This window comes from Neovison vison, chromosome 10 (assembly GCF_020171115.1).
Source record: "Neovison vison isolate M4711 chromosome 10, ASM_NN_V1, whole genome shotgun sequence".
In the NCBI taxonomy this organism is placed as follows: Eukaryota; Metazoa; Chordata; class Mammalia; order Carnivora; family Mustelidae; genus Neogale; species Neogale vison.
In genome coordinates, this window is record NC_058100.1 from 66426709 (window position 1) to 66487656 (window position 60948).

The 60948-nt window shown below is 39.4% G+C and overlaps 1 protein-coding gene across 2 annotated transcripts; it reads left to right on the forward strand.

The window, feature by feature from the left end:
- Positions 1–32192: 32192 nt before the first annotated feature.
- CFHR5 (complement factor H related 5) lies at positions 32193–60060 on the forward strand. Of its 2 annotated transcripts, XM_044266314.1 has the most exons (10): positions 32193–32310; positions 35217–35414; positions 36507–36683; positions 43309–43485; positions 45092–45274; positions 45719–45898; positions 47286–47462; positions 55264–55446; positions 58346–58528; positions 59780–60060. In XM_044266314.1, the coding sequence occupies exons 1-10, from the start codon at positions 32253–32255 to the stop codon at positions 59974–59976; spliced, it is 1713 nt and encodes a 570-aa protein (XP_044122249.1). In that variant the 5' UTR covers positions 32193–32252; the 3' UTR covers positions 59977–60060. The 2 variants fall into 2 exon arrangements, with proteins under 2 accessions (XP_044122249.1, XP_044122250.1); XM_044266315.1 differs by lacking the exon at positions 36507–36683.
- Positions 60061–60948: the final 888 nt, after the last annotated feature.

The window sequence follows — 60948 nt, forward strand, 5'->3', positions numbered from 1 at the left end:
TGTAACCTATACATTAAAATTTAATACATAGAACTTTCTAAGTAAATACAGATCCCCAAATTATGCTTGGGTTATCCATCTCATTTATACCCAATTTACAGCATATGCCAAAAACAGATTTGCTCAAGGGAAGGAAAATCTTAAAGTTCCTGTTGGACTGATAGGAGGTTTAACTGGAGGAACAATGGCAGTCACTTTTTCTCAATTCCAAATGAAGTTACATTGAATTTTAAAATTTTGAAATAAAAAAGCTCAATTTAATACACATAAAATGACACTTTTATCATCATTGGGTACACAGATGGAAACAATTAGCATTATATTACAAAAATTCCACATGATGGTAAAAAATCAAACAAAGCAGCTGAAGAAAATGCTGAAAAATAACAAAATATCAAAAAAACCCAAAAATATTTCTCTAGCTGTAGCTTATCAGTGTACAGTTGGTTGATATGTGGAGTACTCTTAAGATAGCTATAATCTTAGGTCAATGCTGGTCTGAGACAACAGACAGCCCAAGCAGAAGTAGGTACAACATATCCTAATGGCTGTAATTCCTTGGACATCTATGAAATTAGAACATTGGCACTTAAGGAAGGGAACACAATCTTGGGTTACCACCTTTTTTTAAAAGGAGAAACAACTGGAACTCCCGTGAGAGCTGACTCTTCCTATGGAAGGATTTACCATACCCTCTTAGTTTTCAAACTATGGTCAATGACCATTGATGAATTATGACTAATATTTGTTTAAATAGAAAACACACACATTATATCTATACAGATCAGTGGATAATATAGATCTTCAATTTTATTATGCATAAACTTTATTAGATTCATTTATTATCTATAAATAAAACAGGATAATTTCATAAAATGCAAAATAGGAAATACAGGTTAGTTGATTAAAATTTTACTTACATGGTTTTATATATGTAGGGTTCTTTTTTTAAGGTTTTATTTATAGGACACAGAAAGAGAGAGACCATAAGTAGGTAGAGTGGCAGGCAGAGCGGGAGGGAGAAGCACACTCTCCACTGAACAGAGAGCATGACACAAGGCTTGATCCCAGGACCCCAGGATCATGACCCAAGCTGAAGGCAGACACTTATCTGACTGAGTCACCTAGCCACCCCATTATATATACAGATATATGCTCAGCCCTGGGATACACATATTTCTTGCTGGGGAATGACCCATGTGTTTGAAAGACATTCGTAGATCACAATAACTGAGCAACAAAAGGGGCTGTGCAGCGAGCTGAAAAGACCAGTACAAGAATGACCATTTCTGTCTTGTATATATACAGTGATAACTCCTCAATGGCAAACTGGAGTTTTTGCATTTGTTTTTTTTTAGCAGGCTCACACTTTGTTGCTTGTCTTTTCAGACCTGCAGCCAGACAACAACAAATAGATATAACATTTGCTTGCTTGTTTTTACTTATTTTTAAGTTTTTATTTAAATTCCAGTTAGTTAATACTAACATTAGTGCTCATCACAAGTGCCTTCCTTAATCTCCATCACCTATTTAGGGAGTTGAGGGAAATTGGAAGGGGAGGTGAACTGTGAGAGACTATGGACTCTGAAAAACAATCTGAGGTGTTTGAAGGGGCAGGGGGTGGGAGGTTGGGGGAACCAGGTGGTGGGTATTGGAGAGGGCACGGATTGCATGGAGCACTGGGTGTGGTGCAAAAACAACGAATACTGTTACGCTGAAAATAAATTAAAAAAATTTTTAAAAGTATATATTATATATATATAAAATTCCCAAAGTATTCATCATTAAAAAATAAATAAATAAAAGTGTAGGAAGTTTCCAAACAAACAAACAAACACACACATATTTTAATGAAGAACAAAAGATGTTACTTGAAGGACAGTTTATACATAATGTAGTATCAATGAGTTAGCCACGGGGATATTCCCATATGCTTTTACATGTAAGTTTACCTTTTATTAAAAGAGGTTATTTAAAAGATGCTATAAACTGTATAATCAGTCTTTCAAGTAACAACTTCTTTCATTAAGATGTAGGTATTTGGGGGGTGCCTGGGTGAGTCAGTGGGTTAAGCCTCTGCCTTCAGTTTAGGTCATGATCCCAGGGTCCCGGGATTGAGCCACGCATTGGGCTCTTTGCTCAGCAGGGAGCCTGCTTCCCCCTCTCTCTCTCTGCCTGCCTCTCTGCCTGCTTGTGCTGTGTCAAATAAATAAAATCTTAAAAAAAGTAGGTATTTGCAAACATAAATGTAGAAAATGGGAATAATGCTGTGCTTATTAACTCACTGAAACAATATTTAAAAGAATTTTCCCCAATGTAATGCATAAGCAATCATGTTATCTTCTAAGGGTAAATCTATCATGATTCTGTAATGTATCCTGTATCATTTCTTTATCATGTATCATGTATACATGATCATTATACATGATCATGTATAAAGCATATCATTATAAGCTTTATACATTTTGAAATTGAAAAAAAAGACATTTGAATGGATGAAATTGTTAGCATTTTTAAAATAAAACTACTAGAAACAGTGAGAGAGAAAATGACTATATATAACAATAGGTTAAAAAATAGAATATTTTTTTATAAGGAAAGGTATGATGGACTTTATAAGGAAAATTAATTTTGTTCTAAAGCAAAATCATTGTTCCTGAATTTTTAAAATAAGACAAACCCTAAACAGATCTTGAAAGTTGTAGGTTTATGGAAAAAGACTATTAAGAAAGGAATTTTATAAGTAGTCAAGATTAGGTTTAAGTTTTTTAAAAAGGTAATTTTAAGATAAAAAACACACTGGTATATAATTAGAATTTGGTTTTCTGTTAAAACTAAACTTTATTTAGATTGGTCCACTCTCAGTAAGAAATTGTAAACAAAGATTTTTCTTTGCCTTTAATGTAATCTGCCTAGAAAACAAAATTTCTATGGCCGGTCTTCATCAGCTTCTTGATTACTCAAGTAAACGGAGGTCTTCTGTGTATTAAAAGAGGTAAGTTTTGCTTGTAAGTATGTGACCATTATATTTGCCTTTGAAATCTTTTATTGTCATTTTGATCAAATAGATAATTAAGTATCACTTTATAATGGTCTATGATTACATTCAATCAAGTGTTCAAGACATTTTCATCTATTTGAGATCTTATTTTTTTTTTTTTTTTGAGAGAACGTGAATATGAGCAGGGGGAGGAGCAGAGGGAGACAGGATCTCAAGCAGACTGTACTGAGTACAGAGCTTGGCATGGGGCTTGATATCATGACCCTGAGATCATGATCCAAGCCAAAATCAAGAGTCAGCCCAACTGACTGAGCCACCCAGGTACCATAAAAAAAAAAAAATTGACATTTTTGACAGACTTTTTCAAATCAAATTGTAAGTCAAGTTTTTTTGACCTAAAATTAACAGAACTTCCAGAGACCCTCTGGAAAGTCTCATGTTTGTTCCCTCTTCTTGTAAAAAGGGAGCCGTTATGCTAATTTAAGCTTATTTGGTATATAGGAAGCATTGTCAAGTAAATGATGCTAAAATTCCTTTGATTTGTATAGATATTTATATGGATACTATTAAAATAGGTGTTCTAGAAATGGTATGAAACTCCTAGAAATCTGATATGTCCTGGTATATTATTATCTTGAAGTGTTATCTACTATTAAATAACCCAATTTCCTTGTCAATTACATCATAATGAACTCTCCTCAGATCTCTAGTCATTCTTATTTTTATGTCTTTGTCATTTATGGGAAGTTATTGTTTAAGTACTTCATCTTCAAAGAGATTCGTGACAAAGACTTGACAAGCACCGTAGATCACAGGTTTTGATAAATTTAAGATCATAACACTGAACTTGGTAGAATTTCTAAAACTCAAATGGAAAACTGATTGCTTTAATATGTTTTTCCAGATTTAATAGACTCTTTTTTCTCTTTAAACAGTCTATCACTTAACAGCAATTTGGTCAAGTATAATCTTTACAACAAAGGTTAAAGCATTTATCCTTTTCTATCTGATCCCTCCAGAATTCTGAAACTCTTATTAAATATTCTTAGTTTTCATTACAATATATTTACACAAATTCAGTAAGAATCTGTTCTCTTTATAACAGGACACTCAATATCCCGACCCCTGCTTCTTTGACTCAGTTTATAGAAGGCGCTATACTTCAATATTGTAAAGAACTAATGGTCTCTCTTAAAAATAGCCACACTTTGTATAGCAGTCTTTTCACAGTGTACTCCCAAGGGATGAAGACCTTGAACATCATACCTTATGACATGGGGGATTCATCTATTGAAAAAGGCATCTCCAGAAAGACTGTCTTCAACCCCATGAGAAAAACCCAAATCAAGTAGTGTTAACCAATCCTTGTGCTGTCAGACTCCAAGGAATAGATTCTTAGGTTCACATGTTATATAACTAAAGAAACCACCAAACCCTGCCTGGACCTGCACCCCAACTTGACATAAAGATTTCCAGGACTTGAAGCTTTCCCAAGATGACTGGACTAGGCCTGTATGTGCTTTTGTCCCTGCTGCTTCTTACCTTGCTGTTTTTCCCTCTTTCTCTCTTATCTGCTGCATTCCTCTGTCTATGGCAAAAGGGGGAAACATCTCTGCTGGATCTGACACCAGAAACTCTAATCTGTTCACAATATTGGAGACTTTTGGTCTTACCTGGACCTAACTTCTCTTTAGTCCCAAGTACTGCTGTCACTTATACCTGCCAGCCCATGGATATTACCTTTTGAGCTGTTACGACCAGTGTTACTATACCTTGCTTCAGCCCTTCCCCAGTCATCACCTACTGGCTCAACTAAACATCTCCACCTTTGTCAATGCACAACCTTTGCTCCTGCACATTCTTTTCCTTACCACCCGTTTCTTTGCGCCAAATAGATTTATACCTCTTTGTAAGGATTTTAGACAAGACTCCTTTAAGAAGAGATAGCCTTTCATATAATGTCATTCCAACTCCTTGATTCATGGATTGAATGGGTCAATCAAAATACCGGCTACCAAATCTGTCAATAATTATACCTTAGCTGGAGACCTCTACACTCTACCTAGTTATTTTTCTTTGAAATGGACAGATTTCCCATGGACAAATGAATGTTTAGATGGTGGATGGATAAGAAGCCAATGCTTATTGGGACATTTAACTATTTCTGTTAAAATCCATAACAAATCAAGGGGACCTGGGTGGCTCAGGCAGTTAAGCATCCAACTCCTGATTTCAGCTCAGGTCTTGATCTCAGGGTCAGTGTTCAAGTCCAGCATTGGGCTCCACATGGGGTGTAGAGCCTCTTAAAAAAATCTGTAACAAGTCATAAGCCTCCCACCAATCCACCCCATTAAGCCTCCATGGCTGCCTTAAATAGGAACATCCAGGAGTTTGAATTTGGGTTTGCCTCCATAGGGAGAGATTTTGGGTTTGCCTCCATAGGGAGAGATTTCTCCCATGGATTGAAGTACATGTCAATAAGCTTATGATGAAAAATCTCTCTCTAATGTTTGGAGAATTGGCTGACTCCACAACTCATACGGTGATCACCTAATTCATGGGATAATTGCAGAGTTCTTGTTTATCTATGTTTATCTACTCACTGAACAAAAAGGCATTTGCATCTGTTGCACATGGATAAATTTCTCTGGGAAATGTGCACATTTGTGTAGGTTAGCACTTGGAATTAAGTAGATGCCATGGACCCTCAAGACCCTGTTCCCATGATCTGGCTTTGATGTTTGACCTGTGCCAGGTCTCTGCCTAACCTGGCCTATGTAGCCCATAATGTGCAGTGTATACCCCATTTGCTGGCCTTGGGGAGCTGGGGTCTTCCAAGCCTGTGGAATTCAAGCTTGTCCACAACCACCTGCACAGATGTCAGGCTCGAAGAGCATCTTCAAAGAGGGAAGGCAGGCAATGGCAATCAGACCGATTTTCCTGATTTGTAGTTTGAGTGTTTCTAGTTCTATTTTTGAGTGGCCCATAGAGACAGGTATGAAGACTATCTATATATGAGCTATTAGGATTATTTCCCTGAAGCTTACATAATGTCATTCCTGTTCAGTTTGTAGGACTTCAAGAAAAAGGATGTTTTACTTCTTAGTAATTCTAAGTCAATTAGGTGGGAGAAAATTAGAAACATTATTATGGAGAGTTGTAGCCAGACTTTGGAAGGAAGTAGAAGGATTCAGGATTTAGTCTAGTTTATAGGTAGGAAGCAAAACCTCAAAAACAATGAACAGAATTAGAATCTAATATCCACAGAGGTGTGTTACTGAAACAACCTTTTTTTTTTTCCTCTTAAGTTACTCTCATTTTTAAAGTTAGCCAAGTTAGGACCAAATTGTTTAAAAATAAGTTTAGCTTTTATAAACTTGGCCTGATGATTGACATAAGTGTAGTGAGAATAGTGATTAATCATATAAATTCTTTTAAATCAGCTTTGCTGGAACTTTTTATAAAGAATTCTTAGATTTGAGGGGCACCTGGGTGACTCAGTGAGTTAAAGCCTCTGCCTTTGGTTCAGGTCATGCTCTCAGGGTCTGGGATAGAGCCCTGCATCGGGCTCTCTGCTCAGCAGGGAGCCTGCTTCTGCCTCTCTCTCTCTCTGCCTGCCTCTCTGTTTACTTGTGATCTCTGTCTGTCAAATAAATAAATAAAATCTTTTAAAAAAGATAATTCTTAGATTTCAATTTTTAACAACCTCTCAAGGCTAAGAAGCCAACCCAAATACTCACCCTCAGACTCTGCCTACAATACCTATAGGTTTGGGTTACTTCTCTTTTCAAGTCCTCAAAATAGCCTGAGGGGTTCTGGCACTTTCCAGGAAGTGACTTTTTTTTTTTTTTTTTTTTTTTTAAACGTAACTGGTAAGGCTTTTGGGAACCCTGTAAGCAGAGTATGAGGCTGATTTTCCAGGAGTCTTTATTGGCTCTATAAAGTCGATCTTAGTTCCTTAAAGATGTTTGGTTATATCTAAGTCTATGCATTTTTCTCTCAAATATGACATTATAGTCAAAGCCTTGGTATTATTGCCTATATTTCCAATTGTGTTCTGTTACAAGGAGAACATTCTTATTGAAATTATGCAAATAAATCTATTGCCAAGAAGATAAAAGAATGCTTACTGAGTTTCTGAATTCTGGAGGGATCAGTTATGGAGAAAAAGATAAATATTTCAGTTCCTCCTTAAAAAGGTGTAATTCAACAATTGCCACAAATCAGTTAGCTTAAGAGAAAAGGTTTCCTTAAATATGGAACAAAACATTAAAAAATCAGCAATATTTCTAAAAAACAGTCATAATATAATAATCATCTTCCTCAATATTCAGTCCCATGTAATTAATTCTTGGTTTGCTTAAATCTGGTTTTTCCATTAGTCTTGGAAATTGCTTACCCAGTTCAGTTTTTGATCTTAAAGTTACAAGAAACTTGTGTTCTAGAGTCGTTTTCATGAATGTTCTTGAGGAAGAGTTTTTTCAGAAACACTTATAAAAACATTTGAGAGAAAGTATAATTATCTGTAAATGATAAAAGACTTAAAATGGCAATGGGTAAGGATTTGATTAGAGTTTATTACAACACAAGAAATTTGGTTATAACTGTGACACACATTTTAAGATAATAAATACAACTATAACTGGTTATAGTTGCATATCAGATTTTTAGGAATTTCATATAATTTCTAAAACACTTATTTTAACAACGTATTTACACAAGTATAATCAAAGAGGGTATCACTTATTTGACAATGATCCTCATGTTATTTAGCACACCTAATACACCTAATTAGTGTAATGTCTCTATTATGTTAGAAGAACAAATCCTTCCAGATGTTCCAGGGATCCTCTAGACAGACTGTGGTCAAAAGACTTCATGTTAGAGTTTGTAGTGGGACCTTTGTCAAAGAATGTAAAAAGGTTTGAACATTTGATTAAGATCACAAATCATTATGAAACAACAATTCTGTTTAAACAAAGTGACAATGAAAGATTTCAAAGGCAAATGCAGAAGGTGACATAGTTGTGAACAAAACTTAATATTAGAAGATTCAGTTTCATTAAGTAATCAAAAATCTGATGATAAAGATACCATAAAACACAGATTTTGATAAAACATAAAACCCTCTTTTCTAAGCAGAAAAGCCGAGGCCTTTTATATCTCTTACCAAGAACAAACCAACAGTTCAAGTTTGCCTAAGTGAAAGCCTAATTTTAATTTTCTACCAGTGTACTTTTGATGAAAGTTCATTTATGTAATTTACTTACTTTATTTGAATCTTAGGCAGTCCTGACTTCACATACAATTCCTTCTCAAAGATTCCTTTTCCATAAATCTTTACACTTTTTTTCCCCTTTACATTCAGATTTTGTCCTATGTTTTTCCTCCTTTCCAGCCTCTCTTTAGGACAAAATTACTTTCTTTTCCCTCAAAAAAATGCATTTCCGTTTCTCATACTTTCTTTTACTGAAGGCATATAATCTACTTTGCTTACATATGAAAATGTTTTTATTTGTAGTCACTTTAACCACATATATGAGTTAGAATTCTCAACCCATAGAAACCTAAATTTCGGGCGCCTGGGTGGCTCAGTGGGTTAAGCCGCTGCCTTCGGCTCAGGTCATGATCTCAGGGTCCTGGGATCGAGTCCCGCATCGGGCTCTCTGCTCTGCAGGGAGCCTGCTTCCTCCTCTCCCTCTCTCTGCCTGCCTCTCTGTCTGCTTGTGATCTCTCTCTGTCAAATAAATAAAATCTTTAAAAAAAAAAAAAGAAACCTAAATTTCTAGTGAAATATTAGTAAGCAATTGTGAACTGTTGTTACACCAGCATCTTTGTTTAGATTTGTAAAACATTTTATAATTTCTAGAAACACACTTCCTCATAGCACAATGTTTCAACAAAGCATGAAACATGTTTACTAACCAGCAGTTAGTAAACAAACACATTTACTAACCAAACTTTATCTTTAGTTTGTTTGAAATAGGGAAGTCAAAAGTAAATAAACCTATGTTCAGCAATGAATATTTCATTCTTTTGTCCTATTTGGAAATGATTTAAAGGTTTCGGGTTACCAAAAACATTTTGGGAGTTGTTTTTAAATATGCATGCTATAAAATATAATTGTTGCTAAAAAGTTTATGTACAAATTCTTATTCCTCTTACATATATGTAAATCATTTGCTCCCAACAGTTATGTTTAAATCACCAATGAATAATTCATGAGATATAAGTCAGTTATCATTCTAAGTTATTTTTGTTGACTAATTTTGTAACAGGGTTAACATGAAGTTATTTGACTAGTGAACTCATGTAAGATAAATGTATTATATTGAATGCCATTAACTCTAAATTCATGTCTATTTTAATTAACCAATCACCTTAAATTAGCTATAATACTGTGAAAATTAACAAAGGGAAACCTCACTAAAATGGAATTGGTAGGTTCAGCAGGAGATGCTCTCATGACCTACCACTTCTTTTTTTTTTTTTTTTTAAAGATTTTATTTATTTATTTGACAGACAGAGATCACAAGTAGGCAGAGAGGCAGGCAGAGATAGAGGAGGAAGCAGGCTCCCTGCTGAGCAGAGAGCCCGATGCGGGACTTGATCCCAGGACCCTGAGATCATGACCTGAGCCGAAGGCAGCGGCTTAACCCACTGAGCCACCCAGGCTCCCATGACCTACCACTTCTTATAAATTGCAAATCCAACAGGAAGAGAGGGACCTTGCAGATGGATACCACGTAACTACTTCACCAGGAGGAAGAAAGGCTTTCTTCTTCCCCTGCCCCACAGTCCAGCCAATGAGATACAGTCACAACGTAGCCAATGAGAAGCCACTATCCTTCAAACTCCCAGTTTACTCCAGTAGACTTCTTTCTGTTTTGTATGTCTTTTTTGTTTGTTTTTAAAAGATTTATTTATTTGACAGAGAGAGATCACAAATAGAGAGGCAGGCAGAAAGAGAGGGGGAAGCCGACTCCCTGCTGAGCAGAGAGAGCCTGATGCGGGGCTCGATCCCAGGACCCTGAGATCATGACCTGAGTCAAAGGCAGAGGCTTTAACCCACTGAGCCACCCAGGTGCCCCTCCAATAGACTTTCTGTTTAAAAAGGGATTCTGTATAGAAGGCACGGCTTGCATGGAGCACTGGGTGTGGTGAAAAAATAATGAATACTGTTTTTCTGAAAATAAATAAATTGGAAAAAAAAAATAAAAAGGGATTCTGCACTTCCCCTCTCCTCTATAAAAGAGCATACCCCACCTTTGTTTTTCAGACCTGCCTATGGTTTTGCCTGAGCTTGCTTGTCCTGGATTGCAATTCTTTGCTATCTGTCCCCCCGCCCCCACCTTTTAAAGATTTTAATTATTTATTTGACAGGGACAGACACAGTGAAAGAGGGAACACAAGCAGTTGGAGTGGGAAATGGTGAAGCAGACTTCCTGATGAGCAGGGAGCCCTATACAGGGCTTAATCCCATCATGACTTGAGCTGATGGCAGGTGCTTAACAACTGAGCCACCCAGGCGCCCCCTCTGCTATTCCTAATTAAACTATATTTGGCTGGAAAAATGACTAGCAGCTTAATTTTAACATTACTTGGTGATCAGAAGTGGGATCTAGAAAAGACCCCCCTTCCCAAAAACTCCAAGGCTAGTGAGCAAACAGGTGCTGGTACACACAGCTGACTGGGCTCACCACTTTCTCCCTGACCTTAGAGTTTGAGGGTAAGTTTTCTCCTAGGTTTTGAGCTCTCCAATTTGTGTTCAGTCTCTCCAGGCTTTATTTGGGTTAAGTTTTAAGCCCAGACTCCTCCTTTTAAAAACATCTCTGAGAGCAGTCTTTTGGCCTTTGGTCCAGCTCTTTTTTGGAACTGGACTGTTACTAATGGAAATGCGCTGACCTTTGGTCTGACTTCTGTTTGCAACCAGGCTGTTCTTACTGGAACTGTGCTGGCCTTTGTTCCAATTCTTTCTGAAACCAGGCTGTTCCTGTCAAAACAGTGCTCTTTAGAAATTTTCTTTTTGCTCTAGAGAACAACAAAACAAAACCTCTAAGAAATGGGATCCTAGTCCTCAAAATGCTTTGAAGGTGCCCACCCCAACTTGTCGGACTTTGGTCAGTTTTATGTTTAAAAACTATCATCCCTCTGCATGGACATTTGTATCTAAGTGGACTGACTGAACCAAAAGTAATCTAGAACTTCAGTAGGCAGAACTTCCAGTCTCCCCAAACTTAATTGTCCCCAAACTGAGTTGGGCAGCCATGACCTAAAATTGACAAAACTGAATGAACTTCCCATCTTAATTGGTATTTTGAAACTTCCAAACCTCATCATTTGGAATTCAAATTGGACAAGGAATCCAAAATCACTTCTGCAAAATACAATCTATTATTGAAGGCAAAAATTTAAAAGAGAGAGAGAGAGAGAAAAGGCAGAAAGTCTTCTGAGGCTTCTTCTTTCCCGCTCTTTCATCTTTTTGACACAACAGCTGTCTTATGCTTAGGCCCCATCTCTAGCATCACGTTCCTCTATTCTCTCTGCACCTTTCCCATCTCCTCTGTACCCTCTGATCCCTTATTCTAATCTTTTTGCTAAATTTCTGTTTTCCTCTGAAACTTCCTCCACCTCTTCCTCTCCCAAACCTATTAAAACCTGCCCCTTGAAAGTTAAGTCTTCTGAGGATCTAAATAAATCCCAAGTTTCTTTTGTTCCTGGACTAAGGCTGAATTGTGAGCCATAAAGAGATTCCTATAGTGACTGAGGACCCTCATAAGTTTGCTGAAGAATTTAACATAGGTTTTCAAACTTGCCAACCTGATTTCTCAGATTTATATTAATTAGTCCACATGCTTGTTGATGAGAATCAGTCCAAATGTTAGATGAAACTAGCCTGATGAGAACATCTTGAACAGGATTTAGAGAAACAGAGCCCTAACTTTTGGCAAGATGCTAGAACACTTGCTGGAGATCTCCACTGAAGAATTATAGTAGCTTAAAAAAAAAGATTTTACTTATTTAGAAGAAAGAGAGACCACAAGCAGGAGGGCAGAAGGTAGACGGAGTAGGGAAAGCAGGCTCTCCAATGAGCAGGGAGCCCAGATGCTGGGCTCCATTCCAGGACCCCAGGATCATGCCCTGAATGCAGATGCTTAACTGACTGAGCCACCCAGACACCCCTATAGTAGCTTTTTTAGAAAGCCTGTCGATTGGAAGAAAATTCAGGCTTGAACACAAAAGCCTGATGAATCTGTTCATGATTATTACCCTTGATTCCAAACTATCTTTAAAAAAAAATTCTGGTCTTATCTTAGATGTTGAATCCCCTTAGGTAGCATTTAACACTTTATTAATGGGCAGATCTGAGATCTTTCCCTTTTAGTTAAAAAGACCATGATGTAATGGGAAATCATATCCACTCCAGATTTAGTTAATTTAGCAAACCAGCTCACTTTCACCCTAGATGAATTATTTAAAGGAAAGAGTACTCAAATTTTCAGTGTTCAACTCCAGGGAATTAAGACCTTTAAGCAAAACTGGAAACTTAGTTTCTGCTCTTATTGCAAAGAACAAGGGCATTGGAAAGAAGACTGTTACAAATTTAAGTGCTCCAGATGCCTTCGACCCTCTGGCCAACCTTTTTAATGTCCTCCTAATTACCACTGATGGGGCTCCAAGGAGCTAAGGGGCTCTTCCCAGTCTTCTCTCTCAATCAGATCAGAGGAACCATTCTTCAGAATGGGAATGAAATCTCTCCCTTCTCCTACTAACACCAGAGCTTCATTCTTGGAGATCAACTCCATTGCTATAAAGCAGTCCCTGCCTTGGAGTACTAAACCAGTTCCAACAGTAGTGGGCTCTAATAAACCCCAACAAGTTCCTGTCTCTGAATCTATTCCCTTTTGTCTAGGCTCTTTGAGAGATACACAATTCCTTTCTCTTTAGTTCCTCCACCTGTATTTATTTCAAGATTTCTTAGAAAAATACCATGCAGGCGTTTCTTTCTCCCAAAAGGGGGAAATAATTCTAGAATTTGACAGTAATAACTAAAATAGTCGAGCAAGGAAAATAAACGATGCTTTGGCATCTTTTCTATACTTGGTCTCTAATGGTGCTAGAGTGGAGTCCAAGGACATTGATCATTTGTTCCCATGAGATCAACCACCGTCCTCTTTATGGGTAAAATCTTCAGTGATATCCACAGAGTCCACAGTGTATCTCCCATCAGGATTCAAATGGACCATGCAAAACTTCTCCCTGGTGTTAAGTCCCTATAAATGGAGAACCCCTTCAGTGTATCAAACCCGTTACAGGAGATTACAAGGCTCAGGGTCTCATTCTCTGCTACACTAGTCCCTGTAACACTCCATTTTTACCTATGGAAAACCATAGGTTGGGCTGAGGATGGAAATTTGCACCTTTTGACTCCCTGTGACAATTTATAGAAAACCCCTCTAACCAACCCTACTACCAATGCATTTTCATAGTTTACGGATGGTTACTAATTAAAGGATAAAAATGGTAAATATTATGCCATGCATTTCTATTGCAACTCCTTTTGAATTCACTGAGACAACACCTTTATCTTTGGCTACTGCAGCCCAACAGGCTGAGTTATATGCCCTTACCTGAGTGTGTACTTTGGCCAAGGGTAAAACTAAACATTTATACTGATGCCTTTAGGGTTGCCCATAATTTTGGAATGTTATGGTAACAATAAGGTCTCCTTACCTCCAGTGGGAGTACATTTAAAAATGGTTCCTATGTACAAAATGTATTACAAACAATACTTTTGCCAGGGGCTATAGCTATTATTAAGCTTCTCAGACATTCCAGACCTGACTCCCAGCATGTTAAGGAAACTACCTTGCTGATGTTTCCACATATGCAGCTCTCACGGAGACCAATAGTTAAACCACTGTTATGTTTCAACGGGATGGTCTCTCAAATAACGATTGAGAAAAACTGATGAGAGATGTCCAAAAATTGGCTCCAGAAAAGAAGATACAATATAAAAAATGTAATCATTGTTGGTTTGATAAAAAGAACTCTAGTTTGGACCAAATAACTATCTAGCCCGAGCAGGAATTCTAAAATTCCCACTACTTACAACTGAATATGCATTAAACTACTGTTCTACTGATAAAATGGTAGTGTTCATGAACCAATATTGGTAGGGAAATGTTAACCACCCCACAAAAACTGCCTACCTTGGTTGTTCCTTTTGTCCAAATTACAGTACTGGAAAACCTCTCCCTACTGGCCCTGGGCACGTTAAATTGCCAAATGAACAATTTGAGGCTTGGCAAATGGATTTCATACAGCTCCCTACATCTCGAGAATAAAGTGTTTTAGTAATGGTTTGTATGTTTTCTCACTGGACTGAAGCTTTCCAATGCCTCTTCTGTGGCTAAAATTATGTTAGAAAAGATTAACCCTAGTTGGGATACCTCTCTCAAACTTCATAGTGATTAAGAGACCCATTGTACTGGTCAGGTGCTTTGACGCATCTGTGCTGTTTGGCTGATTTTACACTTCCATTGTGAACACGAGCCTCAATCCTTGGAGTTGGTTGAATGCACTGACAACACTATTAAGACTAAACTGAACAAAAAAGACTTTAAAACAAAGACTATCACAAGAGACAAAGAATGACACTGTATAATCATAAAAGGAACAATCCAACAAGAAATATAACACATGTAAATATGTACCCAACATGGGAGTACCCCCATACATAAAGCAGCTACTAACGAATATGGAAGCAATTGATAGTAATACAATAATAGTAGGGGGTTTTAACATCCCACTGACTTCAATGGATAGATCACCCAGACTAAAAGTCAACAAGGAAACAGTGACTTTGTGTGACATATTGGATCAGCTCCATCTAAAAGATATATTCAGAACATTCCACACTAGAAGAGAAGCATACCCATTCTTTTCAAGTGCACGTGGAACATTCTCCAGAATAGATCACATATGTGTCCACAAAATAAGTCTTGACAAAAAAAAAGACAAATTCTGACTGGTGTGAGGTGATATCTCATTGTGGTTTTGATTTGTATTTCCCTGATGCACTGGGTGTGGTGAAAAAATAATGAATACTGTTTTTCTGAAAATAAATAAATTGGGGAAAAAAAAAGACAAATTCAAAAATACCAAATTCCTACCATGTATCTTTTCTGACCACTCTGCTATGAAATTAGAACTCAATCACAAGAAAAAAATCTGGAAAGAATGAAATTATATGTAGATTAAATAACATGATCAAATAAAAATAATATTTTATTTTATATATAATATTTAATAAAAAATTATGTAACAGTGAATGGGTCAACCAAGAAATCAAAGAGGAAATAAATGGAGACAAATGAAAGCATAGTCATCCAAAATCTTTGGAATGCAGCAAAAGCTATTTGAAGACGGAAATTTATAGCAATACAGATGTACCTCAAGAAGCAAGAAAAATCCCAAACAACATAACCTTACACCTGAGGGAGCTAGAAAAAGAACAAACAACCTAAAACAAGCAGAAATAAGGAAAAAAATAACGATCAGAGCAGAAGTAAACAAATAGAAACTAAAAAAAAAAACCAGTAAAATAGATTAATGAAACCAGGAGTTGGTTGAAAGGATCAACAAAATGGATAAACGTCTAGCCAGACTCCTAAAAAACAGGTCTTGAATAAACAAAATCACCAATGAAAGAGGAGAAATACCAACATCACAGGAACAAATAATTGTCATAAAATATTATTAAAAACTATATGCCAGCAAACTAGACAACCCAGAAGAAATGGATGAGTTCCTAGAAACATATAAATAGCCAAAACTGCAGCAGGAAGAAATAAAAAATTTGAACAGACTAATTACCAGCAAGGAGATTGAATTGTAAAAAAACTCGCAATAAGCAAAAGTCCAGGACCAAACAGTTCTATGGCAAATTCTACCAAACATATAAAGAAGACTTAACACTTATTGTACTCAAACTATCCCACAAAATAGAAGGAAACTTCAAAATTCATTCTGAGGTCAGTGTTACCTGATACCAAAACCAATTAAAGACCCCACAAAAAAGAACTATAGGCCAATATCTCTGACGAACATAGAGGCAAAAATCTTCAACAAAATACTAGCAAATAGAATCCAGCAATACATTAAAAAAATCAGTCACCATGATAAAATGTATTTATTCCTGGAATATAAGGGTGGTTCAATATTTGCAAATCAATGTGATACATCACATCAATAAGAGAAAGGATAAAAACCAATATGATCATTTCAATAGATGCAGAAGAAGCATTTGATAAAATACAACATCCATTCATGATAAAAGTTCTTGACAAAGTGGGTTTAGAGGGAACACACCCCCAACATAAGAAAGGTCATCTATGAAAAACCTACAATGAACATCATACTCAATGGGGAAAAATTGAGAGCTTCCCCCCTAAGGTCAGGAACAAGACAAGGATATTCTAACCACTTTTATTCAACATAGTACCAGAAGTCCTAGTTATACCAATCAAGTAAGAAATAAGATATATATAAATTGGTAAAGAAGAAGTAGAACTTTGATTTACAGATGACATGATACTCTATAGAGAAAACCTAGAAGAAACTAATCTGCAGGAACTAATAAATGAATTCTGTGAAGTCACAGGATCTTTTGTGTTTCTATACACTAATAATGAAGCAGCATAAAGAGAAATTAAGGGAAAAAAATCCCATTTACAATTGCACCAAAAAGAAGAAAATACCTAGAAATAAACCTAACCAAAGGGGTAAAACTCTGAACTATATGACATTGGTGAAAGAACCCTCTTGCACTGTTGGTGGGAAAGCAAACTGGTGCAGCTACTGTGGAAAACAGTATGGATTTTCCTCAAAAAGTTAAAAATAAAACTACCCTATGATCCAGTAATCACGCGACAGGGTACTTACACAAAGAATATGAAAACACTAATTTGAAGGGGCCTATGCACCCCTATTTTATTGCAGCATTATTTACGTAGCCAAGATATAGAGGCAGCCCAAGTGTCCATCGATAGATGTATCGATAAAGATGCTGTACACACACACACACACACACACACACACACACACAATGGATTATTATCCAGCCATAACAGGATGAAATCTTGCTATTTGCAACAACATGGAAGGATCTAGAGAGTATTATGCTAAATGAGCTAAGTCAGAGAAAGACCAATACCATATGATTTCATTCCTATATGGAATTTAAGAAACAAAACAAATGAACAAAGAAATAAAAAGAAGCCAAAACCTAGACTCTTTTTAAAAAAAATTTTTTTTTAAATTTATTTAACAGACAGAGATCACAAGTAGGCAGAGAGGCAGGCAGAGAGAGAGGAGGAAGCAGGCTCCCCGCTCAGCAGAGAGCCCGACGCGGGGCTTGATCCCAGGACCCTGGGACCATGACTCGAGCTGAAGGCAGAGGCTTAACCCATTGAGCCATCCAGGCGCCCCCAGAACCTAGACTCTTAACCATAGAGAACAAACAGATGGTTACCAAAGGGGAGGTGGACTGGGGGATGGGTGAAACTGGTGAGGGGATTTAAAGTACACTGACCTTGAAGGGCACTGAGTAATATGTGGAACTTTCGAATCACTATTTTGTAATTAAAATTTTAATTAATTAAAAAAATACTGGGGACCACTCTCCAGGTTTAGACCATGGACACAAGTGTCCTCAGAGAGAGCCTAGATAACACAGCCCCTGTGATCCAAAACTTTACTCCCCAAAATAGTCTAAGAAAGCAAAGGTCTTCATTCCACAGGTAGTGAAACCAAAACATTGAATTAAATGCTTCACTGTTCTACCCTAAGGAAACTCTGGTTAACCTGACTGACTTATGAGCTTGTTTTGCAGAAGTTGACTGACCACCAGCAAGACTGGCTGAGCCTGGAACAAACCGAGAAGAATTCTTGCAGTTGCACAGACAGGACCAGGAGTAAACAAAAGTAACTTCTGTAATGACACATTCTGAGCTCTCCCCCATCTTCATGCTACCCTGACATTTAATGGACATGTGTCCGATGAAAAGATAGGATTCCTGAATTTCCATACCCAGAAAGGAGAACACTTCTCTTTTCCCCTATATCCAATCAACATAGTCCATTCAACCTACATACCTATGACATCCTGCCCCCTTGTTCTTTTTTTTTTTTTTAAAGATTTTATTTATTTATTTATTTATTTGACAGAGAGTGATCACAAGTAGGCAGAGAGGCAGGCAGAGAGAGAGGAAGGGAAGCAGTCTCCCCGCTGAGCAGAGAGCCCCATGCGGGACTTGATCCCAGGACCCTGAGATCATGATCCGAGCCAAAGGCAGCGGCCTAACCCACTGAGCCACCCAGGTGTGTCCCCCCACCCGCTTGTTCTTAAATACACCTAACTGCAACTGTTTGTGGAGGCAGATTTGAGAAATTTTCTCCCATTTCCTTGTTTGGTGCCCTGCAATAAAACCCTTTCCTCTACCACAAAACCAGCATCAGTGTTGGACTTGCTGAGCACTAGGCAATGGACCCGTGTTCAGTAACAAAATTGGTGACCATGAAGGGACCCTAAGTCCTCTCTGGACACTTGTCTATTGTTCACTGCCCCTTGCTCACCCAGGATTCTGTGAAGGGTCCAGCAGCTGCCAGGACCATTGATCCAGGAAGGTGTAGGGGTCCCCGCATGGTGGGATGATGCGAACCTTCACATTTTAGTTTCTTTTTTGTGGTAGAAAAACAGGACTTGATTTGGAAAAAGTCTGTTCTTGAATACTTCGTGGGCAACAGCATGGGACAAGTTTTTCTTCTCTTTGATCCTCTTCTGGAGGTCAACTTGATAGAGTTCCACAAGGAAGCTTTGACTTCTGAAAGGAAGCCTTCACTGGGGGAAATCCTGACATCAAGGAAGAGTTAGAGACCCTACCCATAGAAGTCCTCTGGTTTTCTTACTTCTTGAATTTTTTGATAATGTGCATCTAGTTTTGCTAGCATTATATTAGGCAATATCTTGGTTAGGATAAAAGAAGTAAGTTAAAGCCAAAGCATGGGTAATAGTAATTTGATCTCTTCATGCAGCCCTTTGGTATGCATACTTAAAATCTCAGCAGCTTATAGTTATGATCCCATGAAAAACAAGACAACATTTTTCCTTAATATTGCTGGGCCACAGTGCTCCCTGGACTCCTGAGAAATGTAATTTGAAAATGGGCCTTTGGATTATAATCTTATTCTCCAGTTAGAATTGTTCTGTAAAAGAGAGGAGAAATGAGATGAAGATATTCTGTCTGTACAATCTTTCGTGTTGTTGTAGCAAAACAAGCTGGTACAGAAGAAATGTAAGATTATGGTCCAACAGGGGGGATAACCCCCCAAAGGGCAGTGTCACCAGAATCTAATAAGCGACAGGATGACCCCTTAACTAATGCAGCTGAATTTACCAAAGGTCCAGGTCGACCTCCATAGGGTGGTGCAGCAGGGGCTCCAGCTACGCAAACCTCCGAGCCCTGGGCTCTAGGGTCCCAGGCTCGTGAGGAGTCAGAACAAAAAGGAATAGTCTCTCCTCATACTTAACAGGGAAGGGAGCAAAATTTGGCCAGGGAGTCACTCAAATTGAGGCAGGGCAATTCCCTTTAAGGCAAGTGACCATTGAGGAAACAATGGTGACCAATCGGTTGAAATGATTTGTGTACCTTTGCTTTTTCTCTACTTCCAACTTGTTTAACTGGAAAAATAATAAGCCAACATACAGATATGGCTCCAAAAGGAATAGAAAATTTGTTCTCTCCAATCTTGCCATCCATAACCTCATCTGGGCAAAGGTACAGAGTTTAGTAATCACTCTCTGTATGTCGGAAGAGTGGAGAATGATGTTAGAAGAAGCTGGTAAGCTCCTGGCTGCAGCTGCCATGGTGGTGCTGGCGGCTGACCCCAACTGAGATGCAAATGCTACGGGAAATTATGCTAGGGTCCTAGATATTCAAAAGAAATGACAGACGTTGGAAGGGCCATAGAAAGGTCTATGTCACAACTGGGAGAAATTGCCTTTGAGGTCTTTAATGGTAGAGATCACAAACAGGAGAAAAAGAAGCAATGCAAGATGAAACAGGTGACCTAGCTTGCTACTGCCCTTACACGGGAAGGACAAAGAGGTGACAAACCCAAGGTAAGAACTCCTGGCAAGCAGAATCAGAAGGGGCACACTACAATGGGGCCTTGGCAATGTGCCTACTTAAGAAAGCCATTGGAAGAAAGAATTGCCCCTAGATTAAATAAAGCTCCTGGAGAAAAAGGGAAGCAAGATCACATTAATCTTGAAATGTCCCAGCTTACTGAGACTGATCAAAAGTGATGAAGCCTTCACTCTATTACAACCCACAGGCTCCATTAACCTTTCTCACAAGGAGCCCTGGCACAACTGAAAGTGGGAAGGTGGATGACAAAGTTTTTGATTGACACAGGCACCACCAGTTCTGTATTAAATACTTGATTAATAAAATTATCCTCCATGAAATTAACGGGAGTATCAGGAGAACCTTTGCAAAGATGGTTCTTCCAACCCCTAGGTTGTCAAGTTGGAAAAAGTTACCTGCAGCATAGTTTTTTGAATAAGCCTGAGTGTCCACTATTCAGTGGGTTTATTTCATAGTTTTTTGAATATTCATATTCATAATTTGCTTCATATTCATATTTCATAGTTTTTTGAATAAGCCTGAGTGTCCACTATTCAGAAGGGACCTGCTGAATGAGCTCAATACTCATGTCACTTTTTTGTCTGCATGAAGAGATATCAAAGTACTACCAGAGCAATGTGAGCATTCCAGGCAATATTACAGTAAGGACAGGAACAGCCAATGGTCGTGTCAGAAGAGATTCTACAAAAGGTAAACCCCAATGCAGGCAGATGGGATGACTAGAGGGGCAAAAACCATAGCACGCATTCAGGTGAGGTTTTGCCAAAGGCAAAGATTCCAAACCTAAAACAGTGTTCCCTAAGAGAACATCTTACATGAGATTTGTAGACTCTGGCGATTGACTTTTTAGAACAGGACTAATTCAGTCCTGTCCCTTCCTTCCAACACTGCAATCTTGCTGGTTCAGAAGACTGCACAAAAGAATATTACTTTGCCCAAGACCTCCAAGCAATTAGACAAATAATGGAAAATGGTCACCTGGTGGTACCTAACCCTTACACCTTGCTCATCACCTTGTCTGGAGTTCTTCACTGGTTCACTGGATTCTTTTTTTTTTTTTTTTTAAAGATTTTTGTTTATTTATTTGATAGAGAGAGATCACAAGTAGGCGGAGAGGCAGGCAGAGAGAGAGGAAGGGAAGCAGGCTTCCCGCCGAGCAGAGAGCCGGATGCGGGACTTGATCCCAGGACCCTGAGATCACGACCTGAGCTGAAGGCAGCGGCTTAACCCACTGAGCCACCCAGGTGCCCCGGTTCACTGGATTCTTAAAGGAGGTGTTTCTTTGTGTGCCTCTTAAGTCCAGAATCTCAAGAACTATTGGCCTTTGAATGGGAAGACTTGAACATGAAGGTTAAGCAGCAGTAATGCTAGACTGTACTCCCCCAAGGATTTAAGAATGTCCTATTTTTGGTGAGGTTCTGGCTAAAGATCTTCGAGAACTTCAGCTCAGAGAGGGTGCCTTGCTTCAATATGTGGCAGACTTTTGATAGCCAGTAGGATCAGAGACTAAAGACTATTTGACTCAGAACTTTCTAGCTGATTGAGGATGAAGTATCCAAAAAAGAGGGGCAAATTTCTCAACCCTCTGTGAAATATTTGCTGTTTGAATGGTCTTCTCAGGGGCGAAGAAGTTTTCTTCCTGATAGGGGAAGAGTTATTAGCCAGGGCTGTGTTACCCACTATCCAGAGACAACTGTGGAGATTTTTAGATACGGCAGAATTCTTCCATATCTAAATTCCCTACTTTGGCTTCACAGCGAAGCCCTTCTATGAAGCCATCAACTGAGGAAACAATGAACTCTGTAATTGGACAGGATAATGTCACCAGGCATTCCACGTCATTAAAAATTTTTGTTAAAGGCACCAGCATTGGGACTTCCAGACCTAAGAAATCTCTTTGACTTGTCCATTCATGAAAGACTTGGTAACTTTACATGAGAACCAGTTGCGTATTTAAAAAAAAAAATGGATATGGTGACAGGGGAATTCTGGGCTCAGACTGGTTTTCAGGTTTATTTTCACCTGAGATTCTCTCAGGCATTGATGTTACAAGGACTAATTAAAGTGGATTTATCCATATGCATCATACCAGTTATTAGATCTGGAATGACAAAATGTGTGCATGGTGTTGTTTCAAGGTGGTCAAACAAAGAACTAATATCCTAGTTATGCAAAATGAGCATGCAGAACCAGGAACAAGAATATACTTCCAAGTAAGTACAAAATAATTTCATTCCCCAAGCCCCAAACTGTGCCCCTAAAATCGGCAGGAAGTAGCCAGAGTGGTCATCTTCCCAATCCCTCAAGACTGGAAAATGATCAAATGATAGAGGGGACTAAAACCAATATGCTGAGTTAAAGAACGCTTGGCTGTTCCACCCTAAGAAAACTCTGGTTAACCTGATTGATTTATGAGCTTGTTTTGCAGAAGTTGACTGACCACCAGTAAGACTAGCTAAGACTAGAGCAAACTGGGAGGATTTCTTGCAGTTGTACAGACGGGTTCAAGAGTGAATGAAATTAACTTTTGTGATGACACACTCTGAGATCTCCGCCATCATCATGCTTACTCTAACATTTAATGAACATGTGTCCCATGAAAAGACAGGATTCCTAGATTCCCATAACCAGAAATGAGGAGGCCTCCCTTTTCCCATATAACCAATTAGCATATTCCAATAAACCTACACACATCCTCATCCCTTATACTTAAATACACCTAATTTCCACCCTTTGGGGAGGCAGATTTGAGAAATTTTCTTCCATCTTCTTGCTTGGCACCCTGCAATAAAACCCTTTTTCTCTACCACAAAACCAGCATTGGTGTTTGGCTTCGTGTACATTGTCCAGTAACAAAAACGAAGGTGTAGTGAAGACCGTGTCTGTGGTCTCCCATGAAAATATAAGAGGTCTCCAGTCTCAGAGCCCCTAAGCTATTTCACCAGGCAGGCACTACTAGAATGGGACTTTTCCAGGGCTAAGAAGCAACAAAGTTTAAGATGACAAAGGTCCCCTTTGGGCAGCAACCTCTTGTGACAACTCCCTTGGCATTGGTGGGCAGAGTGCTGCTTACAACCTCTTGCTTCAGAACCCCGGTCTATTCAATTGACCAGCAAGGTATATCCAAGTAAGTGTACTCTCTGAATGGTGGAAACAAAGAGAATGTTCTCGCTGGTCACAGGATCAAGCTCTCGGGACATAGAACAAGATGAAAGGAAAAACTTCCATCTGTTTTGTTTGTTTGTTTGTTTGTTTGTTTTTACAAGAGGAGCCCACATCAAAGTTTGTCCAAACAGACCCCAGTTGGAGAATAATCGTGAACACACCAGTCTATGAGCCCTACTTGAACAGCAGGCTGGTAAGGCCCAGGGTGACATTCTTTCCCCTTAGTGATTCCTATTTATGACAGATGACATGAGATAAGGGAAAGCATTGACCACCTCAGGAAGGACATGATTAGTCAAACCAAGACTATTCTACCAAATTTACTAGATTTTCCAAGTCCAAGCAACCGATTCCACAAATATTTTTTTCCAGCTGATCTAAATTTAGAAAGAGAAAAAGGACCCTCACCACTTGCAGGTACATTAGATACGTCCCCACCCCCTACCCCCTCTCAGCTGCAGTTCTGTTCAGCCAGGGACGTTCACCCTGCCCATCACACCAAGTTTTGCAGAGGCAAAATATTTCTGTACTCTTCAACATTCTTCTAGCCGGCCTAAGAATTAAATTGACGTAAGATAGATTAACAGGAGAAAGAAGCAAAATTTTGTGTGTACGGAGGCCAGATACTAAAATTGAGACTCAAATGACTAAGGCAGGCTGCTGTTATATTTTCTTTTAGACAAAGAAGCAAAAAATCTGTGGCAAGTTGATAGGACAAAGAAGACGTGTTTAGTAAGGGATTTAAAACAGAATTTGTGTGAAAAAATAATGAATACTTTTTCTGAAAATAAATAAATTGGAAAAAAAATAAATAAAATAAAATTAAAAAAAATAAAACAGAATTTGGACAGGGGTGGTAAATTGGCAAAAATAACATTTATTTATATAGCCGCCTTGGCTCTGAGTTCCCTATCTCTGGTGATGGGATATCTCTTTACCTCCTGCTGCAAGATGTCTCCTCTTTACCTGGAAGATTTTTTTTTTTTAAGATTTTATTTATTTATTTGACAGAGATCACAAGTAGGCAGAAAAGCAGGCTCCCCACTGAGCAGAGAGCCCGACGTGGGGCTTGATCCCAGGACTCTAGGATTTATGAACTGAGCCTAAGGCAGAGGCTTTAACCCGCTGAGCCACCCAGGTGCCCCTACATGGTAGACTTATTTCCTGCTTTCTGGAAACAAAGGGAGATAGTCTGAGTGTCTTTCTTGCACTCTTTCTTACATAACTTTAATTCAAAATTATTAATATGGCAAAGTGACACATTTGGGGTGGCCTGCCTTGGTCTTCACATGTGCATTTGGGTTGGTTAGGGCTCGGAATAAAGAGAATGCCATGGAACCCCAAGAGACTGCTCTTGAGATCTGGATTCTCCATAAATTGCAGGTTCTAGGTCTCTGGCTTTCCAAATCTACATGGCAAACATATGTGCACTATGTACCCCAGTAGCTGAACTTGGCAGCCAGGGACCTTGAGGCATGTGGAGTTGGGCTGGTCCACAATTACTGGCAGGATGAAGAGATCTCACCCCTGAAATCCTGCTGCGGTATCACCTTCAAACTCGAAACAGTGTCCACTTGACTGCCTGCCTGCCTGATGGGGTCCTGGACTTCTCTAGCTATCAAGACACCCAGGTCTCTCTTATTAAAAGATACTCCAGTCAGACTGCCCAGCCTCACCCCGGCAAGATATCCAGTTTCCTCCAGTCTTACATTTGGAGGGAATTTGTGCATTTATGAAGGTTAGGGCTTAGAATTAGGGAGATGTCTTTGACCCACCAAAGTTCACCATTCTAGGTTTCTGTCTACCCCAACCTTCATAGCCAACACACATGCTATATACACCACATCATGTGGCCATGGGCCCTCCAGCTCAGGATGGTCCCCAACCACCTACCTAGCCTCCTCAATAGAGGGATCCCTTCCCTGAAAATCTTTCTGACATGGCAGCTTTAAATGGGTGAGAGGCAGTCCTTGCATGTACTGGCTACCTAATGAGGTGCCAGTCTTTTCCAGAAATCAAGGCTCTGAAGGGTCTCATATTGGAAGATGCCCTGGCCATTCTGCCCGGCAATACCCTGCCCAGTCCAGCGTCTTCATGATCTGCCTTCAGGGGAAACAAGTGCATTGGTTTGGGTTAGGGCTTGAAACAAGGCAGATGACTTGTAACCCCAAGAGTCTGATCCAGTAACAGAACATACCTGTAAGCTGGTCTTGAGTAGCCCTGGCTCTCCAAGCCTGTGGAACTCCAGCCAGGCCAACCCCCACTTCCAGAACCTCTGACACGGAGAGAGCCCACCTTCTGAGAAATGTTCTGATGCGGCAGATGGGCCACAGTCAGTCCCCCTGTGCCCTGCTGCCTGATGGGGTCCAGGGCTGTTTTAGGAATCAAGACTCCTGGGTGTCTCCTAATGGAAGGTACTTTGTGCTCCATACCCTGCTCCTCCCTGGCAAAGCAGTTGGGAAACCTCCAGTTCTGTCTTCGGCTGGGGGGTACCAAATGGAGGGGTAGGCCTTACAATTAAGCAGACTCCTTGTGTCCCCAAAGTCCACACCCTGACACCACCTCTCCTGCACTCGCCCCGTTACAGGCTCCTGGCTAACCTGACCTGTCCTCTCGCCAGTGCGGTGCGTGTGCGGTCAGCTCCACTCCAGCCCCTCGGGGTTGCCGGGGTCCTGCAGCTCTGGGGAGCCACGGCCCACTCCCAGACACCCGCATGGGTTTAGTGGGGAGGGAACCAGCCCCGAACATCACCCTGAGGTAGCAGCTACAATCTGGGGGCAGTCCCTCCACATTTGAACTTGCTGAGTGGATCCAAGGCTTCTCCTTCCCCTCAAGGCTCTCAAGAGTCTCTTATTAGATGATACCTGGAAAGCACTCGTGGCCCTGTACTGCAGCAGTCCAGTGACCTCGAGCTCTGCCTCGAAGGGGACAGTGCCTGTGGGGAAGGATAGGGATTGCAAGTACCCACATATCTTGTCCTTACGAGCCACTCCTCCAATCCAGCCTCCCAAGACCAGCACTCTGCTGCAGGTCCCTGGCTACACGTGCAGTTCATACCCCCGGGGCAGGTGAGGACCTCCAAGGAAAGGAAGTGGTACCAGACACCAGTACCTGCCTAGGCTACAGTGTGGAGTGTGCCCACCACGAAATATCACCCTGGGCCCGCAGCGGCAAACTGGCCACCATCACTCCCCATTTGCACTTCCTGCCTGCAGGGGTTCTGGGCTGCTCCAGCCACCAGGATTCCCAGGTTCCTCTTATTAAGTAACACCTCTTGAGAAAGCCCCGCCCCACCCAGGCAAGGCAGACAGGGATCCTCCCGCTTGGTCTTCAAAGGAAGGCTGATATTTGCATAAGTTACAGTCTGAATTGAGGCACATGCCTTTGTCCACCCCATTCTATCCCTTGACATGGCCCACCTGGATCCATACCCTTCCCCAGGTTCCTGGCTACCTTGAACTACTTTGACCCTGTGCAGGCAGTTCATGTCCCCTCAGATGGCCTGAAGCAGCTGGGACCCTCCAGACTAATGGGGCAGGGCCCGGCCCCCAAATTACGAGGAAGCAGAAGCTGCAGATTGGCCACCATCAGTCTTGATTTGAACTTGCTGCCTCTAAGGGTTCCAGGGTTTGCCAACAACCAGGACTCCCAGGTATCTCTTATTCGATGATAGATACGCAAGCGAGCCTGCTCAGCCTTGCCCTGAGACAGGAGGGCAGTATCCTCGGATACTGGCTCCTGAAGCTGGGGCCAGTATCCAACCACCTGCGTAGCCTCAGGGACAAAGGAGCCCAACTCTGAAAATCTTTCCAAGACAGCAGCTTTAAATTGCTCCAAGTTGCCCCCAAATTGCTCTGAAACAGCCATAGAAAGGGGCAAAAGTCCATCCTCATGTTGACTCGCTGCATGCTGAAGTCCTGGGCTTCTGCGTCCATCAAAGTTCCCAGGAGTCTCTTATGGTAGGATAACCCTGCCAGCCCATTGATCTAGCCGTGCAAGGGAGTCCAGACTCCTCAAAGTCTGACTTCACCGGAATATGCATGTTCATCTCAATTACAATCGTGTAGTTGGGGCTTGGAATTAGGCAGATGACTTGTAACCCCAAGAGCCTGTTCCTATGAACCCTACTACTTACAAGACTTGCTCTGGTCCTGGTCTCTGGCTACCTTGACCTGCACGGACCACACATACACAGCACATACCCTGTAAGCCGGCCGCTGGCAGACCTGGTACTCCAAGCCTGTGAAAATCCAGCCGGGCCCCAACCCCCTGCAGAGCCTCTGGCATGGACGGAGCCCACCTTTCAAAAAAAAAATCACACTGAGCCCATAGCTACAACGGTTGACAGACACCCCCATGTGGCCTTGCTGCCTGAGGGGTCCCAGGTTTAACCAGCAAATATTTTCAGGTGTCTTTTATTGGAGGGGCCCCTGGCCCTGCTGCTGGGCCCCACCCTGGCAAGGCAGTTCAGACATAGCCTGTCCCTGTGACCTGGCCTCACAGGGCACTTGTATTTCTCCAGATCCCTGACTGCCCTGACCTATGCACGTCAGTACATACCCCATCAGCTGCCCTTTGGCCGCTGGGCCCTCCTGACCCGTGGAGCAAATGTCCAGAGCCAGCCACTGGCATAGCCTCAAAAATGGAGAGAGCCAGCTCCCCGAAAATCAAAAATCGCTCTGAGCTGCTGAAGTGAGAGACAGTCCTTTGTGGCCTTACTGTCTCCTGAGGTCCGAGTTTCTGCCTCCACCACCATTCGCCGGTGTCTCTCATTGTGGCGGGGGGGGGGGGGGGTATAACAGATCTCTCAAGGACTGCCTTCGGTGAGAATACGAACAATGCCGTAGGGCAGGGCTTGGAATTAGGCAGATGCTTTGTAATTTTAAGAACCTGCTCCCCTGACCTGACATCTCCAGATGCTCGCCCTGTTCCAGGTCTCCAGCTTCCCTGACCTACATCCGCAGCCACACACACATCCTGTACGCCAATCTTGGGCGGACCCAGTCCTCAGAGCCTGTGAAACGCTGGCCAGACCCCCACCACTTACATAGTGCCCGGCGAGAAGGGAGCTCACCTTATGAAAATTGCTTCTAGTGGACCCCTACTAATGGGAGACAGTCCCCGTGTGGACGTGACTCTGGATGGGGTCTTGAGCTTCTTTAGGAACCAGGATCCCCCGATGTCTCCAAATGGAAGACAACCCGTCCTATGGGTCTGGTTCTCCCCAAGCGAGGCTGTTGAAAAACCTCCAGGTCTTCCCTGTTCCAGATCCCAGGCCAATTTAACCTGGGAAGGAGAACCGCGCATGCGCTGTTGCACGCCACAGTTGGCCTTGGGCTGCAGGGGGCACTCCAGGCCTGTGGAACCCCAGCCTGAACTCAGGCACCTGAATGACCTCAGGATGGTGGGAGCCCCACCCCCTGATAATCCTTGTGAGGCAGCAGTCTGCATTGCTTCCATTTGCATTGGCTTCCTGATGAGTTTGCCAACAATAAAGACTCCCAGGTATCTCTTATTAGATGATAGGATACCCAGGCTGGCCTACTCAGCCTTGCCCTAAGACAGGAGGGCAGTATCCAACCACCTACATAGCCTCCAGGACAAAGGAGCCCAACCCTGAAAATTTTCTAAGGCAGCAGCCTTAGATACCCTGATGAGGTGTCAAGCTTCTCAACCATCGTGGCTCCTCAGGTGTTTCTTGGGAGTCCTCTGATCATCTAACCTAGCCCTGCCCAGGCAAGGCTGATCTTATTTCTGCAGCTCCTCCTCCAGGGGGAATATATGCATTTGTGGAGCTTAAACCTTAGAACGAGGCAGATGCCAGGTTCCCTAATGGCCGCATCCTGTGACTGGCCTTACCGGACATTGCTCAGGTCAACGTCCCTGACTGCCCTGACCTGCATGGCACATATATGTGGTCTACACCATGTCAGCCAGCCCTTGGCTTTTGGGGCCCTCAGAGGCCTGCAGAGCTCAAGCTGGTCCTCAAATACTTCCTAGCTGCCAGGGTGGGGAGAGCCTGAAATCCTTCCTGAGGCTTCAGCTTGACCGGTTGACAGCTCATTCCCATTGGAAGCAGCTGCTCAGTGGCTTCTCCAGAATCAAGGATCCCAGGTGTCTCTTATTACACATTTCTCAGCCACTCCTTCCTGCCCCACTGAGGCAAGGCACTGTGGATTCTACCAGCTCTTCCTTCAGGGAGACTATGTGCCATTTTGTCTGTTAAGCCTTGGTATACCAGATGCCCAGGATCCCAGCTGCCCTGTCCTATGACCCAGCTTCAGCCAACATCGCCCAGTTCCAGGTCCCTGGTTACACTGGCTACTCGGACTCACAGGGCCTGTGCTTCCATGGTCCATATTCTCTCAGTTGGCTTCCGGCTGTCACGGCGTTCTATGCCTGTGGAGGTCAGGTGGGGGTCCCCATACACCTGCTGGCTTGCAGGATGGACAGAGCCCACCCTCCTACTAAAATCATATTGGGGATCCAGCTTCAACTAGAGGCAGCAAGGCCCATTTGGACGAGCTGCCCGATGGGTGTTTGGCTTCTCCAGCAACCAGGGGGTGTCTCTTACTGGAGGAAGCACGGCCTCTGTACGACCCATGCAGGGCAAGGCAATCAGGACGACTTTAGCTAGGCCTGCGGAGGGAATATTTACATTTGCATAGGTCGGGGCTTAGAATTAGATTTTTTGTACCCCAAGAGCGTGCTCCTGGGACCAGGTATCTCTGGACGCTTGTCCTCCTTTTCCAGGTCTCTGCCTACCCTTACCTCGGAGGCGTGCACACGGACAGTATGTACCCCAAAAGCCGGCTTTGGATAGACCTTGCCCTCTGAGCTTGTGAAATTTAGGCCTCCACTGCTGGCATCGCCCCTGGTGGGGAGCGAGCCCACCTTTTGAAAATCGCTCTGAGCCCATAGGTGTGAAAGGGTGACAGGCAGTCATCATGCAGACTTGCTGCCTGTGGGTTCCAGGCCTTCTGGGGGAATCAGGACTCCCCTGGGTCTCCATACCGCAGACCACTTCCTAGTAAGGCAGTTGAAGAACCTCCATCTCTGCTTCTGGGGGCATATTCCATAATGTAGGTAGGCCTTGTCTATTAGGCCCATACCCTGTACCCCTACTAGCTCTTCTCTGTGATGCTCCTCACCTGCGGTGGCGCTGTTGCAAGTCTCCTTTTGGCCTCAATTGCCAGACCTGCTCATGCAGACTCTGTACCCTGCCACCCAGCCTTGGGTGGCAGGGGCACCTCCGAATAGAAGGAGCCCACCCCTGGGAAGTCTTTCTGAGGCCACAGCTTTAACCTGGCAACAGGGTCCTCATGTGGACTGACGTCTGATGGGGTCTTGATCTATATCAACGACCGGGGGCCCCCAGGTATCTCTTATTCAAGACTGCCCTGGTCACACTCCCGGCCCCACTCTGCCAATGCAGTGCAGATTCCCCCAGCTCTGCCCCTAATGTGCACATTTGTGTCGATCAGGCCTTGGAATTGGATGTCATTGCTCAGGTTTTATTTCTTTTTATTTTTTAGTCTGACTTCCTAGAAGTCATTCCTGAGTCAGCATAACTTAATTATGTCAACCCATAATGGGTCAGAGGTCATGCTTAAACACATCGACCCGCTAAACATCCTATGTTTTGTCTCTGAAACTCTGTGTGGTTTAGGAAGTGCTTTCAACATTCAGGGAGTGTGCAAGTCTGCTCCATGTTCAACCAGGGACAAGCAGCTCCCAGGACCCTCTCTGATTTCTCTGATTGGGCACAACTCTTGTATGTCAAGGGACTTCTGGACCACCGGCAGGAAGTATTATCTTAGTGGGGTCCTTTTGGTCTTTTTCCTCCAAATTTCCCTGTTAAATTTCCGGCCAGGCTGCCATTTTGTTTCTTGCCCCAACAGTATCCTGTAGAGACTTAGCCTTCCTGGATTGTTTCCCACTGTAATCTCTATTGTGTTCACCAGTGTCATTGGCTGCGGATGTTTTCCAAGATCTTCTTTAATGTCATTCTACTCGAGCAGGACAGCAGAGCTGCTGGTCATAATGCCTGCCTACCCACGTGAGCCCCAGAGTGGGGCAGAGGTCAGAGAAGGAAGGGAGAAGCCACTCTTTTTTAGTGAAACTTACGGAGATTTCCTTTAATAAGCATTTCTTGACAGTATGTTCTTTGGCCAAATTACAGAAACTATAAATAGTTTTGGTTTTTCAAAATAATTTTGTCCAGCATTATTTCTGTCTTTTGAAGAGGGGATCTACCACAACCCTGTCCTAGCTATTCTTGCCAGTCCCACGTAAAGGAGTTTGAAATATACTTTGTTCAAAATTTCAGGAAGCATTATTTGACATAATTATTCTTGACTACACTTAAAAAATATCTACAAACCTATAATAACTATTAAGAGGGAACCTAATTCTTAGTGCCAGTTTGAAGAGGAATTTATAATAACTAAAGTTGGACATGGCTTTAGGATGAGGACGGACGAGCTACACTTGGTTGCCTTCTGAAACAGTTGACCTCCTGCTATCGAGGAGAGAGACAAGAGCTTCATTTCTCCTCTTCATTTCTCCTCCTCAGGGGTCCATTTCTGAATGCTTCAAATTCAGAAACTTTGTGACGGCAGGCAGCAAGGAAGTTGCAAACCTATTCTCCTGCTCAAATAAATATCAATAGGGGAATTTAGAGTCTTGATGTGAAAACACGAATAAGACACTATTTAGTTTTTTTCACATGACCCTCTGTGAACTTTGGTATTTACCAAAGCTATTTCATTACAACAGCTTCCTGGCAAATGAAAGCCAAATGAAAGCAGGACTTGGAGCAATACCACTGCTGTTCGGCCATTTCTAAACATATGTGCTTGGGATAATCTACCATGCTGCTTTTAATTAATGTCATTCTAATCTTCTGGATTTCTACTGCTGGGGTGCAAGGTAAGTTGAAAACATGAGAGCAGATCTGAATATTTAGTTCCTCTTTCATATGTTGGGTGTGTGTATGTGTGTGTGTATGTGTGTGTGTAAATATGTTTTAAAATGAATAAATAGGGGCACCTGGCTGGCTCAGTGGGTTAAAGACTCTGCCTTCGGCTCAGGTCATGATCCCAGGGTCCTAAGATCGAATCCTGTATCAGGCTCTCTGATACAGGAGGAGCCTGCTTCCTCCTCTCTGCCTGCCTCTCTGCCTGCTTGTGATCTCTGTCTGTCAAATAAATAAATAAAATCTTAAAAAAAATAAAACGGATAAATAGGTAAGAACATTTTGAATAAAGTCTTATGATTTCTTTTTTTCTTTTTTTTGTCTTATGATTTATTTTATCAAAATGTTTTCTAATATGAAATTAAGAGAAAATAGAATGAAATTATTTTCTCTGTCCTCTAAGTTCCCAAGTGTGAAAGCCACCAAATACAACATTTGGAGAGGAATTACAGGATGAAAAAGCTACATATAATGATGTCCAAAGGGTCCAGTACCCTTTCTCCATAAACTCTGCAATGCCACTGGCCAGGAAAAGGATCCCAAGAAAATCTGGAAATTTTTGCATTTTCATAGATTTGCTAATTTTAAGTATTATTAAACTAGGAACATCCTTTTTCAATCTAACTGTCATTTAACAAAGGGAAATCTCTTTTAGTAAAACAGTACAGTATATTCTAATTTTTGTGAATAATAAACCAGTGAGATGTTAGTAAGTTTTTTTTGTTGTTGTTGTTTGTTATTTGCTTTTTCTGAGCTCTTCAGTAAAGGTCAAAAGTGAAAAGAAATTGTCCATCCTTTGTTTATTAAAACTAGAAACCACGTCTTACAATATTTTAAAAGCTGTCTCATCTTATTTCATGTTGAGATAAAAATCACCATATCCAAATAATGGAAAACAAACCTCTAACAAGATCCAGGACGGCTGATTAGACCATGGGTAGAAGTGGAGTTTCAGTCCTGCCTTTTATTGTTTGATTTCCAGAAGGGGTGTATTTTGCTATTTTGTTGCTTGCTAATTTTTACATCTAATAGACATTCTTTGGGGGAAGTTTCTCTTTAATCCTAACATGAGAGAAAAATGGGAACAATACAAATGCTTTACTTTTAAGAGCCACCCTCATAAAAGTTATAAAATCTCCTTTCTATGGACTTGAAACTCCTTTTGTTTGATGCTACTTTTAGCATTGAGATAGACTCACAGGAGAGCAATTAGCAGATGGGGATAAAAGTACAACAGGCATTGCTTTGTCTCAATCAGAAATACCAAATTCTCTGGTTAGACTGGATGACTGTCTCACTGAAGAACTGTCTGGATGGGTGGATAGGTGTATTTGATTTTTTTTTTTTAATCTGTGTATCTGGTATAGATTGTTTTAAACATCTGTTAGCAATGACATTAAGAGAGGATTTTGAAATGGGCAAAAAGCAGAGGAAAATAAGTATAGAAGATGAGAATGATAGATAGACTTTTTCTAACCCATGACCCAGAAAAAGATACTCAAACTTCACACTCATCTCCCAGAGAACCGTCAAGTGAAGATCCATCCAGAAGTTGTGTAGATGTTGAATGACCTCCAAGTCTGTGTTGCACTAAGGCTTAGAGGCCTGTGAGAAACTGGCCCCAGAGCAAAAGCAGCATGTTATATAAAAACCCTGTGTGCTTGCCATGGTGAAATACTGATTGAGCATTGGATTAGGCTGTATCCTGCAGCAAGGAAGCTTGCTCCACCGTAGCTTTGAGTGTCATTAGAGGAAAGCAAAATGTGTTAATAAGTAAACAGATTGCAAGACTAGGTGTCCATGTACGTTTGTGTGATGTGTGTGTGTGTGTGTGTGTGTGTGTAGAAGGGTATGGCTCTATTTCATAAGAAAGGTAGTCATGAGCTTTTATCAGAATGTAGAGACGGGAGTCATCATCTCTTCCTTTTGGAGGGGGTGACTGGCTAAAGGAGGTCTGCCAAAAGAGGTTAAGGTTGAAAGCTAGCCCGTCGCTGTGCACACAATGAATATTCTTGCTCAGTGTGGCAGAATGAGCATTGAAGGATAGGTAGAAGAGGGATGATTGGAGAATGGAAGGGATATTTTTCTGGATAACAAAGTGAGGTAGAAATGGATGGAAATCAAACGCTGTAATTTGAGGGGAGGGCAAGGCATATCTGGAAAAAAGAATTATGGGAGGTGCGACTCTCAATGTATAAGGATCTTTTTTTCCTGCACGTTCTCCAAAACTACCACGGGTCAAATTGTAAACAGATAAGTTAGCTCAGGTTTTGCAGGTTAAATGTCATGGGAATCACTTTTGTGCCACATGCAAAGTCACCTCTGGACAAATGCAAGAGAGAATTTCCCGAGGTAATTGGTGAGCTGAATTTTTGGAAGTTGTTTTCTTTATTCACTTAAGGAAAAAACAAAACTTCTTCATCCTCACGGCACCAGGAAAAACCAGACAACACTGAGACTGAATCAGAACAGAGAAAGGAAAGGCCCCAGGGAGCCCACACGATGTGTTCCTACCCGGCAGCACGTAGTGTGGACCCAAGCCCGCCGCTGCCTGCTCCCTTCTGCCGCCGCTCATAGATGGTTGTGCGGGATTTTCTTCTCAAAGTTACTGCGGAAAAGATTTCTATTCCACGTGACTCCAAGCATAAATTTCATGTTCATTGACAATGGGCTTTTCAAATACTCTTGTACTCTTAATTCGAGATCATTTTTTTGTTCTTGATGATGAGTACACTGGAAGGCATGTAGAGTAGAGGAAACTGAGCTGCATGACAGAAAAAAAATCAAAAAGGTGATTAAAATATGACTTAATGATTCACTGATGTGGGTTAATTCTTCAGTTTTGTTTCATTTTTCCCAGCCTCTTCCTACTGTAATTACCCAAAAATAGACCACGGAATTATATATGGTAGAGACCGCTCAGAGGAACATTCCCTGGTTCCTGTTGGGGAAATTTATTATTATTCTTGTGAATATAATTTTGCATCTCCTTCACGATCCTTTTGGACTCGCATCATCTGCACGGAGGAAGGATGGTCACCAACACCCAGGTGTCTCGGTGAGTAAATATCTTGCTCAGCAGATGTGGCTGAACCATTCGGTGGTTAGACGCGGCCCAGATGTCTCGGCAGATGGTCCCAGGGATCAGGATTAGCCAGCGAAGATGAGAAACGTAGTCCTTTCTTGAGAGGCTTTTTCTGAAAAGCAAATGAATAAATATGTGAAGTTTCTTGTGTTACCTAGAAGTGCTTTACATATTTTAATTTTAAAAACTGAAGATTTATATATTTGACATTAATATGTATTTCCTAATATTTGTTTGGTATCAGCCTGGGCATATTTTTCCTTTAAAACAAATCTTTTTGCATTCTATTTTGAAACTTACCATTCTTTTGAATATTGCAAAGATCGCGTGAGTGTAAATATTTTCACATTCATATTTTCCATAAAACACGTCTTTTGTTTTTACAGTGATATCTCTATTAATCCTTCAGTGAATGTGAAGAGCAGACTCAGGAGGGACTGGGTATATTAAGCAAAAAGCAGTGGGGGGAGGGTGCCTGGGGTGCTCAGTCTGTTAAGCACTTGATGCTTGATTTTGGCTCAGGTCATGATCTCAGGGTCATGAGACGCAGCCCCGTGCTGGGCTCTGTGCTCCTGGAGGAGTCCGCTGGTCCCTCTCCCTCTGCCCTCTCCTCCCACCCCTGCCCCCCGCTCTGTCTTTCTCAAATAGATAAGTAAAATCTTAAAAAAAAAAAAAGAAAAAAGAAGAAAAACAATGGGAGGCAGAAAATATGTGCCAACAAAGGAGACAGTAATGGTCTTTCTCGTTCTGTAAGCAACATTTATGAGAAGTAAGAGAGAAACGGATATATTAAAATCTAATTTTGTACCTCGAGAAGTTTATAGAAACAAAATATTTTTTTGTAAAAACCGTAAAACGGAATGAAATGTCAATTTACATTTCATACATGGAAGTAATGTATCTATAGTAGCATGATCAGAATTCTTTAGAAATTTTGTTTTCATACCTGATTTCAGTTTTGGAAGTTTGCCATTTTACTTAATATATTGTAAAAAAGAAATTTAGTTGTTGTTGTTGTTTTTAAATCAGTTCCATCTTGTACATTAAACAATCTTTGGTCCTTAGGGCAGTGTTTCTTTCCTTCTGTGGAAAATGGTCATTCTGCATCTTCAGGAAAAACACACCTGGAAGGTGACAGTGTACAAATTGTCTGTGATGTTGGCTACAGCCTTCCTCATAATAGTGACACCATTTCATGTTTGAAAGACGGCTGGTCTTTTCCTCCCAGATGCAGTGCCACCAGTAAGTAAAATGCTGCCCTGTCACATCCTGACATGTGATGGGATTTAAAAAAAATATATCTGTTGTCAGGAGCTATGTGTAGGTTTCATTGCTGGCTTTTATGCTTATGCATTTGTTTTTCAGTTCCAGTTGAGTCTGATGGATATACAAAAATCATACTTTGTCTACACAAATCCAGTGCATGCAATACATAGAAATGTTAGATAATACAAAGGTTTTGAAGGCAGTCCCTTTATGTTAAAGGAACACCCATTTATTGCTTACAGGAAAATTATCACGTTAGTTGGAAATAAACTTTATTTAAAACTGGAGTGTCAGGGGCACCTGGGTGGCTCAGTGGGTTAAAGCCTCTGCCTTCAGCTCAGGTCATGATTCCAGGGTCCTGGGATCGAGCCCCACATTGGGCTCTCTGCTCAGCGGGGATCCTGCTTCCTCCTCTCTCTCTCTCTCTGCCTACTTGTGATCTGTCTGTCAAATAAATAAATAAAAAAATCTTAAAAAAAAAACAAACCTGGAATGTCAAACTGAAAAGAGACTTTTTAAGTGACCATAAGTCCAATCCTAGTTAAAATGACAAGACAGTTTTATACAGTTATTTTATGGGTGCATGTTAAATTTACAGGCTTAATTCAGTAAGCACTCAGTTTCTTTGTTTAAAATATTTTGTACCTGTGAGTGTTAGAAAGACACTTGCTCAAAGACACAAGAACACTCTTAAGAGAACTTCTCTGGCTGTACCTCCTCCTAATACCCTCTCTGTTACTCTGCCCTGTAAATTCTAGCCGTTCTAACCACCATGGTCTCCATATTGTCATCTTCCTTGCTCTCCTCAAATCAGGAAGAACCCTGGACCCTCCGTGGCTTCTCCCTGCTCCTCTCCACCCCCCAAATACAGTCTGGAAATTACTCTCCTAGTAAAAAGCTAAAAACAGTAATAGACTGTTATTTGGGGTTTGGGTGTCCCCCCCTTTTTTTTATCATCACAGACTTGCACTGGGCAATTTCCAGTTTTTTAGAGCTGTTTTGTACAGTCTTCTAACATTTTCTTCTGATAGAAATGTATGCTGATACCAGCTAATCTATCTTATCAGGAAATGAAGTCTTCTGATATGCTTTTTTTCTAAAAAAAGATTTTATTTATTTATTTGACAGACAGAGATCACAAGTAGGCAGAGAGGCAGGCAGAGAGAGAGGGGGAAGCAGGCTCCCTGCTGGGCAGAGAGCCTGATGCGGGACTCGATCCCAGGACCCTGGGATCATGACCTGAGCCGAAGGCAGAGGCTTTAACCCACTAAGCCACCCAGGTGCCCCGCTTCTGATAAGCTTTTTAAAATAATTTATTCCAGAACTCATTATTTAAATTTAAACTTCCAGAAAATAGAGTCTTTTTAAAGCAATGTGAATTAAAATACTCAGTTCCCAGTTGGGCCACAATCTCTTTCAATTATAAGGGGCTTACACATGACCAATACTTGCAGAAGAATAATAAAAGAAGACATTTAGTGGCTTCCTACCTGAAATGTCCCGTGGTTGAACAGGTCTCGTAATTTATAAGGCTTTAATTATGCTATAAACATTTCATTGTCATCTTCATCTCGAGAACCATCTCTCTTCATTTTGTGGGATAATGGCAGTTGTCAGACCACCAATTGTATTGTAGCGGCCTGACAACTCAGTTTGACCAGTGGTGACGCACACAAGCTGGCTCCTGTGTATATTTTGTGAGACTCTATTAGCCCTTGAGAAATTCTGTGTATCCAAGGTTGGGTGTTGGATGAAGAACACCACAGAAAGTCAATGACATTTCAGGGCAACTGGATTCTAGCACGGGTTCTGTGGAAAGTCACCTCTGTGACCATGAGTACATGATCACCCTTTTGAGCTAAGTTTACTGATCCGCAACACGAGTATGTTAAACTTTCTGGGTAACAATGATTAAAATCCAACCATTTTTCTTTAAATCCCGTGGTGGAAGCTCATTTTCTGCCAACTGTGTTAGATTTATGGACAAATATTGAGTGAGAAATGGCTTTTAACAAGAATTAGAGAATCAACGGAAGAGATAAGGACTGGATAACAAAATGACAGAGATTCCAAAAAATGAAAAAAACAGGAGGAATACAGTTAAAGAATAGAGAAAAAATAAATGTCTAGAACAAGAGTTCTAAATTTTTTCTGAAGCTTGCACACCTTTTGTTCCCCAAAATAAGCTGTGGGAATACTGATAAAATCATTAATCACGTCATTAAATCAATCATGATATACACATACATTTGAATTTTGTGGCAATGTTAATGACATTGTAAATCACGCGTCTTAAAAATGTATTGGCTTTATTCTTAATGCTATGGTCTTAAAAAGAAAACCATCCATACTGTTCATATTTAAGCAGCTTCAAGTCTTTAGGAAAGTAATATGCAAGTAAATTAAATTTTCAATTTTAGTAATTTTATCAGAGGATGTTACCACTGATTGGTCCTTTTAGGTGATTTTAAAATGTGTACTTAACCTTTAAAAATCTGATCTATTTAAGTAACGCAATAGTGTCATAAACTACAGCTAACCACAAAAACAATGCTGACATTCATCAATATGAAGATGAGGTTTAAAGATTCCATAAATTTTACAAAAGGCAAAATTATTCTGTGGTATTTACGGAAAAGAGAGGGTTAATGACTAGAGATGTCATGAGGAACTTCGAACATGTGAGTGACCATTCTGTTGTTGTAACTGGATAACAGTTACAGAGGTGTGTTTATTTTATAAAAACTTACTGAACTTCTGATTATTACACTCATCTACATGCATGTTCTGTTCAGCAAGTTCATTACCACACATTATTAGGAGACCGTTCCTAGGATGTCTTCACATTTCTGCATGGTCCAGGATGTCTGAACAAAGAGTGTTAGCAAACTTGGCTAGAAAATGATGAAATAGAAAACACATCTTGGACGTCAGAGCTAACATATGCCTCCAGTGAAACTTAGAGCCGTCTTTCTGGAGCCTTTGCTTACGTTTCAGAGAAGTAAAAACCTTCCTCTCTCTCTCCCCACAAACATGTCTCTGCTCCAGAGCAAAGCTTTCCTTCCCTTTCTCTCTTGCGGGGAGAATGGACCAAGGGGCCAGCTGCCCTGGAAACCTCCAAGTCTCTTACTTCAGAGGTTCCTTTGCCATGGTGCAAAGCCACTGACCGAGCACGATGGCAAATCACTTATTTCATCTCTGATCTAAAGAACTAATGTTTCCTGTAAGGAGGATACATTTCCACATGCGTGGACATACACACACACACATACACACACACCAGGTATTTACTGCACACTACAAGAACATATAGGATACTATAGATGGTAGCTATATACATAGACGTATATATTTATGTACATATGTATATATATTTATGTATATGTATATATTTACAGGTATACATAGACATATATATTTATGTAATAGAATACTTAAGTATATCTAAAAATAGTTTCATTTATTTAGGAGTATCATTAATATATAAGGACAATGTACCTAAAATCAATTTTTACTAAATTATTAATAATATTTTCTAATGTACATAAAATCCATTTTTAGTAAAATAGTCATAATAATATTTTCTAAAAGATAATTTGTGCATTGGTACATAATGATTAAAGGTTTTTGTCCACTTGTTGTGTGCTTGGGATAACATTAGGAATAAGACCCTGATTTTAAATATGCCTTCAAGTCTTAAGATGTATTAGTATTAGCACATGCCAGAAATAAAGGTAAGAGCATATGGTGTAACCTCAGTGATGAGTTGGACTACGAATGCCATGATGGATATAAAACAGAGATGGGAGCACCCCAGCGTCCATAGGATGGGGTGACGATGGCTGGTCCCATGTTGCCCACAGGCTACGGTAAGTACTGTTTCTTCTAGGAAACGAAAGCAATTCTGAATGTATTTTTTTTTTAGTAGACTCTATTGAAAGATGTTTCCTAATGAACAGTCATCTAAATTTAAGGTGTCCCCAAACAGCTTTAAGAGACCAATGTTAAATAATGATTTAATAACAGATCTTTGAAAAGCTACTTAGCTCATCCAAAATAATGTTGTTTATATGCCACATGCATTGTATTTACAAACAAGGTGAACGCTGTTTTAAAGGTACCTTGAATTCATGCTGCCAAATAATTCAAAACTAAGCAAACTCACCAAAGTTATAGTTTGCTATGCCTGCTACAGAAACTTTAGATATTATGCTCCTGGATTTTCATCCTTTTCCTTGTCATTTGATTGTAAATTCACAATTTATGGTCAGAGACTTGGGGCACCTGGATGGCTCAGTCAATAAAGCGTCTGCCTTCAGCTCAGGTCTTGATCTCAGGATCCTGGGATCGAGTCCCATGTTGGGCTCCCTGTTCAGCAGGGTGTCTGCTTCTCCTTTTCCCTCTGTGTGTGTGCTCTCTCTCTTTCTCAAATAAATAAAACTTAGAAAGACATTTATAGTCAGAAACTTGTATCCCATTTGTTTATTTTAGAGCAGTTTGGGATTTCATGGCACAACTGAGGGGGAGGGACAGAGATGTATCCCTTTTGCCCATACATGCAATACAGTCTGTCCCAATATCAACCTGACCGACCAGCCATATTTGTACAATTGACGAACAGTTTGACACATCGTAATCACCCAAAGTCTATAGTTTATATTACAGTCCATTCTTGGTGTTGCACAGTCTTTGACATAAACGCTGCACAGAATGCCTTCAAGTTATGCCAAATCATATCCTTCCTAAAATATGACTGTACATTTTCCCCCATATATATTAGTTTTCTGCTGCTACTGTAACAAATTACCACAAACCTAATTGCTTAAAACAGTGCAATCTTATTATCTCATAGTTCTGGAGGTCAAAAGTCCTAAAATCAAGATGTTGAATTACAGTTCCTTCTGGAGGTCCTAGGAAAGAATCTGTCTCTGCCTTTTATAGCTTCTCAAAGCCCTTTGCGTTTCTTGACTCACCGCCCTTCCTTATACCGCTTCAACCTCTGCTTCTGTTGTCACACGTCCTACTTTGATTCTGATGCCTCTGCTCCCTTTTGTAAGAACCCTTGTGATTATACTGGGTCCACTCCCATACAAATAATTTAAATTAATCTCTCCATCTCAAGGTCTTTAACTTAATTGTAACTACAAAGTCTGTTTTTCCAAGGAAGGTAACATATTTGCATGTTTCATGGATTAGGATGTGGGTATTTTGGGGAGGCCATTGTTCTATCTCTAATACCATGTAATAACCATACTTGAATAAATCAGTTGGAAAATCCTACATCAGCCAAGATTGATCCTTTTCTTTCTTTTTTTTTCAAGATCAATTATTTTTAATAGAGCTTTTTTTTTTTTGCAGTTGGATTAGAAAGGGAATATAAATAACAAATAAAGAATTGTCATGCAAAATTACTGGAAAGAAATACAGAGATACAGGTGTGCAGCTCTTCCTAAAGCTGAGTGAGTCACATTTCAAGGGGATTTGTAAAAACTGTTATTAAACTATTAAATTGCCAGTAACAATGCATAAAACTGGCTAGTTTAAATAATATTTCTGAGATTTAGTTAAAAATATTTCATCATATTTTAGTGATATATGCTTGATTTATTCAGAGTATTTGTCTCGCATGTCATTTATATTTTCTTTTTTTAAAATAGATTTTATTTATTTATTTGAGAGGGAGAGAATGAGCAGGGGGGAGGGGCAGAGAGAGAGGAAGAAGCAGACTCCTCACTGTGGAGCGGGGAGCCCGATGTGGGGTTCCATCCCAGGACCTGAGATCATGTCCTGAACTGAAGGCATATGCTTTATTGACTGAGCCACCAGGTGCCCCTGTCATTTATATCTTCACATGTGAATTTCAATATCGAATTTTATAAATGAACCACAAATAACAGATTAAATGAGAAAAATACACCTATATATTCATATAGGTATCCATTTTTACTTAAATCAGAAGGTATTCATACTGCATTGGCTTTTAGAAAAATATTAGAGATGAGGTTGGGTATAATGGAAAGATTTCGAACACCCAGAAGGCAGCTTGGCCATGTGTTTCTGAAAAAGTCCACATACTAAATACAGTTCCCCTAGTAAAGTTAGGAATTATTTGCTTTTTAATGTTCCCTCCTACTTAAAATGTACTAGACATAATTCTTGCTTGGACCATTTCAGTTACTAACTTTTTAAACATACCTATCATTTAATTAAATATGTTGCATTTTAATTGTTATTACTTGAAAAACTGATTTTCACACGATCTGTGAAAACTGTTCATATGCTGTTTTATAGACAAATAAAAGTTATTAAACTTATATGGTTAAATAAATAAATAAAATAACTTATAAGTGATTGCTCCGGGACTTATTTATTACAATACCGAGGAGATTGTCATACAAAATTTTACCTTTCTGTTCAACCCTAATTTCTCTAAAGGGGCTTACACGTATTTGTTGGGTGTACGTAATTAGAGGGTTGTTTTTTTTTTTAAGGTGAGATTATACGTGCTCCTGTGTATGAAGCCCCCTGCTACTTAATAGCATATATTAAATTTAATATTACAATGATTATTTCACGCATACTTATTTTTATTTCATTTTAGATATAGAATGTCTTCTTCCAGTTTTAAAACCAAACATAGATATTTACCCAAAAAAAGCAATATACAAAGCTGGAGATGTCTTAGAATTTTCCTGTGAAGGAGGACTTAGAAGAGTTGGACCAGATTCAATTCAATGCTATCACTTTGGATGGTCACCTAATTTTCCAACATGCAAAGGTCAACATTTATTTTAGAACTGATGAAACAACTTATATCAATTTATATTAATGTCTATGTATTATTTTATTGGTCTTATATATATAATCTGACAAACTGTAAAAACATGGTAATGATATTTTAACTGAGAAGGAGAAGAGGTGCTGGGCCATCAGTTAGTTATGTTTCCTTTAACAAGGGAGTAATTCTACCTCTGTTATGATATATGTAATGGAGTTTTACAGATCAAAATATAGGTGCCAGAATGGGGAAGTGTTATGAATTTTTCCCCAAACTCAATAAAAAAATTATGCTTTAAAAAATATTGCATGGACCTTCTTATATTTTATTAAGTAATCAAGAAGTAATCAAATAAAAATATGAATTATTCAGTATAAACCAATGATTTGTTACTTGCTTCAGATGACCTTACTTTAAAAAATATTTGATAAAATTATTTTATATATATTTATAGATATTAATTAATAAAAACATATGCAATAATGTACTTTATATTTATTTATCTATATTTATATTATACCATATATTTGATAAGTACTTACTTCTATATGATATCCAAATTATTGCACTACTTTAAAATCCTTAGGGCACAATTAATATCCTGGTTATAAAAACCTGTAAAATATTGGGGGTTGGGGCAATCAGTATATTTACATATAGAAAAAATATAGGACGGCATTAAAAATTATTGTTAATTTAAAGAAATACAATAAGGTGTTTCGTATATGCAGGTCAATATCCTTTTTTTTTTTTTTTAAAGATTTTATTTATTTATTTGACAGAGAGATCACAAGTAGGCAGAGAGGCAGGCAGAGAGAGAGGAAGGGAAGCAGGCTCCCTGCTGAGCAGAGAGCCCGATGCAGGACTCGATCCCAGTACCCTGAGATCATGACCTGAGCCTAAGGCAGCGGCTCAACACACTGAGACACCCAGGCGCCCCTATGCAGGTCAACATCCTATTTCTTAGGTAGGTATTCTGAAAAATTTAGAAGTAAAATCTTATTATGTCTATCATTTACTTTAAATTATTTTGGGGGCACCTGGGTGGCTCATTTGGGGTAAGTGTCTGTCTTCCATTCAGGTCATGATCCCAGTGGGATCCAGCATAGTGTCAGGCTCCTCGTTCAATGGCGAGTCTGTTTCTCCCTCTGCCCCTCCTCCTACTTGTGCCCCCCCTCATTTTGCGCACACGCTCTCTCTCTCAAATAAATAAGTAGAATCTTAAATAAATAAATAAATAACTTGGCAAAAAAGTAAGTAATTTGGGCAAAATGTAACATTCATATATATCTAGGTGATCAGTATATGTATCCATTTTTCTTTAATTTGTTCAGAATTGTTTATAATTCTGAACAAATTATTATTATAATTTTATAACAAATTATTATTATAATTTTATAAAATTATAATATAATTTTATAAAAAGCCAACATTTGAGAAAAAAGAGTACTCAAGACACTATGTACACTGTAAAAAGAAAACCTGAAGAAAAAAAGGAACGTAGCATAAATATAATTTAGTTCTAGGTCAACCAGAACAGTAATTTTACATTTTGTCAGAGTCCTAAGATTCTTTAAGCATTACTTAAATAGTTTCTTTATGATAGGGCAAGTACAGTCATGCGGTCAACCTCCTCAGGTCCTCAATGGTAAAATAAAGGGGATAAGGAAAGAAGTATATGAACACGGCGAGACGATGGAATATGAATGCCCGCCCTACTTTCTACTGACGGGGCCTGCGAAAATACAGTGCATCGATGGAGAATGGACAAATGTGCCCACTTGCGTTGGTAAATAGATGCTAATGTTTAAGCAGAATGGTTTAAACTTTGCACTTATATATAAATACAAACATAAAAAGATTCAAAATATTTTATTTCTTTAATTTTATTTTTTCAGTTTTCCAAGATTCATTGTTTATGCACCACACCCCATGCAGTACGTGCCCTCCTTAATACCCACCACCAGGCTCACCCAACCTGCCACCCTCCTCCCTTCCAAAATCCTCAGTTTGTCTCTCAGAGTCCACAGTCTCTCATGGCTTGTCTTCCCCTCCGATTTCCCCCAATTCATTTTCCTTTCCTTCTCCTAATATCCTCCATGTTATTCCTTATGCTCCACAAGTAAGTGAAACCATATGATAACTGACTCTCTCTGCTTGACTTGTTTCACTCAGCATAACATGGATTTAAATATTTTTAAAAGTAAGCATATCTTTTATTACATTCTCTTAGGACAAGTTAAAGCATGTGGCCCTGTACCTCACCTTGAGAATGGCTATGCCCAGTTCTCTGTTCTTCCCTTCCAACATGGTGTTTCTGTGGAGCTGAATTGCAGAGATACATATAAAATGATTGGAAATAATGTAATTACCTGTATTGATGGAACGTGGACTGAACTTCCTACGTGTGTTGGTGAGAATACATTTCCTACTTGTGTATTTGATTGTTTACAAGTTTTAAAATCAATAGATATGTTTAGAACAGCACATGCCAATCCCATCATCTATTAAATAATTAGGTTATAAGACCCTAAATTCTTCACCCCTAATTACTTAAGAAACTGAATTGTTAAAGATTTCCTTTGATCTTCTGTACACTGTGCAAGACTATGGAGATGCTAAGGGCTCTGTGAACCAAGAGAGTCTGGGACTTCTACTTCTACTTCAGAGTAATAGTGGATGCTGTTCTCCTTTGTCCTATGCCCAGCAATCAAGTCTTTAATTTTAAGCTTTAAAGACTAGCAGATTCTTTGCTGCTCTTCTTCAAGACTCTAAAGTAGAAAATTCAAAACCACTCTTTTCCATCATCTCTTAGATTTTTGGATTATCAGCTGGCTTCCCCACTCCTGGGGATGACAACTGTAGCTGTGGCAGATACCCGGTCACTGCCCACTCATGATGACCTGCAGAGAAGGAATATGTTGCATCCCCAAGAGCCTGGACTTCGTTATAAAAAGGTGTAAATTATATACGTTCGTGGCCAACAGCTTTTATATAAGGAGAACACAGATATCCAATCACTAGCATCACATAGTGTCAATTTATAAATAGGGATTATTGGAGAAAAACACATAAAGGGAGAGAGGTAGCAGAGCAGTCTATGTCTCATTATCCTGTCCTTTGACACCCTCAGGAAAGGTTCCACAATGATCTATATATGTATGGACAATAGGGAAGAATTGTAACAATAAAATCTACTTAGACTAGCAAATGGCCCATTGCAAATTATTGTCTGACTGTTGTATCAGGGTGTTCTTCCTTTGAGCCTACTCTGACTTATTGAGTCAGCGTCTTAACTAAGCTTCTGAAATGTGGGAGTAATTGAACCTCAAGAGACGTCCAGATTTTCCTCTCTTAAGACTGTACTTCCCACAGACTTACTCATGCATCACCTCTTTTTATTATTGAAATGCTTTGACAACATTTATTTAACATAATTTAGTGGAAAACAATCACATGTGTATGTCTCTTTGTGCCTTTCAAAATTAGGCTGAATGACGTTTCATAAGGACTGTCCTCGAGTCAAGACCCTGGACCAGATTAACCCCTCTTGCTCTTCCATTTCCCAAAAGACTTCATCATGTTTTTCTGTCATTCAAAAATGGAATACAGATTTTTGTTTCCTTTTCCCTTTTTCAGCATAGTCTGTGCAATGAAATTAAGACTAGCTTTGTGCGATATTGCTTGAAGTCATCCAACATAATTTAATTACGCCATTAATATGTCAGAAGTTTTATTGAAATAATTGCTAGTTTCTGCTCAATATTCTTATCATGTATGAATATTTTTCTTTTTTATAGAAACAAACCAACTTAAAGGGTGCAGCAGACCAAAATTTCATCCAGGAATACTGATGAGACCAAATCTGAGTCAATATAATCACAGTACCAGAATATATTACAATTGTCTTCCGAGGTACAAACGCATACGATCAATCTGCATCAATGGGAAATGGTATCCTGAACCAAACTGCATAGGTAAGGTTTGTTTTAAAAACTCTGTAGATGGGGCACCTGGGTGGCTCCGTGGGTTAAGCCTCTGCCTTTGGCTTGGGTCATGGTCTTAGGGTCCTGGGATCAAGCCCCGCGTCGGGCTCTCTGCTTGGCGGGGAGCCTGCTTCCCCCTCTTTCTCTGCCTGCCTCTCTTCCTGCTTGTGCTCTCTCTCTCTGTGTCAAATAAATAAATAAATTCTTTACAAATATTTTGTAGACCTCATTACATCTTTATCAGAAAATTTCTCTTGTGATTAGTATGTTTTTATTTTTTATTTTTTTACATTTTATTTATTTATTAGAGAGAGAGAGAGAGAGAGACAGAGTGCGTGTGAACAAGAAAGCACAAGCAGGGGGAGCAGGAGAGGGGGAGGAAGAAGCAGACTTCCCACTGAGCAGGGAGCCTGATGTGGGGCTTGATCTCAGGACCCTGAGATCATGACCTGAGCAGAAGGCAGAGGCTTAACTCCCGTGTCACCCAGGTGCCCCAATTAGTATGTTTTTAAATTATTTATTGTGATGTGTAACTTTTAAAAAAAATTTTATTTATTTATTTGAGAGAGAGAGAGAGAGCACAAGTAGGAGGGAGAGGCAGAGAGAAAAGGAGAAGTAGACCCCCTGCCAAGCAGGGAGATTGATGGGGGGCTCTATCCCAGGACCCCGAGATCATGACCTGAACTGAAGGCAGACACTCAAACTACTGAGCTACCCATATGCCCCAATATGTAATTTTTAAGTTGATGGTGAAGTTTGACATTCAGAACACTATTTTCAGACAAATATTATTATTTAAAAACCCTGGCCCTGATGGAGTAAGCCCATTTTAACTCTATTACAATGTCTAGAAATCATAAAAGAAAAAAGAAAAAAGAGAACTGTAAAAACAGAACAAAAACTCAGTCTTCAGTGACATTAGGAAAAAACTAAAACCCAGATGACATCGTGAAGGATAACTAACAAATACTATAAATTCTGGACCAAAAGTAGAAAGTAGGGAAGGAAAATTATCTGATTAAGAGATTATTGGGACGCCTGGGTGGCTCAGTTGGTTAAGCAGCTGCCTTCGGCTCAGGACATGATCCCAGTGCCCTGGGATTGAGTCCCACATCGGGCTCCTTGCTCTGCAGGGAGCCTGCTTCTCCCTCTGACTGCCTGCCACTCTGTCTGCCTGTGCTCGCTCTCGCTCTCTCTCTCTCTCTCTCTGATAAATAAATTTAAAAAATCTTAAAAAAAAAAGAAATTATTTTCCTGGGGTGCCTGGGTGGCTCAGTGGGTTAAAGCCTCTGCCTTCAGCTCAGGTCATGATCCCAGGGTCCTGGGATCGAGCCCCACATCGGGCTCTCTGCTCAGCAGGGAGCCTGCTTCCTCCCCTCTCTGACTGCCTCTCTGCCTACTTGTGATCTCTGTCTGTCAAATAAATGAAATCTTAAAAAAAAAAAAGAAATTATTTTCCTAAGATTAATTCTCACATTCCTCAAAGGTTTATTTTCAAATTATTTGAGCAACAGGACTATAAATTAGAAACATTTATAAAATGGGCACCATTTAAAATTAAAATAAACCAGATATAGAGAAGATATAGTGCTTACAGAGAAATCACAATAAAATAGAGAAAATAGAGTAGACTTCAGACTTCTCACCAACAATATAAGAAGTAAGAATAAACACAGTAATATCTCCAAAGGGCTTAAAGGAAATAATTGGCAACCAATTGTTCTCTATACCAAAATTACTTATTATTACATATGATTATGATGATTACAAAATAAAGAAATTTTTAAACATAGAAAAGACCAAGAGAATTTACCACTTAAAGTCATCCTTTGATAGGAAAGGAATAAAATGAAACAAGGTGGGATTGGGAGGGAGACAAACCGTAAGAGACTCTTAATCTCTCAGAAGGAACTGAGGCTTGCCGGGGTGGGGGGGGTGGTTGGGTTATGGACACTGGGGAAGGTATGTTCTATGGTGAGTGCTGTGAGGTGTAAACCTGGAGATTCACAGACTTGTACCCCTGGGTCTAATAATACATTATATGTTAATTAAAAAAAAAAGAGCGACCTTAAAAAAAAATCATCCTTTGAAAGAAGTCATATAAAATATATGCCAATCAGCAAGATGAAGTATTAATTCTTAACAAAAGTGTGTGATGTCATTAGAAATTGTGAGTAAAACATAGAAAATGTTAAATTTAAGTAAACAATAATTTCAAGAAGGTAAGGTAGCTAATTTTTAAAAAATAAGTAAAATGTTTTTATTTTTATTAAATTTCTTTATTCAATACAATTTTATTCTTATATAAGGAAAAAATATTGTTCTGAGAATTTCAAGAATTATAAAGCCTTTTCCATGCCCATGGAATGTTTACTTAAATTAACCACTTACTATGCATTAAATAATTCTTATAAGTTTCAAATACTAATACCTATTGATCACTTTCTATAACCACAGAGAAATAATATTTAAAATAATAACATTTATCTACTCCCCTACCCTTCCTTTTGTGAAATAGTTCTCTTCCAAATGACTTAATAAATAGTAAAAACTACATAATAATCGTAAGAATATGTGGTAAAACCTATGGAATGCAACCTAACCAAAATTTGGAGTGACATTCATAGTCTTAAAAAACAAGCTTGGAGATATCTCTCTATCTATCTCCCCAAAAGCTAAGAAAAGTAAACTCCAGATAGTAGGAGGTAAATAATAAAAGTCAGAGCAGTGTGAATGAAGTAGAATATTTTACTTACAGCTGATCCATGAAATAATACTAATTTTGGAAAAGATTAATAAGCAGACCTTCTAATCAATTCTACTCTAGTCAAGAAGAACAGTGGGCAGGTCCAGATAGACATTTCTATAACCAAAAAGCAGACAAAAATACAAATATAGGGAAAATAATATAAGAATACAATTTTGAAAAAAAAGAAATTAAAAACATAATTGAAAAGGAAAACCCTATGAAAAGGGCATGTACAGATCCTGGGAGAATGCTGTTTCTGGAGATTACCCTTATCCAGGGATTTGCCTTGACAAGGATGTTGCCTTGACAAAACTCTCCCAGCCCTCAATTTGGAGTCCATTTCTCCATTAGAGTTATTTCCCTCCCCACAGTTGACTTTTCTGGGAGAGCCCTTTTAAGGCAACCCACAGCTAGCTTTTTCCCATGGGTTCAATTCTAGCCACTAAGATTTGGAAATGGAGAGAATCAGCAGTGCAGCTATGTCTTTTAGGCGTTTTATCAGACAGACCACTTCAGTTAACCTTAAATTTTAACTGGGTCAGAGACTATTCCCTGTACCATTAATTCCATGGAAAAAGCAGATGTTTAGAAGCTTCCTGTTTTCACTTGGCTTAAGTTGAATGGGAGTTCCCCCTTCTCTCTCCAATGATGTAACATGCAGACAGCACTTTTTTAAGAAACCTTCACTACTGGCTCCTTAAAACTCATTTCTTTTGCTTCTCAAGAATGTCTGTAATACTATTTTAAAGATGACAGAGTATATTTTATAATCTCTTGGCAAGTGTTATAAAAGATTCTATCATCTCACTTTTTTATTTTATATTTGATTTTATCTTGTTTTATTTTTTGGTGGGGGAGAGAGCACAGCTGGCATAGAGTAGGGGGAGGGGCAGAGGGAGAGAGAGAATCCCATGCAGACTCCGTGCTGAGCACGGAGCCTGACCCAGGGCTCCATTTCAGGATGCTGATCAGGATAACGACCTGAGCTGTAATCAAGAGTCAGCCACCCAACTGACTGAGCTGCCTGGGTGCCTCTATTATCTTACTTTACATCTTGGTATAATTGAATTTGGAAGATCAGGCAAAGGAAATAAGAGTATTCTTTTAATGCTCTGTGTTGTATATGCAAACATATATGGGTCTCAAAACATCATAGTCCATGAAAAAAGCAAGTTGCCTTATAATATGCTATAGCATAGCCCTTATAAATGCTAAAAAAATAAATTCACAGACACTAATAATATATTAAATATAGATTCATATGTATGTGTTGAGAGTAGAAAATAAAAGCTGGAAATTAAACACATTTGGTAGGGTAGAAGAAAAAATGACGAAATAAGCAGGGTTATAAAAGTAACTTTACTACATCTGTAGAATTTAGTTTCTTTTATTAAGAAAAGGAAGAAGATAATGTTACTTATACTCTGAAAATGAGAAAAAATCAAGATAAACTATAAAATTATAGTTTAAACAAAAAGTCTATCAGAGCTAAGAAACTAATTAGTGAAATTCCAGAAATTTCTCTCCAAGGAATAAAGAAAGTCATGTTGCTGCTATCATCCTTCCTGGAATGGTGAGAGGGTGAGAAACCTACCAGAAAAATAAACATAAATAAAATAGTAGAGTTTTTAAAGAATATTATAAGTGGAATGAAGGCTAGCATGACTTAAAATTTCTAAGAGATCAGAAACAAACAAACAAACATGTGTCAGTCTTTTCCAAGTATCCTGATAACATCTGATGTTAAGGCAAGAAAATCGAAATAAAGCATCCAGAAAGTCTGTCTCTCCCCAGTCTTAATGCTGAGATAACTTCAAATTGCTCACCTGTCTTCCCCTTGAGTTCTCTTTGGAGTCCCGAGTTCCCTTTCCAAACAATATTTCTTGGTCAGTTTCTTCATCTTGGCAAAATCTACACAAAAAAGTCTTGGGAAAAAGAGAATGTGATTATTGTTTTATTGCTACTTAAAAATCCCAGAATTTTTTGTGTAATTTTTTTCTTCACTTCCTGACAGGTCCTTTCTCCTTTTGAGTCTACTCATACCTTTATCTCCATTTGGGGAGAAAAGGTATTTTCTGCCAAATGACAAAAAAATATCCTGCCACTCTCATTCCCTATGATGCTTTATGTTTGTCTGAGAGAGCTACTCAAGTGACTTTGGGAAAAACATACTTGCCTATGTGGAGAAGCAGCAGCTTTTAAAATTATACCTCAGTGGTCTTTCATTCATTAACCTTATTATCATATCTTTTACATTAATAAATATTCTGCATGGTTGATTTAACATTAAAACCTAAATATGTTTTTATATTCGATAAGGCAGTATGTAATGTTCCATTATGTACTGTACATAATGTTCCATTGCCCGTTGCCAGATTACTGATAGTTTTTAATACTAAAAACACTATATAAAATTTATAGAACACATTAGCAGTGGTATTTAGAATCCCCCAATTACCCAATATGAGTTAGATAAAAATAATAAAAAATTTGACTTATTGTATCAACTTGATTTTCTTTTTTTTAATTTATTTTTATTTAATTTCGGCATAACAGTATTCATTATTTTTTCACGACACCCAGTGCTCCATGCAATCCGTGCCCTCTATAATACCCACCACCTGGTACCCCGACCCCCCCCCCCCCCCGCCAATTCAAACCCCTCAGATTGTTTTTTAGAGTCCATAGTCTACATAGTAAAGCCCCATCCATCTGCTGAATGTGCCTGGTCTTCTTTTCATGTGCTCCCCATAGCTTGTCTTCTAGCCTGTGAATCAGACTTTACTAACTGAAAATTTACAATAACAGTAATACCAGGCTAATCTTTTTTTTTTTTTTTAATTTACTTATTTATTTTAGAGAGAGAGCACAAGTGGGAGGGGCAGAGGGAAATGGAGAGAAGATCCCAAGCCAACTCTGTGTTGAGTTTGGAGCCTGATGTGGGGCTTGATCTCAGGACCCTGAGATCATGACCTAAATCAAAATCCAAGTGCCTTCACTCACCCTGTAAGGGCCTATTCAGCCAGAGCAGCCCTACCCCAGCTGAACTGCCATTTTGTTGTAAAACTTAAATTGACCTTGCCCTCCCCTCCCCCAGGGGAACTTATTTAAAAGCAAGTCTGGGAAACCAGTCCCAGGTAACAAAGTCCAAATACAAGGGTGGTTCAGGCCAGGTGGAGGTATTCAATCAGTGGGGTGCATACTGTCTCCTACCAAGGAGTATGGGCCCCAGCCTTTGGGCACCTCTTGGGCACCAATTCTTAACTAGGTGATAGGCTGTTTCAAATGTCTACTAGGTTAAATTGTAATTCAATTGGTCACCTAGCAACACTGTGGACTTTCCTGTGTGTGTTACAATCTCATCGGCCACCTGTGTGTGGCCAGGCCCAAACACATGGCCTTTGCTCTATAAAAGTTAGTTTGGAAAGCAGGGAAGGGTCATCCTCTCTATAAGGGGCGGCCCCCACAGGTCTCTTTGATGGTCCGTCTGATTCCTGATGCTTGGCACGAAATAAAGCTTTGCTTGACCCTCGCTTTGTATCAGTCTCGCTCCTTTAATCAGGAACCCATTATTGGGGTACCCAATTTTGGGGGGACCCAACAACCCCAAGGTCAGGCTAAAATGTCAGGCTAATCTTCATTTTCTTTTGAAGGGTGAGTTATTAAGCCAAACCAGTTCATGAAAGACCAGCCTTATTAAAGGTTGACTGGAATAATGATGCCACTGGAATTAAATTCTTTTATGTCGCATATTTCTCAAACCAACAAATAAATAGGGCAAGTCATATAGAACATAAGCCACCTCCCAGACACCCCTCTAGTTTTTCACAGAAATAATTTTTGCTTAGAGGATTTGCAGCATATAATTCTAGTGTGTACGTCTTCCCTTAAAAAAATAAACAACAACCTAATGTAAAATTCAGGTTTCAGAGACTATGTGTGTATTTTGGCTGAATTTAGATCTTAGATTCTATTTTAAGATAATTTTTGAAATTTTTACTCTATTGTCATATTTTAAAATGTAATTAAACAAGAGATACTAGCTCATTTTTCTATCTTGGTTTTAAAAGAAAACAGTATAGTGGGAATTAAAAACTATCTAACAACTTATTTTTAATTATTTTGAAGGGAATTGCCACTAGACAGCAACACCTATTCTGGGAAAAAAAATGAGCTGAAGGAGAACAGCCTAAGTCAGGAGGTGGGATGTGGCTCAGATAATGATATTTTAGCATCCAAATTGACCATTTAAAAATTTTTCCCTTAGAATAAACTAAGCCATCAAAATGAAGTTCATTCCTACTCAAACAGAGGTGTTCTAATTACATCAATTGCCCAGTCATTGTCATGTTTGGAACAAAAGGCAAATCATGAAAATCTTTCATTGAGGTCAAGGGTTAGGTTATTAGGGGAAGTCTTCATTGGTTTTATCATTACTATTACCATTTTAATTTTTTTGTTTTAACTTGTTTGAATCACACGTACATAACTTTTAAATCATATGAGTTAGCTAGAAAAAATGTAAAAGGGTTAATTTGAAAATTATTTAAGAGTACTGATGGAATAATGAATAGGAAATAGAAGGGAATACCAGAGAAATTTTAATCCAGTGGTTATAGCACAAAAGTGCTTTACAAACCATAAACTATGTTAAGATAAAGTATATTTGGGGCACCTGGGTGGCTCAGTGGGTTAAGCCTTTGCCTTCAGATTAGGTCATGATCTCAGGGTCCTGGGATGGAGCCCCACATCCGGCTCTCTGCTCAGTGGGGAGCCAGCTTCCCCTCTCTCTGGCTTTCCAGCCTACTTGTGATCTCTGTCTGTCAAATAAATAAATAAATAAATAAATCTTTTAAAAAAGATAAAGTATATTTGTTACTATAGCATTATATGTGTATATATATATATATATACATACACACACACACACACCCCGAGGGAGTTACTAGTTATTGGATGTTCTACTATACTGAAATATTATCTTGTTGAGATGTTTTTCCTTAGCTTTTGTTAGTGAAATAATTAAATTCCAAACTTTTTTAGGAAAATGGAGAGAATTCTGCCCACCTCCACCTCAGATACCTAATGCTCAGAAAATGCTAACCACAGTGAATTATCGGAATAAAGCAAAAGTAGCCATTCTCTGCAAAGAAAATTATCTACTTCATGGACCAAGAGAAATTGTGTGTATAGATGGACAATGGCAGTCCTTACCACAATGTATTGGTTAGTAGTTTATTTCTAATGCTACTTGAAAAGTGTTTACTAATCTCCTTTGTTTTATCTAAAGAACAGGAAAAAGAACTTGCGATTTATTTATTGCACTTATTATTCTAAAGCATTAAATTGTCATCTAGTTATCCAGTTCTGTGACTTTCAAAAACTGTTCCTCTATGAAGTACTTGCAACAGTGGCCACAGAAGAAACAAGTTTGAGATCTCTACTGAATACCCACTTCTATTAAGTATATTTACTTGACAGGTGTATAATGGACAATACACAAATGGTCAGGGCGAAGATGTAAATTTGGCAACCGTAAGTATATAGAATATCTAAAACTATAGGACTGGATGGGACCACATAGATAATTCAAATGGCTAAATAAGAGAGATGGTCAAAGGGACAGCCTTGGTGACTCTCCATTATTAGAGATCTGGGAAATGAGAAGCAGCCAGATAGAGTTGTGGAAGAGAAACTAGGGAAGGCTGATAAAATGATTCTAGGACACAATTACATTGTTTGTGTGTGTGTGTGTGTGTGTGTGTGTGTGTGTGTAGGGGATTCCCCCACATCCAACAAGCAAGTCTTGGACACCTGTTGGGTGTCCTTACAATTCACCTAAGTTCTGACACTGTCTTATCTACCCAGAGACAGCTTCAGATACGACAGGTTAAAAATGCCCTCTTAGAAGACTACTTCTTGTACCCCCACTTCAGAGGCCAGTTCCATGTCTAGGTTGCCATCTGTGTCTTTGACTGATTGGCTATACATCAGAGGTTCCCACAACCCGTCTCCATGAGTTTGATTAATTTGCTAAAGCGACTCAAGAACTCAGAGAAATGTTTTACTTACTAGATTATGGGTTTATTATAAAAAGACATAACTCAGGAACAGCCAGATGGAAGAGATGTATAAGGCCAGGTATGGGGAAAAAGCAAGAACTTCCATGCTCTCTCCAGCCCACACTTTTTCCCCACATCTCCACAAGATCACCACCCCAGAAACATTAGAACCATGTCCTTTTGGAGTTTTATGGAGGTTTCATTACATAGGCAGATTGATTAATACTTTGGCCATTGGTGATTGATTCAAACCTCTAGTCCCTCCAGAAATTTCCACCTTCTAATCACATTGTTAGTTCTCCTCACAACCACCCTATCCTCGGGTTACCTTTGAGTTTTCCAAAATTCATCTCATTGACATAACAAAAGACACAGGTACTGCTCTCATCACTTGGGAAATCCCGAGGGCTTTAGGACCTCTGTGCCAGCAATGGGGAGAAAAACCAAATATTTATCATAAATCACATTACCAGAGCTGGTGTCCTAGAAGCAATGCCAAGGACATATTGCAAAATATCATTCAACAGGACAGCGAACATGTCAGAAACTACCTAGAACAAGACAAGTTGACTGATGGTTGAACAATGAATTTAGCTTCCTAAAATAATTGGTAACTTTGCTTAGTTATTTCAGTAGGGGGGAATACTTATTTGCAGCGTGCTCAGGAGAGGATGTGAGGTGATTAAATCAGATCAGGGAGGCTAGGAAACAAGTAGTTTTGCTCTCACGGGCATAGGGAAATGAGGCAGTAACTAGATGGGGGTGGGGGGGTAGGTATGGATAAAAGGAAATTTTACCTTACTCAGTGTGACATTTTCAACATGTTTGTATATTGGTGAATGATTTGGCAGGTAAGGAGAAATTGATAATACAGACAAAAGGGAACAATTCATGGAGTAGGGTCTTTTCTGAATTTAAAGGGGAAGGAATCTAATGCTCACATGAAAGAGTTAGTCTGAGAAAAATGCAGAATAACTCACTGAAAGAAGAGGTAGAAGAAATTTGGGATAAGAGTATTTATTTGGCCATTTCTTATCTATATCTTTGGTGATGTATGGGAAGAGAAATCAGTACAATGGAATGTATCCCCGCCATTCCTTTTTTTCTTTTTTTTTTAAGATTTATTTATTTATTTGAGAGAGAGCAGAGGAAGGTGCAGAGGGAGAGGGAGAGAGAATCTCCAGCAGACTCCTCACGGAGCGTGGGGCTCAGTGTGGGGCTCAATCTCACAACCCTGAAATCATGACCTGAGCAGAAATCAAGAGTCAGGTTAGCCAACTGAACCACCCAATTGCTCCTGTTTCCCAGCCATACTTTTTAAAAAAGATTTTATTTATTTACTTGAAAGAGAGAGAAATGAGAGAGAGCACGAGAGTGGGGTGAAAGGCAGAAGGAGAAGCAGACTCCCCGCTGAGCAGGGAGCCTGATGTGGGACTCGATCCCTGGACTCTGGCTTCATGACCTGGGCTGAAGGCAGACACCTGACTGACTCAGCCACCCAGGTGCCCTATCCCAGCTACTCTTAAAATGAAGTTCAAACATTTATTGACAGAGAAAGATGCTGTGTTATTATTTGGAATCAGAAAACAAATGGAAAATAGTATGTCAATAATTGATTTCAGTAGAACTATGGGTTTATGATCATGTACTGATAATAAAATATTTGCATAAAATAACAGTAGTCCCAGAGAATAGAAGTGGAAAGGGAGTTTTTTATTTTTACCTTTCCTGTTTAAATAATTTTTTTATGAAGATGGTGGACAGTAGACCAGATAAGATTTACTTATCTGTTCCTTTTGCTTTAAATAAAAACTATTTTTAATACTTACACTTGCATGTCCTTATAATACATATATACTTAATACTTCAGTATAGTTTACTTTAGGGTAAAAAGAACCACTATAATAGTTTTGGCTATCAGGTTGTATTATCAAAATTATATAATCAGATACTTGAGCTCTCAGACATCATATAAGACATTGAAGATATAAGGAGATTTATTTGTACTATTTTAAACTACATGTTGGTTTTCTCTCAACACATAAATGTTATTTACTTTCCAGAGGCCACACTACATTGCGGTCCCCCTCCACCTGTTAGCAATGGAGACATCACCTCATTCCCATTATCAGTATATCCTCCAGGATCAACAGTCCAGTACCGTTGTCAGTCTTTCTATGAGCTTCGGGGCTCCCTAGATGTAACATGCAGAAATGGACAGTGGTCAGAACCACCAAAATGCCTAGGTGAGTTCTTCATGTTCTCCTGGAATCTGATATTTGCTATTCATAGTAAACTTTTCATGGACTAATTTCATAGGATGACTTCTACTTCAATTGAATTGAGCTGAAAACCTGCCTCACATTGATCAAGCCATTTGGCAAGTATCTGGAGGAGTTAGGATTCAGACACAGCAATCTGGTCCCAAATTTCATGTATTTAAGCCTGATGCTCTGGTGGCTTCTCATTTCATGTCTACAGAAAAGTTAAGAGAGTAAAAAAAGTCAGCCTCTCCTTAACAGTACAAGGACTGGTCTGTCATATGTCATCAGGAAAATACTTGGTAATGTATCTTACAATCTACTGGGCTTGGGCAAATCTAGGGAAGTTCCTTATGGTTGCCACTGCCTCGAATGGCTCCTCCAATTTGACCTTGGACTTACTTCATCAACTCTGAACAAGTCCCGTATCAGAGATGATGGGCTATGGAGAACACGCTGCTAGTAGGGATAGTGTGTACTATTTACTCAGGGGGATGCTACCTCTAAGAATGCTGAATTTAAAAAAGTAGTGGACTCTGATCATGGGGGAAAGTAACACTTCTCTTCTACAGAAATCAAGGTTTCATAAAAGTCACAAACCATCAATAATTAGTTTGTGGAGAAGGAATGCTAAACAAGTAATATAATAGCTCATTGATAGTTACCTTCAAGAATATATTAAGTGAATACTTAAAGAGATGACTGGTTTTTATATATATATTGTTGTCTTCTTCAGCCAACTTTCTGTACTGTAGATGGAAATAAACCCATTTTTACTAGTAAGATGTTAATATATTCATGTGCTCACACTGTGCACATTTTGGAAACAATGTAAAAGAGAATCCTGAGTTGGGAAAGGAGGGTGAATGAATAACATGACCCTAATAGAACATTTTAATTTAATCCTATTGGTATGTGGCATTTAGGTATATAATGCATAGGAATTAAGAGCACAAGGTCTGAAGTCGAACTGCCAGTTTCCATATTCTGGCTCAAAAAACTCACTCAATTGCATGACCTTGGAAAAATTATTCAACCTTTCTGAACCCCCTTCTCCTCTTATGTAGCCCAGGGAAATGATATGTGGTATTTAGAGAAAATGCATACAAAATACTGAGAACAGTATCTGGCAAACTCAATAAACAGTAGTTTTAATATTCATTCATAATTTTATTTAATTCTTGGAAAGGAAAAGTTATATTATTAATAATTTATTTTTATTATTTCTTCTTTCAGATGCCTGTATAATTTCTGAAGTTAACATGAACAAAAATAATATACAGTTAAAATGGAAAGACATCAAAAAACTTTATGTGAAAACAGGGGATTTTGTTGAATTTGACTGTAAATGGCCGTATAAAGCAAAGACATCAAAGGAATCTTTTCGGGTTGTCTGTCAGGAAGGGAAATTTGAATACCCCATGTGTGAATGAAACCAGCATAGTTCCGTTAAATATAATTTTAAAAAGTAGTTGTACATGGGGCGCTTGGGTAGCTCAGTGGGTTAAACGACTGCCTTCCGCTCAGGTCATGATCTCAGTGTCCTGGGATCGAGTGCCGCATCGGGCTCTCTGCTCAGCGGGGAGTCCGCTTCTCCCTCTGCCCTTCATCCTGCCTGTGCTCCTTCTCTCTCTCTCTCAAATAAACAAATAAAATCTTAAAAAAATGTAATCCTCCATGTAGAAGTATGCATTCTTTTCTATACTTTATTCTTTCAAGTGTTGTTTATCTCAGTCTTACTTTGAACTTGGATTTTCAGAGGTTCATAAGTTTAGAAGCTGGGAGCAGTGCTTCGGGTATTAGGACTACATTATACCTGGGTAAATCTTGGCACTGGGTCCCCTGTTCGTGCAGTACCCACAAAAAGTGAGCATGGGCCTCAATTCAGTTAATTCCCTCTAACCTCTTCCAACTGTCTAAAATTTATAAGATAACTTCAATGCTTTCTGAGCCTACTTCTCCGAAATAAAGTTGTTAATGTACTATCTATCTTCCTAACATCATAAAAATACAAAAACTATCACCGCTTATGCTTGTAGCAAGCATTAGTAAATATTAATAAGTCCTCTAATGGGAGACTAATTATTCATCAAATACTAAATAATCCCTAAAGGTACAAATACATAATCTTCCACAAATGAGTAGAAGACTGAAATATTTACAAATCCTAGTACAGCACTTCCAGTATAGTCAAGAGGTGAGAAAACATACACAAAGGTAACTATAGTTATAAGCGAAAATTATGTTATAATACTGCACTTAAAAGATTACCTAGACATGTGTAAATACTTTGAGATAATAGGGAAGAAATACAAAGTATGGCTGTAACAATTCAATGTAGTTTGAGGTTAGTAGGTTAAGAACTTAAATACTTGCAAATTTTTATATTTCCTATATTTTATAAT

Coding starts and splice junctions, on each gene's coding strand:
- CFHR5 (XM_044266314.1), top strand. CDS start 32,253: ATGCTGCTTTTAATTAATGTCATTCTAATCTTCTGGATTTCTACTGCT. Junction 45,275..45,718: donor AAATGTGCCCACTTGCGTTG/GTAAATAGATGC, acceptor ACATTCTCTTAG/GACAAGTTAAAGCATGTGGC. Junction 47,463..55,263: donor TCCTGAACCAAACTGCATAG/GTAAGGTTTGTT, acceptor AAACTTTTTTAG/GAAAATGGAGAGAATTCTGC.